Raw genomic sequence first — 72089 nt, forward strand, 5'->3', positions numbered from 1 at the left:
CAAAAGATGGTTTCAACGGTTCAGAAGTAATGATATTGATGTAAGAAATGAAGAACGTGGAACACGACTGGGCGTGAGTCGTGCTTCGGTACCTCAGATGATAGAGCACTTGCCCGCGAAAGGCAAAGGTCCCGAGTTCGAGTCTCGGTCGGGCACACAGTTTTAATCTGCCACGAAGTTTCACCACCAAAAAAGTTCGAAGACGCCGAATTGCAAGCAATGTTGGATGAAGATGATACTTTGAGTCAGAAGCAAATGGCAGCAATGCTAAATTCTGCACAACACTCAAATTCTGAAAGTTTGAAAGCTATGGGAAATATCCAAAAGTGTGGAAAATGGGTCCCTTATGAATGGATGACAGGTGGAATACCGAAAAACCATTTGTCAAATTTTGCTTCAAAGACGTGAAAGATGGATTTATTTTAATAATCCTAAACGGGGAAAATTATGTGTTCATCCGGGACAACCATCAACATCGACTGCAAAACTAGATCGATTCGGCAAGAAGACAATGCTATGTGTTTGGTGGGATCATAAAGGTGTATCATGAGCTTCTAAAACCCGGTGAAACTGTGAATACTAATCGCTACAGACAACAAATGATCAATCTGAACTATGCATTGATCGATGGCAAAGTAATTTTTTTACACGACAATGCACCTGCACACAGAGCAAAACTGGTTCAGGATACAATCGAAACACGTGGCTGGGAGCTGCTACCCCACCCGCCATATTCACCAGACTTGACTCCTTCCGACTACTACTTGTTTTCATCAATGGGACACGCATTGACTGAGGAACACTTCGAATCCTCCGAAGAAGTCGAAAATTGCGTGTCTGATTGGTTTGCTTCAAAAGACGAACATTTCTGTTGGCGTGGTGTCCACAATTTGCAAGAAAGGTGGTCAAAGTGTATAGAAAGCAATGGTCAGTACTTTGAATAAATGGTTTTTACTTTTCAATTCAAAATAAGTGTTTCATTTTCACACAAAAAACGCTCATTTAGTACCAGTACACCTGGTACTGTAATCTAGTGAGCCGAAGCAAACATAATGGAAGAAATTTCGAATTTCTGCTGCATTGCGCTTTGAAATGACTCTGTGACGACAAATGAAAATTTGTGCTTGGTCAGTGCTCGAACCAAGATATTCCGCTTTGCACGAGCGGTCGCCTTAACCGCTTTTATTATCATTCACGTGTGGTCCCAATAGGACCACGAGGGGTGTAACCCATCAAGGTCGCTCTTGATAGTTGTTCTTCCTTTGTGTCCAAATTTGTGTCTTCCTTCCGGAATGAAGTCTCTTTATTTCAGGAGACCATGGTGTTCCAGTCCGTTTTCTAGCTTCTCTCTGACCACATTTCCAAACAAATTTTTGTTGAATGTTTCTATCCATAACGTCTGCCTGAGTTATACCAGCTATTTTATGATCCTCCTTGACCGCAGCGTTGCATTGAATTGGCTCAGTTATGGCTTTATTTCTGTTTTCGTAGAATTCTACTAAGTTTTTGTCACGTTAGTGGGTGCCATTCTTTTAATGTGCCCATGAAATATAAGTCTCCGTTTTCTCATGTCGCCGGCCGGAGTGGCCGAGCGGTTCTAGGCGCTACAGTCTGGAACTGCGCGACCGCTACGGTCGCAGGTTCGAATCGTGCCTCGCTCATGGATGTGTGTGATGTCCTTAGGTTAGTTAGGATTATTTAGTTCTAAGTTCTAGGGGACTGATGACCTCAGAAGTTAAGTCCCATAGTGCTCAGAGCCATTTGAACCATTTTTCTCATGTCACCATGCATGTCTGTGTATTCTTCTATTTTCTTATTACTTATCAGCCTACAAATTTCTCCACCATTAATTTTGGCGCCTAATGTTTTCTATTAATGTTTTTTTTCTTTCTTTGGAATTTCCTCAATAACCCTCTTTCTATTTGAAATTAAAGTTCTGCTCCATAAAGACATTCAGGTTTGTTTACAGTGCTGTAATGCCTGATTTTACTGAAATTAGAAAGTAATTTTTTATTACAAATATTTTCTGTTAACCTGAATGCAGTTGCCATTTTTGGACAACGATCTTCGTTTGCTGCTTTTTCCAGTCCGTTTTCTTGCACGAGAAACTGATAAACCTTTTTTATTTTTCCATATTTCGGGCTCAAAAACTTTGGTGCTTGTTTGTTGCATGACATATATTCCGTTTTTTCGAATCACGTTTCAGTCCTACTTTTTTCGCAACATCTTTAAGAATTTCAGTTAGTTTTTGAGCTGTGGTAATAACCGTAGCTAAAACAGCCATATCATCTACAAAGGCGAGGCATTCTACTCTAATATTACTTCTACCTAACTCGATTGATTGATCTATAATTTGATTCTATTTGTGCACTCGTCATTCTGTAATTACCTTTTCCAAAACACAGTTAAACAGTAATGGGGAGAGTCCGTCTCCCTATGTAACACCAGTCTTTACATCAAATGGTTCAGAAATTTCCCCCATTAATTTAACTTTAGAGCTAGTGTCCGTTAACGCTGCCTTAATCGCTTTTGTATAATCCATGTTCCACAAATTTTTTATACAGCTGCGTTTAATTATGATTCTATTAACAGTACAACATTTTTTAGCCAGGGGAAAAACGTACAATAGTCTCATTCAAGGTCTGGCAACATTATCAAAGAAACAAACAATAGAAATTAACATGAGAACGCCCTCCTGGCGAGACGGAACAAAACGCTGACGGCATATCAACCGTTCTGCTATTCGAGCACGTGTCCCGTCCGAACAAAATCTTCATCTTCCCCAGTCTACACAGTAGCGTCAGCTCTCGATTATTCCTCTCCCGCCAGGGATGGGACATCACTGTGCGTGTGCACTGAAAGAGCGGTATGCTGTCAGCCGCATATTTTACATGGACATGGTATCTGTTCTTTCCGATATGCAAGTCCGGCCGTTACTATTACTTGAAATATATTATTGATGGTATGCAACCATCAACCACAGATTGGCTTTAGGTTACTTCATTTAAAAAGTACCATTAACATTTCCGAATTGACCTACATGCAGTTCAACATTAGATGGCTTTCAGCCTTTGGTCAAAACATATATTATAGCCTTTGGTCAAAACATATATTATACACTGGTTAACTGATATGTTGCCCTAGGACAATCAATAACTCACAGTTAAAAGACTCCAGTTAGAATGTAACGTACGTGAAATGTCCACCTGGAACAATTGTTTTCACAATTTTCCTCCAACGTATCATATTCGTAATGTTGATTGTATTTTACATTGCACACGTGTTTTGCGTTATTGCTAGCATTGTAAACACCTTGTATTGGTTTTCATATGTTCTATGTAAGTCAAAACGTAAGAAGCGCATTGGAAATGTCTTTAATGACCAAATGAAAGTCTTCAATAACGCAAACCAACATGTGTTATTGCGAAAATGCCACAAAGATGACGAATATGACTCGTTGGAGGTAAGCCGTCAAAAGAAATGTTTCAGACGGACGTATCACTTAAGCTGTGGGCGCTGGTAACCTTGCCGTTCAGCACCCGTACAGCCCAAAACCAACAATATAAGTTGCATTCTACACTCACGTCTCTAGCTGAACCATCTTTATTACACGTTTGTAACTATAAATTGTTGATTACTCTAGGGCAACTCACCAGTAAATCAAACTAACGTATGTTTTGGCGAAAGCACGAAAGATGGTTGATGATGATAAGTGTATTACTCGAAACTGGTAACGGCAACCCACACTCATTATAAAAATGAATGTATGTGTGTGTGTGTGTGTGTGTGTGTGTGTGTGTGTATGTTCCGCCCTCCTTCTAAATCACTGAAACGATTCAACCAAACTTGATACACACATCCCTTACTGTCAGGCAACAATTGCTGTGCGGTAAGAATCAAATACCTATTATAGTTCAGGAGACATGATGTCATAAATATAGAGATGCATGATAAACTGCCGCACCTTACATGACGTTCAAATTTATTGCTTCTGTGCTACTAATTGCATTCGCAATAAATTTTGCACTCAGTATCTACATACACCACTACATTCACCTACAACATTATATCAAAGTACCACACATAGTTCAGGAGAAATGGCGTCATAAACACTGAGATGTGTGAAACACGGGCACATTGTGCATGACGTTTATATTTATTACTTATTTGGTAGAAAGTCTATTCAGAACACATTTTGCAGATAGCATCTACGTATCTCACTGAATGTACCCACACAAACATATCTTCGTACGACACATAATTCAAGAGATATAACGTCGTAAGTACTGACATGCGTGAAAAAATGCCGTCATCACGCATGACATTTAAACTTATGACATCTTTGCTACTAACTCTATTCACGACATATTTCGCAAATAATATGCACATATGACGTTGGAATTACATGCACAAATATATCGTTATGCGAGACATAATTCAAGAAATATGACGCCCTAAACATTGAGATGCGTGAATAAATTCGGCATCATGCATGAAGTTTTGATGAATTTACTCTTTACTACTAATACACTCCTACAGTCGACTCAAGGAAACCATTGGCACCTGGCAGCGCTTTTGACAGATTTCAACTGCGAAGAACAGACTGCTGTAGACAAAAGCTGTAGCTGTTTATAGACTTAAGTAGAGGCGTTGCCATAGGGAGGTTTACAAACTCAAATTGTAGACATGTTAAGCAGCCTCACCCAGCGTACAGAAACTGTCTGAGATCGTCTCACATCGAGCCTATAGCAGGAGTACGTATAAGGTTTCGTCTCTAACAGAAACTAGGCAAGATGAATACCTAGACAGGGGTGGGTTTGTAGGCTAGTTTTTAATTGAGTAACCTAACATCAATCTGGCTAGTTTTTGTACAACAGCTGCAGCAGCACTCCGTCTTGAGGCCGCAAGTAGCCCATCGGGACCATCCGAGCGCCGTGTCATCCTCGGTTGATGATGCAAATAGGAGGGGCTTGTGGTCAGCACACCGCTCTCCCGGGGCCGCTACTATTCAGTCGAGTAGCTCCTCAGTTGGCATCACGAGGCTGAGTTCACCCCGAGAAATAGCAACAGCACATGGTGGCCCGGACGGTCACCCATCCAAGTGCCGGCTACGCCCGACAGCGCTTAACTTCGGTGATCTAACGGGAATCGGCCTATCCACCACAGCAAGGCCGTTGCCGTTATTGTACGCCATCAACAATTTATTAAGACCACTGCCCACCACAAACCTCTTGGTAGCGTGTCGGCCACGTGACACAGTAATGAAACTACGTAAGTCGAACAGCGACGAATGTGGAATCATTCTATCGAATTGCGGAATTGGGAAAACCTCTGACATAGGCAACTTTGTCAAACGGCAAATTGTTATGGTCTGGCGCCTGGGAGCAAGCATCTCGGAAATGGCGAGACTAGTCCGCTGTTCGAGTGATACTGTCTAGAGCGTCAGTGGAAAGTGGTTGAATGATGATGAAGTCACGAGCAGGGCTCCAGGAGTTGGTTGAGCACTTTTCATCACGCACGTGTTGGTGCGAGGAGTGACCGACGTTTATAGAGCGGCTGCGTGTAGCAGATATGTCGGTAGAGTAGCCCATAATGTTAATGCAGGCCGACCGACGTGACCGAGCGGTTCTAGGCGCTTCAATCTGGAACCGTGCTACCGCTACGGTCGCGGGTTTGAATCCTGCCTCGGGCATGGCTGTGTGTGATGTCCTTAGGTTAGTTAGGTTTAAGTAGTTCTAAGTTCTAGGGGACTGATGACCTCAACTGTTAAGTCCCATAGTGCTCATAACCATTCGAACCGTTTTGTTAATGCTGGCACAAGTGTTTCGGAAATCGCCCTTCAGCGCACTTTATTGAAAAGGCGCAACAGATAACGCGATTGAAAATGGAGTGGCCTCGGCATAACTGAGAATGGACCACGGATCAACGGAATAGTGTCACATGGTCGAACGAATTACGTTTCTTGTTATACCATGTAGATGGGTGTGTCCAGAGAAGCGTCGTCTCGTAGTCAAATGGTTGCTGGGAACAAGTACCCCGCCAATGATTCAGGTTGGATGGGGCCTTTCAAATGGTTCAAATGGCTCAGAGTACCATGGGACTAAACTTCTGAGGTCATCAGTCCCTTAGAACTACTTAAACCTAACTAACCAAAAAACATCACACACATCCATGCCCGAGGTAGGATTAGAACGTGCGACCGTATCGGTCGCACAGTTCCAGACTGTAGCACCTAGAACCGCTCGGCCACCCCGGCCGGCTGGATGGGGCCGTATTATGCTGTGGGTGACATTTGTGTAGACCTTTATAAGCCAATGATATTAATCGAAAGTACGATGTGGACAATGTCAGCATTATTCCAGACCACTGCATCTGTTAATATTTGATGTACAAGGAATGTTCAATAAGTAACTCGTTTCTTAAAAAAAAAAAAAAAAAAAAAAAAAAAAAAAAAAAAAAAAAAAAAACCGGAAGTATGTTGGTTTCATTCGGGACATCAATAAAACATATCAATCCCATCTTCTCTGGCTACAAAACCTTATTTTTTAACATAATCCTCCACTGGTTGACGTCAGAGCCAATGTCTTGCTGCATCAGTAATTCTTCCTTCTCCTGAGTTTTCAACTGCATCTTCCTAGTTGGCCTCACATTTCAGTGGTTGTTTTCTTTTTAGTTTCCAAGGCACTTCCTCAGGCTAAAATAATTAGTCATCTGGCGCAGCAAAACCAATAATAATTTCAGGCGTATGCAGATGGCGTAGAACTAAGTGGCTTTTTACGAAAGTATTTGGGGATTTCTTGGCTACCTTTCAGAGGCCACAGTGGCGTTGAGCTCATAAGAAGGACCCTTACTGGTAGTTTGACCTTGTAGCAAGAACTCAAGTGCATTATGCTGTAAAAATCGAAGAACACAGAGAGCATTAACTTCACATTTGACCGCTCTTGTAGAGCCTCTTTCGAACTAGAAGAATGGTTCCACTAGGACGATTCATCGCCATGTCCACAGAACCGTGTTTCGTCAGCTTGACTGTCTTACGTCGTTGCTGAGATCATCCAGGGACTCCCGAGGAATTGGCATTCCACGCTGTTTTTTTTTTCTTCCAAAGTTTAATAATATTGAATAAATCTTGGTATCACACGTTTCATACTCAAAGCAGTCGAAAAATTTGGCATAAGCCAATTGATATGCAAACATCATCACTGACTTCTCTGACTGTGACACATCGGTCATTCATAATCCATTGTTTCACTTTTTCCACTACTTTTTCGGATGATGACGACTTTAGCTGTTTTTTGAAGCTGGAGATATTATTTACTTCTGTGACATGATGAGGAAGATCGTCGAAGAGTCGAGTTCCTGTAACTGAAAAGAGCTTAGGGAAAGTGGTTGCCTAATGAGGTGTGACTGAAAGAACCTTCCTCTCATGTGAAGTTCAGACAACGGCGTTAAGATCGAGGAGAGATTTTGGAGGTAACATACCTTTACCTTCGCCCGATCTATGAACAATTTCACTCGTCTACTTTTAGAGGGACCTAGAGATAAGTGCTGATTCCATCAGAGATTATTACCAAGCAAAGTTCTATTATGAATCCTAGGACCCTGCGGACCTCAAATACTGAACCGTCCACTATACAAACTTTAAAGTTATCTTAACAAATAAAAAAAGATTAAGAAACTTATGTGAATGTGCACCTGTGTCCTCTGGTTCTGAAATGTCGCTGTCGGACAGTATAGTCTTTTTATGAATGTAAGCTGTTGCTTACCAAAAAATTCCATTCATAGAAAGGAAATATATGTATAAACTAACTTCACGTTTACAATAAAGAACTAAATTTGTCTGCAAGACAAGGCAGCAAATATGAGCGCCAGAATGTGAATGAAATGTGCCCTGTGTGAACTAACATTATCACAAAAAAGACTGAACTTTAATGAGAATAGTTGATGTCAACACTGTTAACTGACCCTGAGAAACCGAAAACTCGCGTCTCCTGTATTTGGCTTAGCTGTATCGCAATGGAAAGAAAATTTATTCTAACACAAAATATTTCATACTAATGATAAAATACTTTTCGTCTTTTCAAATCCATTAACATTGACTGTAACAAAACTTTATAAAAATAGCAAGAAATTCTTGACTTGGATGTCTGTCTTGAACTTAGAACGAGCAACTAAACGCTGCCGCAATAAAGTGAAATATGTTCATTCGTTACTTTAAATCCTAGTCTCTCAAAAAAATATCGGTATTAGTAAATCCATCCCAGTCAGGGCGTAATGAGAATGTTTCTTTTGTAATGATAGTATTTTCCCTCAGACCAATAAAATAACTGTACTGCCACGACATCCCTTACAACCCTCTATCTCCTCTGCCCGCGACCAACACTCAGCAGTCGCCCATCTTCGCAGAGCAAAGATGATCCACGGGCAAGGCAGCGCCTCTGACGAGACCTGCGCATAACTGAATGATATAAATACTTAATGCGCGTCCTAAGACATCCAGAAATAATAAAATTACCTATAAAATTACATACATGCTGTGATAACCACGCCTATATTTTATTCAGAATAATATTCACTACAGCCTTGTGTGTGGAATGTGAATGAACATTAATCGTATTGTCGTGATATTAATAAAAAGGACTTCATCGATAATAAAATAATAAATAATTATTGTCAATGACATAATTTAACATTTTGCAAAAAATTGTATCTCAGACAATACTCATGGAAAAAGACAATGAAAATCTCAATCTTTTGTTATCTACAATTCTTCTAGAAAAATCCTTCTTCTCGTTCGAACTGTTGCACTGATACGATGTGATTGATGCCTAATAACACAGAGGTCTATAAAAAACTGTTTCATGTTACTAATTTAATATTTGAAAAATAGAGTTTATGTGTCATTGAAATGAATCTTCTTTGTGTGGAGTTTTATTTCACTGTAATTCTCGCACTCTATAAATGTTAAGTTTTCTGCTCAGCTACAAAAGAGCGCAGCCATTAGCGCTATTGATCTACAGTGCGGTTTATTGGTAAATGCTGAATGATAAGCGATTAACGTTGAGAAATATTTTCAAATTTTAATGCGTATAGTGAAATTACAAAAATATTTAATATATACAACATTTGTTAGTAGTAAAACAGGGTCTGAAGCAGAATCTATAAGCCATTGTCTTATTTTAGCCGCCATCTTAGAGGAATATGTAGCGGCAGTTTTACATTGATTTTCTACACAGACATAAATGTTGTTGGTCATAACTGCAATAATAATTGTGTAATGGTGGCGCAGAACCCACTCTGAGGTAGTAAATTCCAGTTACACTATAAATACAGTGAACTTCTATGAACGCAAACAGCATCGTACGGGATATAGATTCTTATCTGATTATGTACGAAACCTGGTTATTTCGTTACAAAAAAAAAAAAAATGGTTCAAATAGTTCTGAACACTATGGGACTCAACATCTATGGTCATCAGTCCCCAAGAACTTAGAACTACTGAAACCTAACTAACCTAAAGACATCACACAACACCCAGTCATCACGAGGCAGAGAAAATCGCTGACCCAGAGGGGAATCGAACCCGGGAACCCGGGCGCGGGAAGCGAGAACACCACGAGCTGCGGACTATTTCGTAACAACTTTTATGAAATGTTTTGACAGGAAAAAATACATTGGTGTTGTTTGCGTGTGGTATTGTGTGACAAAACTGTTCAGTTTGCTTAAACAAAAGTGTTGCCACATCGAATAACAGTAGCGTTAAATTCGATAAACGATCTGCAACTAGTAAAGAGATTATTATACAAAAGCACTGAAGAATACTAAAAATCGTTATTCTTGTTTAGTTCAGATTACTTATCATACATTTATCTTGTTTGTTGGTTATATATGATTACTGTTATACATGAAGTTAGTGCCATTTACATTGCTTGACAGAGAACATTGGTACACGTTCCCAGGTGGAGGTTACTTAAGCAAAATAACGATAACTAGCCGGCAAAAGTGATTAAATAAAATCTCTTGTTACATTAATAATAAGTAACTAGTTTTATTGTACTCTTGCTGAAACTGTACAACATGCACTCGAACCATACATGCCACAACACACGTTTCCACCTAAAACGTATTTAGCGAGCCATAAGGCCATTCATATCATAATAAAAATGTCCCCACATTATAGATTCTGGGGCAAGCAGCGGTTCATAGTGCACTAAAGCAAACTTTTTGGGAGAATTAAATTACATTCTTTGATCCCTGAAATTTATTCTTTTCGTTTGTGTGACAATTCGCGAAAGTGCTGCCTTTTACAGAGAGATTTTGTGTATGAGAGTGGAATTTTCAGCGGTCTTCTGTCTGTAAGTGTGTTCCCTCTCGCACTACTTCTTTCCATATCTGTCTTCCCCTACATTCTGTTACTGCTGTTGTGTTGGGAAATGTATGGTCGCTGCTGCTATTGTTTCATTGTTTCCTGGATAAAGTGGCCATGTCACATTCAGTATTTTGTACGGCAACCGTTTTGTAAGCGTGGGCAGTACAATAGAATGCGTTCATTGGCGTGGAACAAGTAATTTTTTATTGTTCAATGAGGTCAGTTTCGGAATAAATGCAGAGCACGACCAGAAATGAGACGGAAATTGAAATACTTGTTAGCAACTTTTTCAAATACCTCTTTTTAAGTTAATGATACACTTGTGTGAACGTCACAGACCTTTAAAACAATTACCCTATCAAAAGCTTCAGTACTCAATTTTCATTACATAGAAATTTGCTCTGGTCGAAGAACTGCTTTTTGTACCTGCTTGTCCAGTATAGGGCACAGTCGTATACAACAATGTACCATCACATTGCTGTTTACAATGCCGCAGAGTTTTTCTTTTTTAAAAGAGAAAAGAATTGTCCTTGACAGGTATTAGCTGGCGTCACTTTGACTGTTACTGCCGTAATCTGTAGATCTGCTTCGCAGGAAAGTAGTTGCTTTCACTGCCACACAGCACGAGCTACTTAAATAATACGATACTTTTGGTTCATGGAACAGGTGAACTACTGAAGCTCGACTTTATTACTCCATTTTGACAAATTTAAAGTACAGGAAACACAGTTGCTGTCGTAAATAATAGATGCCAGTGTAGGAGCTGATGATATCATAAAAAGTCAAGGTTTGCTAGCAACTTGTCTGTCCCATTCTAATAACAGTCACTTTTGTCATTCACAGACCAACTGAAACGTCCCCTTAGAAAAATTATGAATGACTGTGCTGATAAACCTCTTACGTTATTTGATTTTCAAACAGCTGAGCAAAACTGAACGTACTCAAACATTTTTTTCTCTCCTTATTCTGATCATCACTAAACTGACACACAATATTTTTTTAGTGCACGGCAATCTGACTTTCAATAATGCCTACAAAAGAATTGCCCTGACTAACAGTAACCTATAGTTTTCATGAATCACTTCCCTCATAAAAATATTGGTTACTCGAACTACTGCAATACAACGAGCGCCAATATTGCCAGCTAAATGAAAGATTCTAACTACTGAAGACACTAACTACTGATAGGCATAGTTAGCAAATGAAAGATTTTGATAGCGAACAATGTATTTACCTTAATAATGTTCAAAAGTGATTATATATATCAGTTCACGAGATCCAGTGTTACAAATTTCTTTTTCTGGCGAACACACGTCCAGACTGTCCGCTCTCAAAACTCTTGCCATCTCTCTCTCCCCACATTCACCACTGCTGGCGGCTCAACTCCAACTGCGCAACGCTACACGCTGTTCACATTCAACTGCCCAACACTACAATAGCAAATATTCCAACAATGCAAACCAGCGACAGACTGCATACAGCACAGTCAGTGATTTTCATACACTGTGTAACGTAGAGTTACCAACGTAAAAACCTAAACAGCCTAATTACACAACACATTAATTTCAGTGTATGATTATTAGCGGTGTTAGGTATTTATCAGGTCATGAATCTTATATGATGCCGAGAGCTAGCGTAAAGAGTCAGTAGCAGGATTTTTCTAATTTTGTGCTGTTACCCCTGCTGTACTCAACTAAAAAGACAATTGTTTGCACACAATAGTTAACAAATCAAATATGTCCCATAACTGCTATTAACTCTAAAATATAGCCTCAAACATATCTCTTTGTGAACGAGAGCAGTTTGTTTTTTGTTTGTTTGAAGAAACGTCTAGGCCACAGTGAGTCCAGCAGCCTTGGAGCAGTAGCTGACATGAGGATGTATGCATCTTAACGAATGAAGGCAATTGAATTTCGCCAAAGGTGACTCAATTAGCACTGGCATTTGAAGTCAGTTTCGTTCAGATTACGAGTCAGGAGTTTTAACAACTATGACATATTGCTAAGGCTCCTTACCGTAGCGTCTCCAAAGATTTTAAAACAAAAGACCCGAGAAGACGCATGTTTCTGCACAAACAATTTCTGTATTAGCTCAGTGCGGAAGTAGCTCTAGCATTCCCATCAGTCGTACCTTATCTGACATAAAAAAAAACATATGGCGTGCGCTCATGCTCAATTGCTGGGAATTTTTTAATGTTGATATATTAATTTACTCGTTCCTGGCCTGCAAGCTAGATTCGTGCAAGACATGCGTTCCATCAGTTACATATTGCTGATACATGAAGAAAGCCTAGCCTTTGCAAAAACCTTCGCTGTCCACATACCGGCCCCTCTAGCGTTGTCTGTCAGATCCTTCGTTGTATCAGCGATATAATTTAGTTAAGTATAGCACTTAGGCTTGTGTTAAGTGCAACCGAGAAATTAGAATTGCACTCTTCCATTCCTAAATCTTCTGTGCTCCATTCCATTCTCTTTCTTTATTATTAATTTCCTATATTATTCAAAATTTGAAATTGTGGTAGATCATTAACAGGTGATGAAATTAGGCATAGTTTCAATTCAGTATTTGGTTTCTTACGTTGACAATAATATGGACCACCTGACACTCGAGTCTTTCCGTGGTATATCTCTTTTGAGACTTCTGTTTCGCATCCTACTACAATCTTGTGGAGCCACCGTTAGATTTTCAGCTAAACTTCTCCAGTTTGATCAGGTCACCAATAGAAACATTATTATTTCCACCTTTACTATGATTCAACGCCGTAAGCTTGGGAATCGAGCATGTACAGCTGGACAGAGTCTTAGTTTCATTTTCGAAAGTTAGCTGGTTATTCACTTGTTACATAGATCATTTAGACGATTCTTTTATCAAAATTATGTTAATCGAATCTGTTCACAGAAAAATTAAACATTGTAAATAGACTATACGATTCGTGGCGATGCCATCACCTGTCACTACAGTTACTATGATAGAGTCCTGTATTACAAGTGACTAGGGGCTCCATCACTTTTCACTTCAACAACTGCAACTATGTAGTGCAACGTATTGATCTTACTTTCAGCTTCACAATTTCCCTACAAGTTACATTTCGCGCCCCGCTTCTGCATCAGTGGCTCCCGTTTTGTTCTTTTAATATTTCTTAGATTTTCTGCTTAACAGTGTTAAGAGACGCGCTAAGATGTAGTTTCTATACATATCTTCATTCAAAGGAAAAGGAAAGAGCTGTATAATCTTGTTGTCTGAGAGAGACCAGAGAGTTGTAAGCGGCAGTCGTTAGACTATTTCAAAAAAGCCTGCATACGCTCTTACTCTCGTGTGTGTGTAATGCATTTGTTTGCCTACTTTGCTGCATTTCCATGTTTTTGTTCATTGCTTTCTTCTGTCTTTGGAGATAGATGACACCTTAGAATTTAAAAATTTTAACTGCTAGAATTTTGTTACCGGCTAACGGGAATTATTTCCCGATCCTAAACCTCCAATGCGCTAAGTATGTAGTTGTTTTTACTGAATTGTGACGAATTTAATGCTTAGCGTCTTGGCTAGAACATCATCACTCTCGGCCATAGACTGACTTCATGCTCTAACTGATATGCTTTTAAAATTAATCCATACGAAACTGCTACTCTTTTGGTTGTTGTAAACTTTCGTGAACTGCATTGGTGTGCTAAGTCCAGTTTAAGTGGTATTTCAAATGAATCATTTGCATATCGTTAACACTCCTTTACTACCATTTTTCATTGTTTACGGATATGTCTGTGAAAGTTATCCAAATCTAAGTAAAAATGTTTTCGGTTACATATGCATTTGAGGAAAGTAAGTCTCATATTCAAAAGTATCGTATCCCAATATATCTCCGTGATCTTTTGCATTTGAGATAAGTAAAATGTTGCTCGTAGGAACTGCTATTCGTATTCACTAAACAAGTATATTTTATCTCTTAAGGTATTAGAGAACGGAGTGGATTATCGTTATTGACGAAAGACAATGTATAGATACTATAATGCATACGTTCCTTTTTCAATAAACTGCAGTCACAACATACAGTAAACATTAAATGATTTCGTCTTTACTGACTGGATTTACGTCACAGAAAGAAGTGGCTGTGAATAAGAGACTAAAAGATGCTATCAGAAAAACTGTCGATAAAAAAAAAGCGACCAATATATTCTTTACTGCTCAGTTCCTGTTACTTCAACAAACTAACTATCTTACATGCTTAATGTCTTGTAGGCTGATTATAAGAACATAAAAACAGTAGAAAGGTCAAAATTTATGTGCAAGCTAGAGACGAAAATTTGTTACTTTTGTTTTCCTCACCAAGCTGTAATAAATCCGTTAATTGAGCGATGTATAAAGCGCTAAGATGCGCGCAGTAACAGGACAGCGGGGAGATGTTACGTGGCAATACTTGCCGTGTATTATGGCCGAGTGGTTTATTTACAGCGTCTCTAGACAAGGTACAGGCTGCAACGTCTGCCGGTTGCTGGGGTCACAATTTAGTTAAAACTCGTTATACGCTGCACCAACAATCACAGCCAGTGAATGAGGCCATTATAGGCGAGGCAAAGAGTCAATTGACTGTTAGGAAATGAACGAAAAAATGAACTGCTTGCTTGCTCTTAAGGTATCGTCTTTCCTGCATCCTATAAGCGGTTGGTTTATCGGATGACAGAATTCCGAAAATCAGCGGAAAGTGAGGGGGAATAAATGCAATAGGTTGCAGTCTACCGTAGGTGTCAGGGTACGAGTGTATCATCAAATATCAAGGAGAGTGAAGAATTATTTATTAATTCAGAACGTACTGAGTGTATATCCTCACGATTTCCATGCAGACACACAGGAAGACGTACACCATTTGATCAAAAGTATCCGGACACCCCCAAAACATACGTATTTCATATTAGGTGCATTGTGCTGCCACCTACTGCCACGTACTCCATATCAGCGACCTCAGTAGTCATTAGACATCGTGAGATAGCAGAATGAGGCGCTCAGTGGAACTCAGGGTCCCCAAGCGTGGCCAGGTGATTGGATGTCACTTGTGTCGAACATCTGTACGCGAGATTTCCACACTCCTAAACATTCCTAGCTCCACTGTTTCTGATGTGATAGTGAAGTGGAAACTAGGAGAGACACGTACAGCACAAAAGCGACTGTTGGCTGAGAGACCGCCGGCAGTTGAAGATGATGCTAATGTGTAATAGGTATACATCTATCCAGACCATCACACAGGAATTCCAAACTGCATCAGGATCCATTGCAAGTACTATGGCCGTTAGGTGTGGAGTGAGAAAAATTGGATTACATGGTCGAGTGGCTGCTCATAAGTCACACATCACGTAAATACCATATGATGCTTCGCTTGGTGTAAGAAGCGTAAACATTGGACGATTGCACAGTGGAAAAACGTTGTCTGCAGTGACAAATCACGGTACACAATGTGGCGAACCGTTGGCAGGGTGTGGGTATGGCGAATGCCATGTGAACTTATTCTGCCAGCGTGTGTAGTGCCAACAGTGAAATTCGGAGATGGTGGTGTTATGGTGTGGTCGTGTTTGTTGTTGTTTCGCGTGGCACCATCACAACACCTTATTGCTTCCCACTGTTGAAGAACAATTCGGGGATGGCGATTGCATTTTTCATCACGATCGAGCACTTGTTCATACTGCACAACCTGTGGCGGAGTGGTTACACGACAATTACATCCTTATAATGGACTATCCTCCACAGAGTCCTGATCTGAATCCTATAAAACACCTCTGGGATGTTTTGGACCGCCACCTTCGTGCCATGCCTCAGCAACCGACGTCGATACTTCTCCTCCGTGCAGCACTCCGTGAAGAATGGGCTGCCACTCCCCAAGAAACTTTCAGCACTTAATTGAATGTATGCCTGCGACAGTGGAAGCAGTCCTCAAAGCTAAGGGTGGGCCAACAACATACAGAATTCCAGCATTACCGATGGAGGGCACCACGAAGATGTAAGTCATTTTTGCCAGGTGTCCGAATACTTTTGATCACATAGTGTATGTTCCATATATTGGTGAAGAGTGGAACTATGTATTGCCTAAGTAATGTATTTTACTGACATGAATCTGTTCAGTGTGTCAGTGTTAGGCTAGCATACTGACGTGGTATGGTTCGAAATTTTACATGTTTCCACTTCCATCAAGAGAAATAGGCCTCCGCGCTTCCTCCGTTCCCAGGGTATTTAACGGCAAATCTGCATTATCGCGTGACTGCACCAGTAGTCAGCCATTTAACAGCCATGTAATATGCTAATTCAGTTTTCGAAAAGAAAACCATAAAAATATTACATTTTTATTTGAGACTGTAATAAAAAAATCGAGTATTGTTTTGGAATGTAATAACTACAATACTATAATCACACTTTCAGAACCATTAATAATACATTTTTCTTATAGTAACAAATTCTCCAGTATTCAGACACCAAAATCCATTGTCTAGCCAGTCTGATCCAATACTCAGTCTTTCAACATAATTTAGAACAAACTTATTTATACTGTTGTAATATAATAAAAAACACTGAACAAAATTCAAAAGAATTTAAGAATATTTAAGGGTGTTCAAATTACACTGAAATTCCTTAGTCGCTGCAATATCATATGACAACACAGTAAGCGCGATATATTTCAAATGAAACCGTAGTTATCACACCCAATCTTTTTAAACCTTCATCTTGAGCACCACGAATGAGTTCATCACTACATACAGCACACTGTTCTCTTAAATTTTCTTCTTCCGCTCAGCTGAATGTACATACACCTCCTCTGTTGTTTCAATTTTGTTTCCTCGTCCTTGGCCAAATCTTTTGGACGGAAGAATTCACGTCATGCTGAGGATTAAACGGCACTTGGAGCTCTTTCTTTGACGGATCTTTGCATCTTGATACTTGATTCTGCACCAGACCAATTTCAAATATTTCTGGTGTTGATTTTTTAATAATAATTGCATTTTTCTCTGACAACGCTAGAGATTTTTTTAGTTTCATTCGGATCTTTTTCCTCTGACATTTGGAGACAAGATACGGAATCCTGAACTACATTACTTTCCACTGAGTTGTCTTCATTTGTAGTTATGGGATCTGTATTATTTGGTTGTGTAATTTAATATTCACTGGAGCTATGGACTAGTTCTGATCCTTCACTACTAGGGATCTCAGTTTCTGCCTGCAGAACACCATCTACTATGCTGTGTAGTCCTGGTTCAGTTTCAGTATTCGAGGCATCAAGATCAACCATGACTAGAATTGTGTCCTGAATGTTTGTCCTCGGACCTTCGTCCATTTCCTGTGAAGCTGATTCTGTTTTATGGGGAAATGCAGTAAGATGAGCTTAATGGGATTCTTCTAACACCACAAGCACAGCAGCCTCGCGCGCGGCTCGTGGTCTTGCGGAAACGTCCTCGCTTCCCGCGCACAGAGTCCAGGGTTCGATTCCCACCGCGGTCAGGGCCTTGAGATGACTGGGTGTTGTGTGATTTTGTTTATCATTTCATCCTCATTCACTCACAAGTCGCCGTAGTGGCGTTAAACAACTTGTGGAGCGGCGGCCGAACCGCCCCGCGAGAGGTCTCCCGGCCACCAATGCCATACGCTTAATATTACACTCCTGGAAATGGAAAAAAGAACACATTGACACCGGTGTGTCAGACCCACCATACTTGCTCAGGACACTGCGAGAGGGCTGTACAAGCAATGATCACACGCACGGCACAGCGGACACACCAGGAACCGCGGTGTTGGCCGTCGAATGGCGCTAGCTGCGCAGCATTTGTGCACCGCCGCCGTCAGTGTCAGCCAGTTTGCCGTGGCATACGGAGCTCCATCGCAGTCTTTAACACTGGTAGCATGCCGCGACAGCGTGGACGTGAACCGTATGTGCTGTTGACGGACTTTGAGCGAGGGCGTATAGTGGGCATGCGGGAGGCCGGGTGGACGTACCGCCGAATTGCTCAACACGTGGGGCGTGAGGTCTCAACAGTACATCGATGTTGTCGCCAGTGGTCGGCGAAAGGTGCACGTGCCCGTCGACCTGGGACCGGACCGCAGCGACGCACGGATGCACGCCAAGACCGTAGGATCCTACGCAGTGCCGTAGGGGACCGCACCGCCACTTCCCAGCAAATTAGGGACACTGTTGCTCCTGGGGTATCGGCGAGGACCATTCGCAACCGTCTCCATGAAGCTGGGCTACGGTCCCGTACACGTTATGCCGTCTTCCGCTCACACCCCAACATCGTGCAGCCCGCCTCCAGTGGTGTCGCGACAGGCGTGAATGAAGGGACAAATGGAGACGTGTCGTCTTCAGCGATGAGAGTCGCTTCTGCCTTGGTGCCAATGATGGTCGTATTCGTGTTTGGCGCCGTGCAGGTGAGCGCCACGATCAGGACTGCATACGACCGAGGCACACAGGGCCAACACCCGGCATCATGGTGTGGGGAGCGATCTCCTTCACTGGCCGTACACCTCTGGTGATCGTCGAGGGGACACTGAATAGTGCACGGTACATCCAAACCGTCATCGAACCCATCGTTCTACCATTCCTAGACCGGCAAGGGAACTTGCTGTTCCAACAGGACAATGCACGTCCGCATGTATCCCGTGCCACCCAACGTGCTCTAGAAAGTGTAAGTCAACTACCCTGACCAGCAAGATCTCCGGATCTGTCCCCCATTGAGCATGTTTGGGACTGGATGAAGCGTCGTCTCACGCGATCTGCACGTCTAGCACGAACGCTGGTCCAACTGAGGCGCCAGGTGGAATTGGCATGGCAAGCCGTTCCACAGGACTACATCCAACATCTCTACGATCGTCTCCATGGGAGAATAGCAGCCTGCATTGCTGCGAAAGGTGGATATACACTGTACTAGTGCCGACATTGTGCATTCTCTGTTGCCTGTGTCTATGTGCCTGTGGTTCTGTCAGTGTGATCATGTGATGTATCTGACCCCAGGAATGTGTCAATAAAGTTTCCCCTTCTTGGGACAATGAATTCACGGTGTTCTTATTTCAATTTCCAGGAGTGTATTACAGCAGACTTGAAGCTTTGGTACTGTAATTGTTACAGGGGCTCTGAGGGGATAACGTTAGTCTTTTTTCCTGTGAGATTTGTATACATTTTGCATAGTCAACATCATCTGGACTTATCGACAAAAATGCACGAAATCCACTTTCATTAGAGCTCGTCAGATTCTCAGTGCTTTTCAAAACTTCTGACAACAGAGGACGGAAGGTAGGTTTTGCCAGTACGGAATTTATATTCTCAGGACGGACTTGCCACTGTCAGACAGCCTTCTGCCTCTCTGAGTTTAGAGGTTTGAAACTCATATCTGCTGGTGGCATCATGTGTTTATTGCTGGGTGGTAGTGCATACACGATTATGCCATTCTCGTCACAAAACTCACTAAGTTCCATCGTCAAATGGTTTCGATGTCCATCTACTTACGAAAGAACTGTTTTTTTAATGCTGGTCTTAGCAGTCTAATTATTGTCACCATTCCCAACATACTCGTAGAATTCGTCACTGCCCGCCAGCCCGCCATAGTGGCCGAGCGGTTCTAGGCGCTTCAGTCTCGAACTACGCGATCGCTACGGTCGCAGGTTCGAATCCTGCCTTGGGCATGGATGTGTGTGATGTCCTTAGGTTAGTTAGGTTTAAGTAGTTTTACGTTCTAGGGGACTCATGACCTCAGATGTTAATTCCCATTGAGCTCAGAGTCATTTGAACCATTTTGAATACGTCACTCTTCATGCAATCAAAATCTGACAGTCCAAAAACCAGCCTGGTGGCATACTTTCACCGACAACTCTCGGTGGTCGTACATAAGAAAAAGCATCCATAGTTTCAATTCTTTTATCGCTTGCAGTGAATGCCAACAAGAGAGTAATGGTTCCCTTTGAATTTCCTATCTCAATTTCACATTCTTCCATCCTTTAGGTGCTCCCATCTTAGCAGTCCTAGGGCACATAATGAAGCTGTTTTCATCCCCATTCATTATTCTGTCTGTATCTGTGAGAATATCTTCAAAGTTCATGGCTTTCAGATGTTCCTCCAGCTCCAGAAATCATTTTCGTGTGATTTCTTCTGTTACAATGGCTCGCCCTTTACTCAAGCCCTCAGGAACACGGTCTGTAAGCACTTTGTATCGCCCACATAAAGAACCGTACCATTTTCTACTTGGCCGCCCATCTGTGATTGGATATTTTCTGTTGGCAGCTTTGACAATACACTGGACGGTGCTTGAGAGATCGTCCTTTGCTTAGTTGAATCAGTTCCTCTTCTGAGCTCAAAACAGTGTCTGGTCCAATTCTTCTTGACCCTTCCAGTACCCGTCCATGTAGCCTGTCTTACAACGTTCCTCTTGGGACACCATAACGCCGGCTCGCTTTTCTAATGCTTAAATTATTTTCCCAGATTTCAAAAAATACTTTAATTAATTGGCTCTCTTCGACTGGTGAATCGGGCGTTTTACCCCTTTAGCAGAAGCCATTTTATGTGTATCTGTAAAGTAATACTAATTTTTATAGCTTGTGGATAAATTTTTGTGTATTTTGTATTATTTATACATTGTTGTTATTATTACTGCAAATTATTTTATTTATATTTTAGTACTGAATTTGGTGGCTGGCTAATAGTTTTCAGGATACAAGTAGGCAGCATCCATCTTTCTCGCTATGCTGACTACTGTTTTCTTTTTTTGTGTGTGTTTAAATCACTAATTCATGATCCGTAACTAAAGACCAAGACATAAGCTTACAGATGCCAGAAAATGACCTTTAAAGAGTATGTGAGCCATTGTACCAGTAGTCAGCCACCCTGGCTGTCCATTGGATTCTCTGTGTTACTTGGGTCTCTCACAGTCAGCCCCGTTAAAAATGCATAACCTAATCCGTTTAAAAACAATTTCAGAGCTCATTCCATAATCTTATGACATCCTTAGTCACTCAGCCACTGTTATAAGTAGATTTGACATACAATAACAAAATATCGACCTTTTAAAAATGACACTGTACGTTATAGAATTCACAAAAATATCACACTTTAACGAACACCTGCTCTCCACAATCAGACGTGACAAAGAATGGCTGAGTACTGGTGAGCCAAAAGAGCATAGAAACGTTGCCTGGTGTTATTAGTTGTTTACAGCTATGCCAAGATGACTGACCACTGGAGGGTTGCTGAAAACAGGGCAAACTATCCTCTTTCATTTGTACCAGGTGGCAGACGTAAAGACGAATAGCAGCATTTGCCGTAGGAGAAAATGTAACAGCAGCAAATATAATTTGTTTTTAGTTTTTAAGAGAAAAATCGGTAAGCCTTTCTTTCGTATAGGCATCATTCAGTCGGTGCAGGAATGTTGCGATGATGCTCAGCTATTTATATTGACAGGCGCAAAAAGAGAGACGTTGTGCACGACGGAAAAGTGTGTTGTTTAAATTTCGAGAATATATGTTCCAAGAAGAAGGGGGCAACGTATTACTTCCTCCTACATAAGCTTCGCGAAATGACCAAGAGGAGAGAAATCGGAGAACTGATACCACGCTCTGTCAACAGTCTTTCTACTCTCTTACAGTTCATGAAAGGAACAGGGAAGTGGGAAAAGAAAGTGGTGCTAAAAGTACCCCCTGCCGAACACTGCAATGTGACTTGTGAAATATAGATGTAGATGTCTATGTATTATATGAAATCAGCATCGCACAGTGAACACAACTTTTCAATAACAGATCCCTCACTTTTTTCGATTCTTCTTTTCTTTAGTTACTTCGTACTGTCCTCGCAGGAGATAAATGTGGTTGTTTGTTCCAATAGTACTTTAAGCCTTGCTGTCGTAGATCGTGCACTTTCCTTGATACTTAGTGTTTTTGTTGCAGGTGATCACAATGGTTTCAAGCGGTTCACATCCAGAGATATTGTAGGATTTGGGACGATGGCCGTGAGAGTTGTTAACTTGCAAGAAAGGAATGCTGGTGCGACAGTACTCGCTAAAACAACGATCAAGACCAAAACTTGGTTGTCCAGCAGCTTGACATAGCCGCTTTGGCTCTACGTAACTGTCAGCTCAGCCACCCTTTGCAAGGAGTCCTCATAAAATGTTTCCATAGGGCCAACGTTGAATGCAGCACGCATATCATTCAATAATGGTAAGAATTAGATCCTACTGACGAGATAAAACGTTCCTTAAACCCGACATTCCACTGATAATGTTAGTGTGTAACAGGAGAAATTTGTTGGCGGTACGTCTATGCGATGAAATCCCCTCCGAAATGTTCATTTGGTAACATCAGTATTAAACACACACTTAATTCCCCACTGTGCAATTATACTTAGCCAGCGACTAACGCATAAACACATGGGGATAAATCGGCATGATCGTCTTTTGAACGTCTGTTGAGGAATCCGTGATCCGTATATCTGCCAAATTTGGAGTACAGCACGCAGTGATACACCGGGAATTGCTACAAGATTTATAGGACGAGTTTTGCTTCGTCATCCAGCAATCATTTCCTGATGGTTTTTATAAGTGTGAGGTTTGTTGTGAACTGAAATTCCTATTCTTTCACTTTGCGTTTGTTTGTGCTGTAATCCGAAAAACTGCAGGTGGCGTAATTACAAAAACGCTATCTGATAAAATGAGCAGCCAAAACAATCTGAAACTCTACAACTGTATTACAATTAACATTTACCACAAAATTATAAAACCTTAAACTGTATACAAAATAAGTTGTCTGTATTGCACAGTGCAGAGAACAGTGCTACATTGCCTGACGTCACAGTACGTGGGATGCAGTTCTAACAATCACAACTAATAGAATAAAAATTCTATATAAAATTGCAAATCGAATTTGGAAAGAATAAATAACCAAAATGTTTCTCTTAAAATGCCATGACAATTTATGTACCGCAACTGACTATATAAAATTCTAAGCATTAAATAAAGCACACGCGAATGCTACTCTTCATTTTAAACATAATCTGTCTGACAAAGTAAATCAAATCTGCACTCAAATTAACCTGAAAAAATGCAAAGCTTGATTGTCAATGATTTAACTGTGTTCTGACTGCGAATGAAACTTTCGTGAGGAAACGATGGAAGATATTGAACTAACTGAATTTACTGAGTCATTAGAAAAGAAGCTACGAGGGCTGTTCAATAAAGAATGGTTATAATTTTTTTTGACAACATACCTTTACTCATCCTCATAATTTTGATGGTCCTTCTCAAATTGGTCTCCCATGAATGCGATGTACTTGTCCCAGCGTTTCTGCCAGACTTCAAATACATGCTGGAAACCATTTCTAGAGAGGTCCTTCAGAATCACCTCCACAGCCTTCACGGCTGCATCTGATGATTGGTAATGCCTCCCACGAAGGCTTTTACTCATGTTAGGGAATAGAAAGAAGTCACATGGGGCTGAATCCGGACTGTACGAGGGGCGAGGGATGCACTTAACGTAGATTTTTGCAAGATATTTACCAACAACATTGGCAATATGCGGCCGAGCGTTATTGTAGTGCAGCATCCTGCCTGCTTCACATAAATGTGATCTTTTGCGCCTAATATGGACTTTCAGTGTTTCCAGGACATCCCTTTAGTATTGTCCAGATACTGATATGTGTGCAGGTACAACATGCTGTTAAGCCATTTCATGAATACCAAAGAATGAGCTCGCGTCTGTTACGGTCGCAGGTTCGAATCCTGCCTCGGGCATGGATGTGTGTAATGTCCTTAGGCAAGTTAGGTTTAAGTAGTTCTAAGTTCTAGGGGACTGATGACCTCAGATGTTAAGTCCCATAGTGCTCAGAGTCATTTGAACCAAAGAATGAGCTGACCATAACTTTCCCAGCAGAAGCAACCACTTTTGCTTTTTTGGGGGTTGGTGATGAAGGAGATTTCCCCACTGAGCTTTGCTCTTTGCTCTCAGTGATTCTGAGACCTGATGTAGCCAAGTTTCATCAGCAATAATTACATTTGAAAGAAATTCCGGGTATTCCTCTACCATCAACTTTTACTGCATGCAGACCTGCACTCGAATGTTCTTTTGTTAGGGAATCAATAGTCTTGGAAGCCATCGCCCACAACCACGTGCCATGTGTAATTTTTCTATCACCCATGTGTGGTTGGCACCCAATGAAATGTTCAGTACTTCAGAAAGTGATCTTAAAGTAATTCGTCGATCCTCTCTCACAATGACAGCAGCAGTGCTGATGTTTTATTCCATACGAGCTGTAACTGTAGCACCGGGTCCACCTCCCTTTAAAATCGACTGCCTCCCCTCTTTAAACATTTTAAACCGTCTTCGACCTGTGCTGTAGGGAAGAACAGACTCTCCATAGGCATCCTGTAACATTGTATAAGCCTCAACTGGAGATTTGTTGAGACGAAGGCAGAATTGTTCCTCGCGTGTTACCTCCATTGCAGCGGTAGGCGATACTGAACATGCCTAACCTTGCCTGCCTCTCACAGGCGGAAACCAGGAGTCCCAACGATGAAACTACCACGACGTGTTTGTTGCGCATTACGCTAACAGAATATCGTAAGATTAAAGTGTAGCACGAGAAATTATGACCATAAAAGAATTATGATCATTCTTTACGGAACAGCAGTCGTAGTATTCAAAAACTATATTGTAAAATTCTAATACCTACCGATTACAGCCATTATAGAATCATCATCATCATCATCATCATCACCTTCATCATCATCATCATCATTTAAGACTGATTATGCCTTTCAGCGTTCAGTCTGGAGCATAGCCCCCTTATCAAATTCCAGCATGGTCCCCTATTCAGTGCTAACATTGGTGCCTCTTCTGATGTTAAACCTATTACTTCAAAATCATTCTTAACCGAATGCAGGTACCTTCTCCTTTGTCTGCCCCGACTCCTCCTACCCTCTACTGTTGAACCCATGAGTCTCTTGGGTAACCTTGCTTCTCCCATGCGTGTAACATGACTCCACCATCTAAGCCTGTTCGCCCTGACTGCTGCATCTATAGAGTTCATTCCCAGTTTTTCTTTGATTTCCTCATTGTGGACACCCTCCTGCCATTGTTCCCATCTACTAGTACCTGCAATCATCCTAGCTACTTTCATATCCGTAACCTCAACCTTGTTGATAACGTAACCTGAATCCACCCGGCTTTCGCTCCCATACAACAAAGTTGGTCGAAAGATTGAGCGATGCACAGATAACTTAGTCTTGGTACTGACTTCCTTCTTGCAGAATAGAGTAGATCGTAGCTGAGCGCTCACTGCATTAGCTTTGCTACACCTCGCTTCCAGTTCTTTCACTATGTTGCCATCCTGTGAGAATATACATCCTAAGTACTTGAAACCGTCCACCTGTTCTAACTTTGTTCCTCCTATTTGGCACTCAATCCCTTTATATTTCTTTCCTACTGACAATACTTTCGTTTTGGAGATGTTAATCTTCGTACCATAGTCCTTATATTTCTAATCTAGCTCTGAAATGTTACTTTGCAAACTTTCAACCGATTCTGCCACCACAACTAAGTCATCCGCTTATGCAAGAATGCTTATTTTGTGTTCACATAGCTTGATCTCACCCAGCCAGTCTATTGTTTTCAACATATGATCCATAAATAATATGAACAACAGTGGAGACAGGTTGCAGCCTTGTGTTACCCCTGAAACTACTCTGAACCATGAACTCAATTTACCGTCAACTCTAACTGCTGCCCGACTATCCATGTAAAGACCTTTAATTGCTTGCAAAAGTTTGCCTCCTATTCCATAATCTCGTAGAACAGACAATAACTTCCTCCTAGGAACCCGGTAATATGCCTTTTCTAGATCTATAAAGCATAGACACAATTCCCTGTTCCACTCATGGAATTGTATCTATGCTTTATAGTTCTAGAAAAGGCATATGACCATTGATGATGATGATGAGTCCCATACTCCGTTTTACCGAGCGTAGGGGAGCGACGCGGGAGACCCGCGCCGCCATACTAGGCAAGGTCCTAGTGGAGGTGGTTTGCCATTGCCTTCCTCCGACCGTAATGGGGATGATTGATGATGATGATGAAGACGACACAAACACCCAGTCATCACGAGGCAGGTGAAAAATCCCTGACCCCGCCGGGAATCGAACCCGGGACCCCGTGCTCGGGAAGCGAGAACGCTACCGCGAGACCACGAGCTGCCATTATAGAACGTATTCGCAAATTGCGAACACGATTGTCCAACCGCTGTACGATGTACTAGTTAGTAACTTACGAAAATTTATGTCACGCCTGGACACCAACCCGGATTGCCTGCTTTATGCGAGCGTTCGCCCTATTGGCTTCGGCTATGCATGCACGACCCGCAGCCAGACCCAGACTTCGGTTATGTCGTAGTGTCTACGTCCCATAGTGCCAGCGCACGAATCATGTGATTCCCGCTTAGGGACATCGTATTTGCTCGTCAGATTCCCGTGCTTTCTTCTGTGTAACGTTTACAGTGTCTTTCTTGTAGTCTGAGTTAAGAATCTCCACTTAGTTTATAGGTAGATAATTAAAACTGTATGCAGACAGAGCATAGCTTAAAAGCTTTTTTCGGTTTGAAAGTCCGGCAGACTTACTTACACACCAGTCTGTTTTCAGGTGTTCTTATTACCGCAGTAGACAAACTGCAAACGTTATTAAAAACCACACAACAGCTGTTCTGTACGTTATCCGTTAATTGACAGTACATGGAAACAAGTGGTACAGAGTAAAGTGGGTCACATTGTAAATACTGTTAGTTGGTGTCTAATACACGTAAACACTCTTGCGCAGTTCCATTATGTAGTTGTATACTGTAGCCTCCAACCTGCTACTCCTACACTGCTCACCCAAGGAAGACCTAAAATTTTCTCGTAGTCGGACACTTTATAAAATCTATGAGGGCTATCCACAAAGTACATTACGTTTTGGCATTAAAAATAAATTAAGTATTGGAAATTTTTTATTATATACAGATGAAAGCCACACTTAAATATTACTTTTCTACATACTTGCCATTTAAATTAAGACACTTATCGTAGCGATGGACGAGCTTGGAAATTCCTTCGTCGTAAAATTCGGCAGCCTGCGCCTTCAACCACGTGGTTACCTCTTCTTGAAGCTGTGCGTCATCATCAAAACGCTGCATAGCCAACCACTTCTTCATTGCTGGGAATAAGTGGAAGTCGCTCGGTGCCAGGTCGGAACTGTACGGCGGATGAGGAAACAACTCCCACTTAAAAGATTCGAGAAGAGAACTTCACGAGCGGCATTTGCCGTGTGGGCCCGGGCATTGTCGTGAATCAGCAAGATCTTTGAGCCCAACTTTCCCCTGCGCTTGTTTTGTATTGCTCTTCTGAGGTTGTGCAGAGTTTGGCAATACCTTTGAGAGTTTATTGTAGTGCCTCTTTCCAGGAAATCCACAAAAGCCTTACCTTTTCTGTCCCAAAAGCCAGTCGCCATCAACTTCCTTGCCGACATTGTCTGCATGCATTTCTTGGGTTTTGGGGGGGAATTTGTGTGCCCCCACTGCACTGACTGTAATTTTGTCTCGCAGTTCATATGCTTAACCCATGTTTCGTCACCAGTAACGATGCGAACGAGTAATGAGTCACCATTTTTCTCGTAAGCGTCCAAAAACGGTAACGCTGCAGCCATTCGCTGATTTTCGTGAATCTTTGTCAAGATTTTTGGTATCCATCTTCCACAAAACTTGTGGTAACCAAGCTTTTCAGTAATGATTTCGTGCAACAAACTTCGTGAAATTTGTGGAAAACTCATAGAGAGTTCCGTTATTGTGAAATTACGGTTTTCACGGACCGCGGCATCGACTTTTCCGACAAGTTCGGCAGTCACTATGCTGGGTCTTTCACTTCGCTCTTCGTCGTGAACGTTAGTTCGGCCATTTTTAAATTTTAGGACCCATTGACGCAGTCCACCTTCAGTGATTATGTTGTCCCCATACACTTCACAAAGCGGCCGATAGATTTCTATCGGTGTACAGTTTTTTGCAGTCAGAAACCTTCTTACAGCACGCACTTCACACTTCGCAGCATTTTCAATTAACGCTGACATTTCAAACTGTCACAGTAACTGAACGGAGTACAGCACGAACCTCTCACTAGCACGGCAGGATGCCGACTGAGCGGCGGAACGCCATGACACCAAGATGGCCGTGCTATCCCCGCCCCTAACGGACACAAATGAAAACGTAATGTACTTTGTGGATAGCCCTCGTATAATGTGGTTACCAATAATTTTGTTCACGCCATGACTTGTGATCTGACATAAATTTGTTATATCTCTTACCCTACAGTTGGAGCTTAACCACATTCGACAATCTATTCAAACTGCCTTATCGTTGCCCACCATGACATGACTTTTTTTCCTTGTGATTTCCTTCCATGCAGAAGTCGAAGACTGATTGATATTAAGCAGCCGCACGTCTCCATTTCGTTAAAAGTTCTGGCAAAGTCTTGTGTTATGCCCAGTAGTGTCAATAGTGAGGTATTGCTTTTCAAATACAGCATTAGGTTTCTAATAGAGCTGTAGTCAATAAAAACCACTGCTCCATATTTTTAAATTTCGGAACTTTAGAGGAAAGCGCAACTTAGCACAAAGACCACACGTTATCTACTAACGCATGTTTCGAATACTTTCTCCATTGTTTGTCAATCTAGGGACATGCTACAGGATTACGAGAGCGCAGTACCACTGAGAATTTGTTTTGTGGAAAAATGGCACTTACAACCTAATTCCATTTGCTGACATCAGCGGATTTTGTCCCCGGATATCTGCATCAGAGTGGAATTTTATTCCTAAAGCGGTTATTATTGTGGAAGATCGGTGTCCATACATGATGATGATGATGTTTGACTTGTGGAGGGCTGAACTGCGCGGTTAACAGCACCCGTACAAATTCCCTACCTTTGCTCAGTCCAATCTCGCCACTTTCAAGAATGATGATGAAATGATAATTCAGTCCTCTCAAGGCAAGCGTAAATCCCTGATGCTACCGGGAATTGAACCCGGGACCCCGTGCTCGGGAAGTGAGGCCGCCACCGAGAGACCATGAGCTGCCTACGGTGTCCATACAGGCCTCTCTCTACTTGTCAAAGAGAGAGAGAGAGAGAGAGAGAGAGAGAGAGAGAGAGAGAGAGAGAGAGAGAGGGGGGGGGGGGTATAGAGAGAATGATAATTTCTTTGTTCTTCATGGATGGCTGATTTGCAAAAATGAAATTCATGCATTAATTGATGTTCAGTCTTGCTGTAGTTGTAACTTACTGAGGTTCTTACACAATGGTGATTGAAGATATTTGAGTCCGTCCGACAGAACAGACGCTGCTGATACAAAAATTTATGTATATGAAGTAAAGAATGGGATGAGAAAGGGAAACGATGGCTGGGAATTCGTGACTTCGAGTCTCACATTGCATTGTGCCAATGTACATCTACACCTACATGACTACTCTGCAATTCACATTTAAGTGCTTGGCAGAGGGTTCATCGAACCACAATCATACTATCTCTCTACTATTCCACTCCCGAACAGCGAGCGAGAAAAACGAACACCTAAACCTTTCTGTTCGAGCTCTGATTTCTCTTATTTTATTTTGATGATCATTCCTACCTATGTAGGTTGGGCTCAACAAAATATTTTCGCATTCGGAAGAGAAAGTTGGTGACTGAAATTTCGTAAAAAGGTCTCGCCTCGACGAAAAACGTCTATGCTGTAATGACTTCCATCCCAACTCGTGTATCATATCTGCCACACTCTCTCCCCTATAACGTGATAATACAAAACGAGCTGCCCTTTTTTGCAACCTTTCGATGTCCTCCGACAATCCCACCTGGTAAGGATCCCACACCGCGCAGCAATATTCTAACAGAGGACGAACGAGTGTAGTGTAAGCTGTCTCTTTAGTGGACTTGTTGCATCTTCTAAGTGTCCTGCCAATGAAACGCAACCTTTGGCTCGCCTTCCCGACAATATTACCTATGTGGTCCTTCCAACTGAAGTTGTTCGTAATTTTAACACCCAGGTAATTAGTTGAATTGACAGCCTTGAGAATTGTACTATTTATCGAGTAATCGAATTCCAACGGATTTCTTTTGGAATTCATGTGGATCATCTCACACTTTTCGTTATTTAGCGTCAACTGCCACCTGACACCTCATACAGCAATCTTTTCTAAATCGCTTTGCAACTGATACCGGTCTTCGGATGACCTTACTAGACGGTAAATTACAGCAGATAAAGATTAAAATTAGTGTTGGAAAGGGAATCGAACCCGGATTTACCGCTTCTAATGAGCGGTTGGCTTAAGCACTTCGGCCATCCGGACACGGTCTGTGACCGACTTACACTGCTAACTCATTGCACGGTAGAATCCAGCGCTCCTCGTCCATTAATTACCGATTCTCGTAACAGTTCGGACGATATTAGTGCATCCCCAATGAAACAAACGTCAAGGGGCCGACTCGCTCTTACAGGAATGTGTATATTTGAGGGGCGCAGTCCGCAGGTCGTGGTCGTGCGGTAGCGTACTCGCTTCCCACGCCCGGGTTCCCGGTTTCGATTCCCGGCGGGGTCAGGGCTTTTCTTTGCCTCGTGATGACTGGGTGTTGTGTGATGTCCTTAGGTTAGTTAGGTTTAAGTACTTCTAAGTTCTGGGGGACTGATGACCATAGATGTTAAGTCCCATAGTGCTCAGAGCCATTTGAACCATTTGTGTGGCGCATGTTATGTCGGACTTGTCCATAGAAACAAACACTACTCGTGATGATGTGGATAGTGCGTCACGAATTCCCTCCCCTTCTTTCCTCTTCTTTCCCCATTCTCTATTTCATACAATAATTCTGAATGACGAAAGCGAGCTAATGTGCTACCTCCGTCACGTCAATGATTTGTTTCCTGGGTAGAGGAGCTGTTCCCTTTCTTAGCGAGCAGATCTCTGCACTTTTGCGGTAGAACCTGGGACTACTGGCCTCCGCCGTCATAATGAAGGTAACCATCCTCCTCGCGGTTTTTGCCAACCCTGCAGGGAGGGCCGAGAGCGGCCTCCGGGCTGGAGGAGCCTTTCAGAAAGAAAGCAGAGCTGGCGCGGCTAAAACGTTTTGCCTGTCCCTCGCCCGAGGGGCCCCCAGCCCGCGGCCGCTGGCGCCAGTGGCGTGGAGGGTCGCTTTAAAAGCCCGGCGCCACGCCGAGGCGCGGCGCGCCGCGCCGCGCCACGCCAGCGGCGCTGTCGCCGCCGCCTCCGCTACGCCGCCCGCCGTCCCCGCCTTTTAGCCGTAATGTTGCCGCGCCCGCGGTCCCCGTATTACGTTACAGGTAGTACAAAGCTCTCCCTGCCCCCGGCAGCACGCCCCCGCGATTTTCTAATTGGATTTCTCTGCCGCCGACTCTCGACGCCGCCGATGCAATTTCTCTCATTAGAAGTGGCACTAAAAGAATTAGAGAGCCTTCCGCTGCGCTGGGACGGGTACCGAAAAGAGCTGTGAGGCACGAAACGGAAACCGCCTGTCGCTGAGTCGACTGTAATGTGTTTGCTCTAGCGTGTAATGGGATAATTCTGAAACTCGGTTTCCACCCTGTGACTACGTGTGTAACCGTTCCGAACGGAGAAGCAGGAGAATAAAATAATAGGCGGTGCAGGTGTTAAGTTAGCGACAGTTGAGTGTTGCAAGAATAGAAAGGGCGGTGTGTGACATTATACAAGTTATCGAAGAAGCTGTGGCATACCCGTATTCATCTTGTGTTTCACTACTGCTGATGGCGCACGAGGGTTTGCGACACAAGCTCGAACAATATGTCATTAGGTCACCACAGTTTTTTTTTAAATAATGATATGGTAAGTATAGAAATACTGAACTATAAAATGCGAAAATGTAATATTGGCGTTCGAAGTGATCCCAACACATGCTATGAAGACATGACTGTGCCTGTAGTAGGAAGGACAGGCCATCAAACAGCCCATTTGACGCAGCGTTAGCCGCGCTGAGTGGCCGCGCGGTTTGAGGGGTCATGTCTCAGACTGCGCAGCCCGTCCCTCCGGAGGTTCGAGTCTTTCCTCGGGTATGGGTGTGTATATTGTTCTTAGCACAAATTAGTTTAAGTAGTATGTAAATAGGGATCGATGGCCTAAGCAGTTTGGTCCCTTAGGAATTTACACACATTGGAACAATTTTTTGACGTAGTGTTCATGAAAATGTTAGTGTGAAGTGTACCTGACAGAACCGGACTGAAGCGTCTAGAACCGCTCGGCCACAACGGCCGGAGAAGAAATATCATTCCATACGAATCGCAGGCTGGAAACAAAATAAATTAACGAGGGTATAAACAGTGAGTAATACAATAAATACGTAGGGGAGAATTAAGGGACGCGCTGTAAGAGCCGCTAAAGTAAAATATAAAAAAGCATACAAAAACTTCCGGTCATACAACATTAGTAATATACACTTACGTGCCAAAGAAACTGGTATAGGCATGCGTATTCAAATACAGAGTTATGTAAACATGTAAAATGCGGGCTGCGGTCGGAAACGTCTACATAAGACAACAACTATCTGGCGCAGTTGTTAGATAGGTTACTGCTGCTACAGTGGCAGGTTATCATGATCTGAGTGAGTCTGCACACAAGCGATGGGACGCAGCATCTCCGAGGTGACGAAGACGTGAAGATTTTCCTGTACGACCGTTTAACGAGTGTACCGTGAATAGTAGGAATCCAGTATAACATTAAATCTCCGACATCGGTGCGGCCGGAAAAAGATCCTGCAAGAACGGAACCAACGACGACTGAAGAGAATCGTTCAACGTGACGGAAGTGCAACCCTTTCGCAAATTGCTGCAGACTTCAAAAAAATGTTCAAATTCGTGTGGAATCTTATGGGACTGAACTGCTAAGATCATCAGTCCCTAAGCTTACACACTACTTAACTTAAATTATCCTAAGGACAAACACACACACACACCTATGCCCGAGGGTGGCCTCGAACCTCCTCCGGGATCAGCCGCACAGTCCATGACTGCAGCGCCTTAGACTGCAGACTACAATGTTGGGCCATCAACAAGTGTCAACGTGCGAACCATTCAACGAAACATCAAAGACATGGGCTTTCGGAGCCGAAGGCCCACTCGTGTACCTTGATGACAGCACGACACAAAGCTTTACGCCTCGACTCGGTCCGTCAGCACCGACATTGGACTGTTGAAACATATTGCCTGGACGGACGAGTCTTGTTTCAAATTGTATCGAACGGATTCACGTGTACGGGTATGGAGACTACCTCATTAATTCATGGACCCTGCATGTCAGCAGGGCACTGTTCAAGCTGGTGGAGGCTCTGTAATAGTGTGGGGCATGTGCAGTTGGAGTGATATGGAATATCTGATACGTCTAGATACGACTATAACAATTGAGACATACTTGAGCATTCCGTCTGATCAGTTGCCTCCATTAATGTACATTGTGTATTCTGACGGTCTTGTGCAATTCCAGCAAGGCAATACGACAGCCTACACGTCCAGAATTGCTACAGAGTGACTCCAGAAACACTCTCCTGAGTTTAAACACTTCCGCTGGCCACCAAGCTCCCAAGACAATAACATTATTGACCACATTTTCAATGCAACGTGGTGTTCGGAAGAGATCTCCATCCCCTCGTAATCTTACGGATTTATGGACAGACCTGCAGGATTAATGGTGTCAGTTCCCTCTAGCACTACTTCAGACATTATTCGAGTACATGCCACATCGTGTTACGGCATTTCTGCATGCTCATTGGGGCCCTATACGATATTAGGCAGGTGTACCAGTTTCTTTGGCTCTTTAGTGCAAAAAGATTACAGAGTGACCTACAAAAACGGTTCAAACGGCAACAAATCTGTTAGGAAAAACATGTTAGAAGAAGACAAGTAACTGTCCCATAGTCATAAAATAATACTAGACATAGTTCAAATACATCGATGGGCTGAGAGAGGAATAATACACTTCAAGGACAAGTATGAAAGAAGGAAAAGAAAAAGGCACATAATGGAACAGATTAGGGCGGGACATTGGGGGAGATGGAGGTGAGGGGCCACAGCCAATAGAAATTTGAGAGGATATCACGATATCATAGCTCCAACCGTCCGTTCAGGGTATGGTCAGGAACCTGTTCCAAGAGCCTACATCAGGGATGCACGCAATGGCAAGCCGTTGATTTGACTGCGGCGCGCCCCTCACCGTTCGTTCTTGTAAGGTTTTTATTTTATCATTTTACTCGTCGTTTATTCCCGCCCGAAAACGGGAGTAAGAACTTAATTGTTTTCATCCACGTCAGTCTAGCATACATTGGGACAGGGCGATCCCATTTCGGAATAGTAATTTGGCATATGGCACACTGTTTTTGAATTTGCCCATTTGCAGACCAAAGTAATTACGGGAACAAGAGGTGCACGTCGGCCTCCGGGGAAGTCATTGCTTAGTCTTCAGTGGTCCATCTATTCTACAGCACATACCTTGCGTCAGTGAGCTTCATCGGTCTATTCCATACGGCACTGATCTTTTTGCGAGGAAAGTAAGTTTTATGTATTATGATGCTGCGCAAGCTCGTGGCGTTTTTGTTTTGCATGTAGGAATTCCCATTGCTGTGGGTTTATTTATTGATTGTTATTTTTAATTATGTAGTTCACTATTGCTATTTGAGTTTACATTTTGTCATTGTGTCATTTGGGGATAGTGAGTGGAGGAGTGGACGATATAAAATGGAATGCCAATTCGAGAAATCGGAAGCTTCCGACATATTCTTCTGTTTGAGTGTAATATATGGGTGACGTCAGAGGAGACAATCTGCGCCGTTTATGGGGATAATAGAGCACGGCAACAAAATGATTGGTTGGCTTGTCAAGGGGACCAAACAGTGAGGTCATCGGTCCTATCAGATTAGGGAAGGATGAGGAAGGAAATTGGCCGTGGCTTCCAAGGAACCATTCTGGCATTTGGCTGAAGCAATTTTGAAAAATCACGGAAAACCTAAATCAGGATAGCCAGATGCTGGTTTGAACCGTCGTCCTCCCAAATTCGAGTCCAATATGCTGACCACTACGCCACCTCGCATGGACATGGCAGCAGTATGGTTTTCTCGTTTAAGTACTATCGTTTTGATATTTGTGATTCTTCAAGGTCAGGAAGACCGTCGGTAGGTTCAAATGGCTCTGAGCACTATGGGACTTAACATCTTAGGTCATCAGTCCCGTAGAACTTAGAACTACTTAAACTTAACTAACCTAAGGACCTCACACACATCCATGCCCGAGGCAGCATTCGAACCTGCGACCGTAGCAGTCCCGCGGTTCCGGACTGGAGTGCCTAGAACCGCAAGACCACCGCGGCCGGCCCGTCGGTAGGTGACGAAGATTTTTTATACGCTCTAATCCACAATGTTCCATGTCAGTGTACTCTATAACCGGTAAATGTGATGATCTGTGGTCATTCCACCATCGTGAGACATTTGCATATAATGGGGGAGGTTAAAAATCAGGTGTTTGGGTACCTCATACTCTAAGCCAAAACTACAAATACCAGCAGGTGGCCCTAAGTGCATCCTACTTGCTCCTAGCGACGAGAAATGCTGTATTTGTGCAAATATGAGGAAAAGAAAGGAATGGTATACAGTGACGGTGTGGTGCACCGCACATTGCTTCCCCGTGGTGTAACCAACACTGCTGACATTTATTGTCAACAACTCAGACGTCTTGCAGACGCCATTAAAGAACAACGACCAGGAAAACTGAGCTAAGTGCAGCTACTCCAAGTAACGCCCGCCCGCGTGCTGCTAGACTGACAAAACGCGCTATACAGGAGTTGAGTTGGAAAGTCATTCCACACCCACCTTGTTCACCTGCACTTGCGCCCTCAGATTTTTTTACCTTTTCCGCTCTCTGTCGATAAACCTCCAAGGAACTTCCGCAATGTAAACTGCGCCCTGTGAAATTTGCACCCAGGAAAGGCTGAGGAAACGTCCGGTAACACTCCTGACTGAATCCCGCAACTGGAAGAAGAGTCGAGGCCTCCTAAACGGTGTTTTACTTTATAATATCTACTGATGAAGAGCAATGGAGACTCCAACAACGCCTCTAATACTGAAGTTTTTACGAACGGAAGTAACCATAATGTTTTTTTTCTGTTTACTTCAGTCACATAATTTTTACCCAACGGCCGGATCTTCAGAATCTACAGTGGAAAATATAAATACCAAATTACAAAAATGGAATCATATCTCTTCTTCTTTACGGTAAACGTAACATAAAATGTTTCCCATATCAGCGGATGAGCGTAGATAACGTGCGTTGTCGTACTAACTAAAAGACACATAGGTGCACGTACACAGGTGACTCCTCTGACTCCTAGAACATACGTGCTTTCTATATGTGATTTCAAAACTTTAATACAACTCTCTTTGTAAGTATGGCTCTCTATATCTGTGGAATGCCATAATCTCGTTGGTAAAGAGGTCCGCAATTACATCCCGTCTTGTTATTTCTTCATTTTTCAGTCTCAGTTGTACTGTAATGTTGGGTTAGTGGTCATTAATTTTGAATTTCTCTGTACATTATCCAACCATCGGATTTAATCCTGGCACTGATTTGAACCAGGTAAATTTTCTTCTTCATTTTTAGGTAAACACTGACATGATGTAAGGCCTAACATACGTATTTGTGGAATTCCAAAATGGTGTTGCTTAAAGGTTTTTTGCAAAGTGGATGTCCAATTCTTCTAAAATGTCAAGTCATCTTCATTTTTCTATTTTCTACATCAATTCCTTGTGCTTTTCAATGTCATCTATCCTTAATTTCACGTTGTCAAAATATCAAACTTATGCAGATGTGTTGCACCATTTCTCGGCCATCATCAGCATACCTGTAACAACTGAGTTCGTCGCCGGCTAGTGTCCGATAGGTCATATACGGGATGGTAGTTGGGCCGTTTGTTTGTGCTTTAGTGTGCGAGTTTGTCGGTTTATCCGCTGTTGCTTGTTGGTCGGCGTTGATAGCGGCTGGCATGTTCAGGGCTCACCGATGTTGTCGGCCGTGAGTGTTTGTTAGATCGCCGTAGGTGGTTAGGCCCTAGCTGACAGGTAGTTCCAGTCGTCCTAAGGATCCATTGCGATGAAGTGCAGGTAAACAGTGACATGTAAGGAGAGTTTCCTGTAGACAAAAACTCTCTGGACGCAGGTAGACTGCGACTTGGTGAGCAGATAATTTGCAGGAACAAAAGGCGTAAATTTCAAAGATTTTTGTATAGTCGCAAATTGCAGGGGCGTGGGTCTCTTGTATCCAAAGAGAAATAAAGGGAAAGACTCTGTGTATGTCTTACCCAATATATAACGTTTTACCTCTGTCTTTGCCCATTAATGGCAGTATGACTCACTGCCATTTCAAATAAAATTGAAGGAAAATTAATTTTTTTAGTATTTACTGCTAAATTGTTAACTACAAGAAGTTTGTACTTGAACTGCTCAGTGCTTTAAAGTAATAACGTTGTATAACTCTTACGAAATCGTTACTGACACTTCGGTTAATGTTATCAATATTTTACGAAGGAGGAAGTTAAAACTTAAGATATGATGGTTCCTTTGCATATAGCTAGAATTGTTATTCACTGTTTGATAGTATTTGCGATAACCCTCGTTCAACCAGTGGACGTTACAAATAACATATTTCAATACCTACAATAACAGCTGAAATATGGATGTAGAGCTTAAAGTTAGTAATTTTCAAGAGAATATGGTTAGTACTGTCTTTAAATCGGTGAGAATAGTTTCGCTACAGACATTTCTACAGCTCCCATTTATTAATCCACAAATAATCTTGCTGACATTGGGTTAAGCCTGCAGGAAGAGCTTTCTTGAGCAATCACTCTACTATTTACTCTTCGCCAAAGTTCTGCCGAAATATATACGGCCAAGTCACAACACTTCTGATACGTCTAATTTTTAACACTTGCTCATGTTTGCCAATCGCCGTCTTTGCGTACAAACAACCAGACTCAAGGTATTGAGGTGCTGCATTGCGCTTACTGATGTCAGGGTTTCAGCAAGGTCACTGTATTTTCCTACGAAGTAGCGTCCACGAGAATTCATTTGTTTCTTGAAAAACCGGATACTTTATTTTCCTTTCTTAGGCTCGGTAATGTGCGCTTTGATATATTTCTCTGTTGGAGGACATTTCTACTATACTAAACTACCGGAGACGTTGACGAATGCTGTACAGTGCAAAATTTGCACCTGGTGGCCCAAAAGTGGAACTATTTTTTTTCTAGCGTAAACACGTTCCACATTAACGCGTTGGTGTATCTACCAAGTTACGGTGCCACACGATTATTAGAGCCCACGATGGACTTCTGTGAATAGCTGTACTTGAATTATAGGAACCAGGTACTCGCAAGCATCAAACAATGTCTAGAAAACGGTGAACAGCGTCTTTGTACTGCACTGTTTCCATCTTATTTTCTTCCTATGTGCAAAATAACATCGGAAATTACTTTTATAGTCAAATAATACTGAGTTTTTGACTTTTGAAATAATTTTCATTAAAATACGGTTATCTGTTTACGTTCTTACTTATGGACATTGTAGGCTTTACATGTAAAACGAAAATACCTTTTTGCTTTCAGATTTTTCGTATCTCTTGATGCTAACAATAATACATCCAAAGCTGCTCAATAAGTAAAACACAGAAAAGAACACAGTAAAGATTAAGATGGCAAAAAAGCAGAAAATCGATTTTAGCAATGAAAGTAAACTCGAATAAATATGTTAACTTTCGATGTTAGCATGTGCCACTCCAGTTCCCTGTTTCTCCACATGCGCAATGTGCAGCACACTCGGAAATATAGAGCTTGACACAATCTATAGAGCATTCACGTCATAGACACACTCGTGTCGTGACGGAGACCTGATTTACACGAAGGCGCGAAAGGCGCACGCACTTAAAATAGTCGATTAGGACCAGAAAGTCCCTTGTGTAGAACGGACTTGCGAGTAGCTACAGACGTAACTACATGCTTGATAGGCATGCTGGCGCGAGCACGTACTAATTCCTTGAGCCTCCACACTGCTCAAGCATGCTTGTGCAAACTTCTCTTAGTTTATTATTTCCATATTAGCTATTTGTGGCATACACGCAACGAAAACTGTCTCACGGTATTGCTGTTTTTCTTCTCCTTTCAACCATGTAATATTATGTTCTTACACTTTTCCTACATTACAGTCCAACATTTGTACATCATGTGATTTGACGGGATCTATTAAAATCAAACAAAATCACATCACTAACGAATGACGAATGCTTACACAAGCCTTCCAACTCTCTCTCTCTTTTTTTTTTTTTTTTGTCACGTAAGTATTCTGACTGCTTTGATGCGGCCCGCCGCTAATTCTCCTGTGGCAGCGTATTCACATCAGAGTAGCACCTGCAACCTACTTCCTCAATTATGAGCTAGCTGTATCCCAATCTATGTCTTTCTCTACAGCTTTTACCCTCTACAACTCCATGTAGTACCATGGAAGTTATTCCCTGATTTCTCAACATGAGTCCAATGGCTCTGTCCTTTCTTCTTGTCGGTATTTTTCATGTATTCCTTTCCTCGCCGATTCTACAGGGAACTTCCTCATTCCTTACCTTATCAGTCCACCTAATTTTCAACATACTTCTGTAGCACCTCTCAGTGCAGCACAGTGATGCGCTCCAAACGTAGATTCTCAGAAATTTCTTCCTCATATTAAGGCCTATGTTTAATACAAGTAGACTGGAATGCCCTTTTTGCCAGGTCTGCTTTTGATGGCCTTCTTGCGCCGTCCGTCATGGGCTATTTTGCTGCTTGCGTAGCATAAATTCCTTAACTTCATCTCCTTCATGATCGGCAGTTATGATGTTAAGTTCCTCACAGTCCTCGTTTCTGTTATTTCTTATTACACTTGTCTTTCTTCGATTTACTCTCAATGCAAATTCTCTATTCATTAGACCGTTCATTCCATTCAGCAGTTGCAGTAATTCTTCTTCACTTTCACTCAGGATAGCAATACAGGATAGCAATATCGTCAGCGAATCTTAAAACTGATATCTTTTCAGCTTGAGTTCTAATCCCTCGCTTGAATCTTTCTTTTATTTCTGTCACCGCTTCTTCGATGTGTGGGTTGAACAGAAGGGGAGAAAGACTATGTCTCTGTCTTACATCCTTTCTTATCCGTGCACTTCGTTCTTGGTCTTTCACTCTTATTGTTACCTTCTAGTTTTTGCACGTAATAGATATTACCCGTCTTTCCCTATAGCTAAAACCTAATTTTCTAAGGATTTGGAGCACTATTTTACAATGTCGAACACTTTATCCAGATTGACAAGTCCTATGACAGTCTTGATTTTTCCTCAGTCTTGCAATTATCGTTCGCAACGTGAGGACTGCCTCTCTAGTTCCTTTATATTTCCTAAATCCTGACTGGTCGTTCGTTTAACAGATCCTCACTTTTCGTCTCCAATCGTCTCTGTATCATTGTCAGTAACTTGGATGCATAGCTGTCAACCTGTTTCTGTGATAATACTCCCACTTCTCGGCTCCTGCAATCATGGAAATTGTGTGGATATTTTTTTTTCATGAGTCTGATAACGTATCTCCACTTTCATACATTCTACGCACCAATGTGAATAATCGTTTTGTTGCCAGTTCCCATAATGATTTTAAAAATACCGGTGGAATGCCATCTACCCTTCTGACTTATTTGGTTTTGTTAATCGTCCACAGCTCATCTAAATTCCGATTCTAATAATGGAACCCCTATCTCTTACCTATCGACTCCTGTTTCTTACCCTGTCACCTCATCAGGTAAGTCCTCCCCTTCACGCTCTCCCTCCTCCGTAGAAGCCAGCACTGCAGCATTTCCACCTTAGCTTCCCTGCACTTCCTATTTATTTATTTCCAAAGTGGCTGGTATTTCTGAATTCCCCTGAAAATTTTTGTAATTTTTTTCCTGTCGATCAGCTGAAGTATTCTTCTGTTATCCATGGTTACCTCAAACATTCCTTCCTTGCACCTACGTTTTCCTTTCCTATGATTGCCCTTTTTTACAGATGTACATTACTCTTCTACAGAACTAGCTACTGAGCTATTCATTGTCGCAGTATCTATAGCCTCAGAGAGCTTCAAGCGTATATATTCACTCCTTAATACTTCGCTATTGCACATTGATTCTTCCTGACTAGTCTCTTACACTTCAGCCTACTCTTCATTATTACTAAATTGCGAGCTTACTATATATTTCCCTCTGGGTACGCCTTACAATCCTATATCTGTTTTCGGAACCTCTGCCTGGCCGTGATGTGGTGTAACTAAAATCTTCCTGTATCTCACAGCCTTTTCCAAGTATATCTCCTCCTTTCCTGATTCTTGACCAGAGTGTTCTCTATTACCATCTAAAAATTACTGCAGAACACAATTAGTCTTTCTTCCCTCTCATTCCTGCTACCATATTTCCCGTAACCATTTCTTCCAGTCCTTCCTCTACAAACGCATTTCAGTCCCCTATGAGTATTCGATTTTCATTAGACTATTCATTATGATTATTAAATTTACGTACTGAATTACCCGTTCGGTATCCTCATATATTTTTCCTACCTCTTCACCATCTGCTTGCGACATCCGCATGTCTACCCGAATTGTTGTTGGTGTTGGCCTGCTGTCGATTCTTGGTATTCAGGCTCAAGTATGCACACACTCTAACGCTTACGGTTAATCGAAATTCCATAAAGCATCAGGATGTTCGTACAGTCCTGATGTTTTCGCGAGTAATCGTACACAGTTTCAAGCAGCCTTGCGCAAACACTCTTGTCCCTGCGCGCTTGTCAGGCTAGCAGTTACGTGTGTAGTCACCTTAAGAGAACCGCTCTGGTAGGCCACCACTTGCTCCGGTCGTTCGGAGCGGCGCTTAAGTGGTCGTACTTCCGGCGGATCTGCGCTAAGTGGCAGCCACTATTGGTCGCTGTTGGTGATCTCCAGAGGACCACCCGAGCAGCCGCCTTAGCTCGGCGCCAGACGCTCCGGAATGCTTTCCTGCAGGGTGATAAGCCAGCCCGGCCGGTACCTGCGCGCTGTTCCGCTCTGCGCCTGTTCGGCTGCCGGCGGGTCGTCGACAAAGCTCGCTTCCCGCCTGGCGCCACACGGCTTCGCTAGCGCGACGCTAACCAGACGCCCTCGCGTGCGAACTGCCGCCCATCTGGTTTCCCCGAAATCTGACACGTTGTGCCAGGACACGGTGTGTTTCAGCTGCCACGTCGTGGGAAATCTTGGAACATTTATTTATCAGACTAAGCTTATCCATTGTGGATACTGTAGTACCCCGAGTTACGTACGCGTTTTGGAGCTTTAATAGTGGCAACAGCTCGCAAAAAATAGATAAGTGTTTCAAATTTCTACTGACCTTCAAAGTAGTCACCAGCATTGTGTATAACCCGTTGCCAGCGATGTAGAAGTCGTAGGATACTCTTAGCAGTGCCAGTTGTGTTGACAGTTCGAGCGGCGCTGTCTATTGCCCGACGAATTTGTAGCAGCTCTAAAGCGAATGCCGTGAATTGTTTTCTTCAGTTCAGAAATCGAGTTGAACTTATGAGGACTTAAGTCAGGGGGGTCAGTAGGTGGTATAGCACTTTGCAGCCCCATCAGTCAAACAAATCAGTAACAGCTTGCACTGTACGTGCTTGAACATTGTCCTGCAAAATGATGGGCGGGTCCTGCAGAAAGTGGCATCATTTCTGTCTCTATGCTGTTCATTTTTGGAACACAACCTACGACCAGCTTAGAGACGGAAGTCATGATACTTTCTGCAGAACCTGACCATCAGTTTGCAGGACAATGCTCAAGCAAGTACAGTGCAAGCTGTTACTGATTTGTTTGACTGATGGGGCTGCGAAGTGTTATACAACCTACTGCATCTCCCGACTTAAGCCCTCGTGAGTTCAACTCGTATTCTAAACTGAAGGAAATACTTCACGACATTCGCCTCAGAACTGCCACAAATTCGTCTGGCAATGGACCACGCCGCTCTGTCAACTCAACTGGCTCTGCTAAGAGTGTCCTGCGACTTTCACATCGCTGGCAACGGATAATACACAATTCTGGTGACTACTTTGAAGGTCAGTAAAACTTAGAAACATATATCTATTTTCTACAGTAGAATTTTGCACAGAGCATAACTTAATCATAGCTAACACTTGGTTCAAGAATCATAAAAGGAGGTTGTATACATGGAAGAATCCTGGAGATACTAAAAGGTATCAGATAGATTATATAGTGGTAAGACAGAGATTTAGGAATCAGGTTTTAAATTGTAGGATATTTCCAGGGGGTAAGATAGATACTGCCTACAGGAGAGAAGAGAACCACGTGTATGAATATCAAGAGCTCAGATGGCAACCCAGTTCTAAGCAAAGAAGGGAAGGCAGAAAGGTGGAAGGAGTATATAGAAGGTTTATACAAGGGCGATGTACATGAGGACAATATTATGGAAATGGAAGAGTATGTAGATGAAGACGAAATGGGAGATACGATACTACGTGAAGAGTTTGACATAGCACTGAAAGACCTGAGTCGAAACAAGGTCCCCGGAGTAGACAACATTCCATTAGAACTACTGACGGCCTTGGGAGAGCCAGTCATAACAAAACTCTACCAGCTGGTGAGCAAGATGTATGACACAGGCGAAATACCCTCAGACTTCAAGAAGAATATAATAATTCCAATCCCAAAGAAAGCAGGTGCTGACAGATGTGAAAATTTCCGAACTATCAGTTTAATAAGTCACAGCTGCAAAATACTAACGCGAATTCTTTACTGACGAATGGAAAAACTGGTAGATGCGGACCTCGGGGAGGATCAGTTTGGATTCCGTAGGAATGTTGGAACACGTGAGGCAATACTGACCTTACGAATTATCTTAGAAGAAAGATTAAGAAAAGGCAAACCTACGTTTCTAGCATTTGTAGACTTAGAGAAAGCTTTTGACAATGTTGACTGGAATACACTATTTCAAATTCTAAAGATGGCAGGGGTAAAATACAGGGAGCGGAAGGCTATTTACAATTTGTACAGAAACCAGATGGCAGTCATAAGAGTCGAGGGGCATGAAAGGGAAGCAGTGGTTAGGAAAGGAGTGAGAAAGGGTTGTAGCCTCTCGCCCATGTTATTCAATCTGTATATTGAGCAAGCAGTAAACGAAACAAAAGAAAAATTTGGAGTAGGTATTAAAATTCATGGAGAAGAAGTAAAAACTTTGAGGTTCGCCGATGACATTGTAATTCTGTCAGAGACGGCAAAGGACTTGGAAGAGCAGTTGAACGGAATGGACAGTGTCTTGAAAGGAGGATATAAGATGAACATCAACAAAAGCAAAACAAGGATAATGGAATGTAGTCAAATTAAATCGGGTGATGCTGAGGGAATTAGATTAGGAAATGAGACACTTAAAGTAGTAAAGGAGTTTTGCTATTTGGGGAGCAAAATAACTGATGATGGTCGAAGTAGAGAGGATATAAAATGTAGACTGGCAATGGCAAGGAAAGCGTTTCTGAAGAAGAGAAATTTGTTAACATGGAGTATTGATTTAAGTGTCAGGAAGTCATTTCTGAAAGTATTTGTATGGAGTGTAGCCATGTATGGAAGTGAAACATGGACGATATATAGTCTGGACAAGAAGAGAATAGCAGCTAACGAAATGTGGTGCTACAGAAGAATGCTGAAGATAAGGTGGATATATCACGTAACTAATGAGGACGTGTTGAATAGGATTGGGGAGAAGAGGTGTTTGTGGCACAACTTGACTAGAAGAAGGGATCGGTTGGTAGGGCATGTTTTGAGGCATCAAGGGATCACAAATTTAGCACTGGAGGGCAGCGTGGAGGGTAAAAACCGTAGAGGGAGACCAAGAGATGAATACACTAAGCAGATTCAGAAGGACGTAGGTTGCAGTAGGTACTGGGAGATGTAGAAGCTTGCACAGGATAGAGTAGCATGGAGAGCTGCATCAAACCAGTCTCAGGACTGAAGACAACAACAACAACAACAACACCACAAGCTGTACATAAATAGTTGCCAGTATTAAAGTTCCACCCTTCGTATAAACACAAATAATCCCGACCAGTTGCTTAGGAAATGTTTCTTTACTTCTGTGTAGTAGTTTTTGAGGGTTTTCATGCCTGCCTTCAAATGGGGTCTGCAGAAGTTTCCATACCTACGTTTTTAGCGAAATGCCGAATACTGCAGGCCGATTCTCTGTGATGAGAAGACAGGGTACACTTTAATGTATCGCCTTGTGTGTTAATCGTGTGGAAAGTTAGCTCTAGAAACTAATTTTTTTGTTTACTGTGTAGTAAGGGCGGTATTGTTGTTTACGTACAACTGATAACTTCCACCTCTACTGCCTATCGCTTACAAAAAGACACAAGGCAATACATTAAAGTGATTCCCATATTTTATCATAATGAAACTACCTCTAGTGTCCAGAATCACGCTATAAACATCGATATGCAAACTTCTGAATGTCTCGTCTCACGGGCAGCCTCAAAAGATTAGAAAACTAATTAATTAGAAACAAAAATTTCATAAGTGACTGAGCGCATTTACCTGTACTGAAATTTAATGTAGTTCATCAGTTTTGCTCTAATGGTCCGTTCTGTATTCAACTGATTGAAATATGGACGATGTGTTCAAATTCTATGCAAAAGCGTTTCAAGCAGCGAAATGATGAGAAATATGGTCGGTACTGCCCTCATTTTCATGTTATATTTCTCCTAGAGTTGTTGTTGTTGTGGTTCTCAGTCTGAAGACAGACTTGATACAGGTCTCCTCGCAAGTCTAGGCTGTCCAACCCTGTTCACCTCTGTATAATAATGCAGTCAACATCCATTTGAACCTGTTATCATATGCATACCTAGATCTCCCTACAGTTTTTACAACTGCGTCCCCCTTTCCCATCTCCCTCCATTATCAAGTTGACTATTGACTGATGCCTCCGATTGTATCCTAACAATTGATTCCTTCTTTTAATTAAGTAGTGCTACGTACTTCTTTTTTCATCCATCTGATTCAGTATTTCCTCAATAGCATTCGATCTATCAAACTAATCTTCGGCACTCTTCTTTGCCATTACATTTTAGAAGCTTCTGTGTGGGGTGTTCGAAAGAAAAAATACGAAACAACACTGTGAGTATAACTTTATTCAAAAGTAATGACCAGAGGTCTGAGCACAACTCTTCCACTGTTTAACGAGCCGAAATCTTCCCTGTTCTCAGAGTACGTGTGGCTGTAACAGAAGCCAGTCCTCCGCGTTGTGCTTCAGTTCGTCATCCGAGCTATAGCGGTGCCCTTTGAGATGTTTTTGTAATGGACTAAACATACGGAAGTCGCAGGGCGATATACCGCGGCTATAGGGCGGGCGCTTGAACTTGGCCATTATATTTGGTATGACATTGGAGACGTATGAAAGCACCTTATCATGGTGGAGATATCGGCAGTCCAGCAGCTCCTACAGGGGCAATAGGGCCACCCCGGACGCCCGAGTGACTAGGTGCAGCTTGCAGCGTCCACAAGTGCAGGCTTCCACCGCCGCACCTTTTGGTAAATCCGTGTTTACACAGGCATAAATTTCCTACACTTACATCCCCAACCACTAGCCTTACATGCACGCCAGCGTTTCCACACACTGGAGATGGAACCGCGACGTACGCGATTTTCAAGATGGCGACAAGTGAAATTATTCGTAGTACGGAAGTTGGTTGGTTGGTTGGTTTTAGGAGGAGGAGACCAGACAGCGAGGTCATCGGTCTCGTCGGATTAGGGGCAGATGGGGAAGGAAGTCGGCGGTGCCCTTTGAAAGGAACCATCCCGGCATTTGCCTGGAGCGATTTAGGGAAATCACGGAAAACCTAAATCAGGATGGCCGGACGCGGGATTGAACCGTCGTCCTCCCGAATGCGAGTCCAGTGTGCTAACCACTAGTACGGAAGTTGTGCAGATTTCAGTCGAAGAGCTTATAGTAACGTTGACAAAGAAAAAACGGACCCACAGCTATTGGATGAAGAAAGAGCATCTCGTAGGAATCGTTTCGGAACAGCAATCACGCTAATAAGGTGTTATCTTACGAGGGCGATGTTTCGTTCGAAAATCCTTTTAGCATGAGTAAAATCAATTTTGAAATTTTTTGAGGGATTTTTCTGGCCTCGTACAAAAGTCTGATGTAAGCATGTAAGGTGCCCTGCCAGGTCGCATTAAATTACAAGTAACATGGAGATACCTGGGGGATATAGTAACCGAAATATAGGTATTGCATTTCAAGAGCATTATTTCTAAATTTTTATCATATCTACTGTACACCGAAGGAACATCGGAAACTAACGCTTCTCTCTTAACAGATCAGCTTTGTTTCTATTTTCTGAGTTATTCAAGATTCTATTAGCCTCAGGGTATAGAAGTATACATTTGTTTTGCGGGTATGGAACTTCATTTTGTAACCAAACGTACAGCTGTGCAGAACAGCATTACTCAATGATGGCCGAAATACGAAACAGTTGTATTTACGTAAGATTTTAATGAGGGGAAATAGTAGTTTTTTTAGATCTGTAAAGCCACAAACAAATTTCTATTTCACAGTAATATTTATACTCCAAGGCCAAAGCAAAAAACTGTTATCATAACTACAAAATACCTTTACAGTATGGACCTTCTGCAGTTATATGAACCTCAGTAAGTTCACACTCTCAGTACTTTTTTGATCCATTTCGTCACTTCAAACGATGCTGTGGGGCTGCGCTAAAAACAAGTGATTATAAAGAGTTGCTAAATGCTAGAAACATATTCCTATCGCACTATTTAAGAACATTTTGCCACGGTGGAAAGTAATTATTTATTTAGTTGAAGACTATGCCGATTAATTTGTTATGAAGCAAAATTTTCACGTTGATGAACAAACGATTCTAGATCTGTGCTGTCGAACAAACCAGAGCAGAATGAGAGCAGCTGCATCTATCGGCGATGGTGAGGTAAGCGACACCGAGCAAGAAGGTAGACTGCCTTTCAACTTTCGTAAACGTACGCGTAAGTTTGCGTGAAAGTGTGTATGTTAGGTGTTTCCACATGTACACTACTGGCCATTAAAATTGCTACACCACGAAGATGACGTGCTACAGATGCGAAATTTAACCGACAGGAAGAAGATGCTGTGATATGCAGATGATTAGCTTTTCAGAGCATTCACATAAGGCTGGCGCAGGGGGCGACACCTACAACGTACTGACATGAGAAAAGTTTCTAACCGATTTCTCATACACAAACAACAGTTGACCGGTGTTGCCTGGTGAAACGTTGTTGTGATGCCTCATGTAAGGAGGAGAAATGCGTAATATCACGTTTCCGACTTTGATAAAGGTCTGATTGTAGTCTATCGCGATTGCGGTTTATCGTATCGCGACATTGCTCCTCGCGTTGGTCGAGATCCACTGACTGTTAGCAGAATATGGAATCACTGGGTTCAGGAGGGTAATACGGAACGCCGTGCTGGATCCCAACGGCCTCGTACCACTATCAGTCGAGATGACAGGCATCTTATCCACATGGCTGTAGCGGATCGTGCAGCCACGTCTCGATCCCTGAGATGGGGACGTTTGCAAGACTACAACCAACTGCACGAACAGTTCGACGACGTTTGCAGCAGCATGGATTATCAGCTCGGAGACCATGACTGCGGTTACCGTTGACGCTGCATCACAGACAGGAGCACCTGCGATGGTGTACTCAACGACGAACCTGGGTGCACGAATGGCAAAACGTAATTTTTCGTTCTGTTTACAGCATCATGATGGTCTCACCCGTGTTTGGTGACGTCACGGTGAACTCACATTGGAAGCGTGTATTCGTCATCGCCATACTGGCGTATCACCCGGCGTGATGGAATGGGGTGCCACTGATTACACGGCGCGGTCACCTCTTGTTCGCATTGACGACACTTTGAACAGTGCACGTTACATTTCAGATGTGTTACGTCGCGTGGCTCTACACTTCATTCGATCCCTGCGAAACCCTACATTTCAACAGGATAATGCACGACCGCATGTTGCAGGTCCTGTACGGGCCTTTCTGGATACAGAAATTGTTCGACTGCTGCCCAGGCCAGCACATTTTCCAGATCTCTCACCAGTTGAAAACGTCTGGTCAAAGGTTGCCGAGCAACTGGCTCGTCACAGTACGCCACTCACTACTCTTGAGACTCTGTGTTATCGTGTTGAAGCTGCATGGGCAGCTGTACCTGTACACGACATCCAAGCTCGGGTTGACTCATTGCCCAGGCGTATCAAGGCCGTTATTACAGCCAGAGGTGGTTGTTCTGTGTTGTTTTCTCAGGATCTATGCACCCAAACTGTTTGAAAATGTAATCACATGTCAGTTCTAGTATAAAATACTTGTCCAATGAATACCCGTTTATCATCTGTATTTCTTCTTGGTGTAGCAATTTTAATGGCCAGTACTGTAAGTTGACTTACGCGATTGGTGATGGTGGTATGTACATGTAAGAAATTCATGCCTGTGATAATCCGACTTAATGCCAAGCCCATCTCGTTGGGGTAGTACAGTAGTTCTCCACCGGTGGGCTGCCTCCTGGACGACTCCAGCACCGGCCAGACTTCCGCCCTAGACGGCGCTGGAATAAGTCCCGGCCGTGCAGTCGCCCACTCTTCCGTGCTAGCACGAGTCCCGTCACCCACTGGGGCGATTTCCACTATCGGAAGCTGACATTCCCTGCGATTAACCTGGCAGTCTTCAGCGCCACTGGCCGGACCATGTACTCGCGTGACCGCAAGCTACTGCGTGACTCCTGGAGTCAGCAGTGCAGTAGTCATCACCTCACAGCTGCCACATGCCACACTCACCATGTTGTCCGTCCAGCGTGGCTGCCGCCTTCACCCAGACGCTAGAGTGGTAATAAAATGTTTTGCCCTTTGAGGATGTTTGACTATGTTCCTGTACTCGTGGCTTCACCACACCGCTACGACCCTATCCTGCAGAGAAGTGGTCCTGCGCCCCCAGACCACTTCAGTGTCCTTAATTATTGTCATAATCTTTGTTATAGTGTAAGAAATTCTCCATGAAACCGCACACCGCTGCAAAGGAATGATGGACGCCTGCCTCTAGTACATTATCTGATCAAAAACTTCCAGACGCATATATGAAATTCGGAATTGACCACCAGTTGTGACAAGAGGCCTACCCGTCAACATGAAAGAAGACAGGAAGTATTGCGTTGTCAGCAGATTGGATCGATTAGGGGAGCTCCGTGATATCAGAGTGGGATAGTCATCGGACGTCATCCCTGTAACAGTGCCATCAGGGACATTTCAATCCTGCTAAAGCTGCCGTCGACTGTTGGTGATGGTGACGTGATTGTAAAGTGGAAAAGTGAAGGGACAACAACATTTAATTCAAGACCAGACAAACCTCGTGTACTTGCAGACAGGGACCACAGAGCATTGCGTAGCGTTGGTGTAAAAATCGCATGAAATCAGTGGAAGAGTTTCAAAGTGCTTCCTGCAGTCCTACTAGCATAACGTGTGTAGGGAGTTAAAAAGCATGGAGTGCGACTGTCGAGCAACTCCGTACAAGCCACACATTTCTGAAGTCAGCACTGGGCGATACTTGAGGTGGCGTTAAGAGCGACGCCACTGTAGGACTGGAAATACGTGATTTGAAGTGGTGAATCGCGCTACCCCCTCTGGCGATCCGATGGAAGAATTTGGGTCTGGCGAACGTTATCTGCCAAAATGTATAGTGCCAACAGCGAATTACAGAGGAGGTGGTGTTACTATATATAGGCTGGTTTTTCCTGCTAAGGATGTGATCTCCTTAGTGCTCTTAAGTAATGTCTCAGTGCGGAAGGATATGAGCACATCTTGTAGCATTGTGTATTGAACACAGTAGAAGAACAGTTCGGAGTCGATGATTACTTCTATCAGCATGACAATGCACCCTATCATGAAGCACCATGACAATAACATTCCTGAAATAGACTTGCTTCCACAGACTTCCGGACTGGACTCAGTGGAACAGCCTTGGGATGCATTAGAAAGTTGACCTTGCTCCAAATTCCAGCGTCCAACATCGCTATCTTGCCCATTACTAGATCCTCGAATACTTTTGATCATGTAATGTGTAACTGTGATGCTCAGCATTTTGATTGAATTTCAGCACAGTATGGACAGCTGCAATGGGTAAGTGCGGACAAACGCTAGTATTTCCGTATACTACAGCTTCTAATCGATGTGTAACGATCCGTTTGTCTTACCGCAGTCTTACCGTTCTAATGAGACGATGCAGCAGAATCCTTTGTTTTCATCACAGCAAAATGTTCTCCTTTTCACTCTAGTGATCTAATTGTTCTCCATAGCTCCAACATTACTCCTTACTTCTCCTCACATTGTAGATCCTAAAGTCTTATTTCCTAAATCAACGTCAATGCTTTACCTGAGTTTAAAGTTGATTCATTCTCCCGCTTCTAACAATACTACCACTCGCAAAGTAGGTTAGAAATCAGATTAATAATGTTGCTCACACAGCATATGTTCGCTTTATCGGGTAACTACAAAGTTATCGTCAGAATGGAAATAATGAAGTCACTGTAAAAAAGTCATTAATTTTGGCACTTATCTTGAATGGATTCCAACGTAGATTTCGTCCAAGTTGTTATGGCTCATCTTGTTGATTCTAGGGTTATTCCACTTTGACTGCTAGAAGGTCCAGAAATGCATTTTTCAGGAAAGTCTTAATGATCAAACAATCCCAGATCAGAACAATGGTATCGTAGAAATGATTTTAGACTTGGTGTTCACGATCCACATTTTTATTAAACTTCTTGTAAATTCACATATACTTCTTAATTGTCACATCATCAAGAAAACAGTTTTGTATCAGTCTTTATGCATTTAATTTCCACTTTAACGTAACACAAGACTTGACTGTTCTTTTACAAAGCGAAATAACAACTTAACTTCTCCAAAGCGAAACAAAGACTGCCCTGTGCGCATTCGAGCCAAAACGGTTACAAGTAAGTCAAAGATTATGAAAGAGTCACAGAAATGAATACACAAAATACCCATATCACTGTAATATATCGATACATCGGAGTACCTATACATTAATAAAACCAAATGTGAATATTGTCTCAAAAATATTTCTGTTACTTCGCCGTAAAGTAGTGCGATGTTACTGATATCGAGAACTGGGGTTGAAGTGCCGTAATGGTCACGTAAATAAAGAACCATTGCACGCTACAACTGATAACCTGCTTTGAGACCATACCTTTCAATATCCCATGCATCTTGGCTTATCATTTTACTTTAGTTCCTTATTTATTTTTTGTTTACTGTTTTGCTCGTCAGGAAGGTCTCGCTCTTCATGCGCTTTCTGTCAGCCTTTTTGTCATTATGTAACTGTTTCACTTGTTGCCTGATGTATTTCCTTTCCCCCTTTTTTTTCAGCCCCCTTCTGAAGGATCTGTCAATAAGCAAGGCTTCTTAGTGAGTGTACATACTAGTTCTTTCCTCTCTTTAAAATCTCCTGTAATATTTGACGTATTTTCGCCATTCCTTTTAAATAGTTGTTCACTTTACTTCTGTTCGCGTATTGTTTTCCGCCCCCCTCCGCAAACAAATCTCAAAGGTTTTCATCGATCCTTTTTACCTTCGTTTCCCACATTTCTGCTTTATAAAAAGCTACACTTCACATAAATCATTTAATCACTCTTTCTGTCAGTTGTCTGTTCAGCCAGTTGTCTCTTAATTTTTCTACACAACAGCATCTACTCCCTGCTGAATCCTTACTTAGTCATTGTACTTCTAATTTTAATTCATGGGTGCATATTGAATCCTCCCTTATTTCTCTTTCTTGTACCTCGTAAATGCCGTAACGTTCATACTTTTATCCTCTTCATTATTTTTAATTACAATTATCTCTTGTTTCTTTTAATATTATTGTTACTTATTATTTCCCAGTCATTATTCCAAAAACTATCAATTTATCATTGAGAGTGAAATTTGTGATATGGCTTCTGCACAAGGTATGCGGAAAGGTAGACAAATGATATTTTCATTTTCATGATCATTAGTATGTTTACATTCACGTAATAGCCTGGAAGCCACGATACAGTGTATGGTGGATGGGACATTATTACCAGGTTTGTTTCCTTATTCCATTAGCACAATGAGCTAGGGAACGGGCCCCTGCAGACGCCCTGATCTCTGTTACTTCATTCTCATAATCCTACGCGAGGTACACGATGGTGGCATCATAACGGTCGCCCAGTCTCTTTAGAATACAGCATCTCGAAAATTTACGCAACACGATTCTTTCGACTGAGGTCCCCCATTTACGTATTCCGATAAGATTTGATTCACGTAAGTTATGGCCTATATTGACCTGTTACGATCAGAGTAGGCAGTCTCTAAATTTATTCAGTATTTGTGGCCATGGCTACATGACAAAGATTACAAACACTAGAATTATGCTCTATAATTTGTCGCACTGGCGTTTTACTTAAAGACCCACTGCGTTTTCCAAGAAAACTTGCAACAAATCCAGGTTTTCCATATGCCTTCCCATATACTGGTCTTACGTGTTCGACTTCATTTCGTTTCCTTGTACTACCCCTCATTAGTTACTTGGTGTGACTTGCTCTAGATGTTCGCCACAGCTCTTGTATTATAGTATCTTTCTTTCTGTTGTGTGCATTTTCTTACGTTTATCCGGCACTTAAACCCTTAAAACCTGAACAAATTTCTAGATGAGAGATAAAAATCAAAAATCATGGAACTTTATAATTACCCGAAACGCTTAGGAGAATGCACCACTTGTCAGAACTGTTTATAACTTCATGAAGAATCAGCATCTACAGACACTGACATTCAAGAACAGTTAACCTTACAGTTATTAGCACAGAAGTGTTACGATGCGAATTCGTGACATTGGGCATTACGGCGTTAGAGAGATGTACATTTCATCGGATGGAAATTTTGTCCAAGTGTTTCTGCAGTTCCTCACGATCGTCCAAAAACGATATTTTCCTGTACACATTAGCACCGTGTGGAATGTTATCGTTCTACTGATCTTAGTAAGATGTCGATATATACACCCTTAAGTGCTATATTATTCACAGTTTTATTTTATGAACCATACTGAAGATCAATATTTTTCTTAATCCCGCTGGAATGCGAGGTTAGCTATAGGATACATCTCTCACTGCAACACAGGTCTTGTGTAGTATTAACTGCCATAATAAAATAACTATTAAAAAGACTTAAATAGAAAATGGATTAATGGCAATGAGTTATACGACGTACTTCATCATCATCATCATCGTCATCTTCCTTTCAAGGATTAGGCTGTTACCTGTTCCGAACTCACAAAGAAACAAAGTAATTTCCATCTTTTTCGAGGTTTCCGTTATCTCTTTTTCCATTTCTCTTGTAGTCTTCTGGGGAAGTCTGACCTGGCATTGTCATGAGATGTTCTTTACAATTTACACGACATTTTTGAATTTTTTCATTCATGTTGCAAATATTGCTGTTCTAATATCTTCATTTCCAATCAAGTTAATTCTTGTGCAGCCCTTCGTCTTTCTTCAGAACCTCATGTCTACTGTTTGAATTATATTTTCTTGCTTCTTGTCGTAACCTGACTTTCGATTCCATAGGATAACACAATGAAACGTCCCCTTAGGAAACTTTATGAATGCCTGTGCTGTTAAACCTCTAACATAATTTGATTTTCAAACAACTGAGCAGAACTGAAGGTACTCAGACATTTCGCTCTTTACCTATTCTGATCAACACTTAACTGACACACTATATTTTTAGTGCAACGTAATCTGACTTTCAAAAATCCCTTGAAAAGAATGGCCCTGACTAACAATAACCTATACATTTAATGAATGACTTACCTTACAAAAATCTCGGTTACTCAACCTACTGCAGTACAGCGTGCACCAATACTGTCAGCTGAATAAAAGATTCTGACTACTGAAGGCACTAACTACTGATAGGCTTAGTTAGCAAATGAAAAATTTTGATAAAGAACAAACAATGTATTTACCTTAAAAGTGTTCAAAAGTATATCAGTTCATGACATCCAGTCTTACAAATTTGCAGTCTCTAATGGACACACGTCCAGATCATCTGCTCTCAAAACTCTGCCATCTCTCTCCCCACATCCACCACTGTTGGCGGCCCACCTCCAACTACGCAACGCTACGCGCTGTTAACAGCCAACTGCCCAACATTACAATAGCAAATTCCAACAATGCAAACCAGCGGCAGACTGCACACAGCAGAAGTCAGCGATTTTCATATAGAGCGCTACATAAAAACCTGAACAGCCTACTTATATAGCCCCCATGCTCCCCACAAGAAATTTTACAAATTCTTTGGGCCGTGGCCAATACAGATTTGAAAAAAATTTTCATAATTACTATAACAAAGATATCAAATGCACACACTTATTGATACAATGTTGGTCAAAAGCTAAAATTTTCTCAGAGTCCATAAAGACAGTCCTGATCGTTTATCACAGTAAACTTGCAATGTTTTTTTTTTCTCCAAGTCTGAGCAGTAAAAGAAAATGCAAACGGAAGTGGTGGATTTCCATGCAGTCTTGAGGAAGTAGTGTTGTCCTTCCAACGGAAAGACAGTGCTGACTCTTGACATGCACACAGATAATGGGCCACAACAGAGCAAACCCACAGCAGTGTCAGTCGAAGTTGAAGAATATTGATAGGTAGGTCATCACAGAGCAGACCACTATAGTCCTGTTAGAGATTACGGTATTGGTGAGTCATCAAAGGTGTAGACCCAGTATAGTCCTTGTAGAGATGGCTAGGAGCCATCCGCTGTGACTATGTGGGTGCACAATCACCATCAAAGTGTCTTGCGGACACTATAGCAAGTCCATAAACCACTACTAGTGCGCTCACAAAGTTTTTGGAATTGTCCTTAGAGCCAGCAATGCTGTTAACCAGTCCCTTGCTGAATTATTAACACATGTGCAAACAATAACAGTCCCAACTTCTCAGATATTGTGCATGTACTATGACCAACAAAAACGTGTGCAGTGAAATGAAACTTAATTTGAAGAACTGGAGTTACACAATTATAAATTTTCAACATAAGAATACAATTACAAAGGTACAAAACACATCATTAAAGAACATAATAGTACAGATAAAATTTGTAGTAATACAGGCTTTACAAAAGAATAGAAATAAACATATACATCAGTGTTACAGGAATTATGACATAAGTAAATAAATAAAATAATGATAACAGTTTCTGAAACATTAATTTCACACATGAGCATTGAAACAGAACAGAATTAATAATGTGTAAACATATTTACAAAGTAAATAATATAGTATTAGAAAAATTCTGCAACATATCTCTTATCAGATAAACATATAAAGACAGGAAGAACACAAATACACAAGTGTACACAAACACATAGTGGAACAACACAAAAGGTCAAGTCAGGGTTTGCAGTGTGACATATGCTACTGCAGTCCAACTCAAAGCTTCATTCCATAGATCTTTTCTCTTATTTCAACATTTGTTCCCACATAAAAATCCTATCTAAGCATGCTTTCTGTGTTTATATGTTCACTTATTCCTTGCCTCATTATTTATTTTCCATTATCTTACCTCATCATTTATTTCCAAGAAAATCCTACCTAAACCTATCATCCCTAAACCCTACTGTTTGGTTCATAACTTCTTTCAAAATATTTTTACTCCACTGTACACTACTATTTTGGCCAAACCATTTTCTTACAATTTCTCAATGCATTTCTTTCCCTATTCTTCATAGTTAGTTTATTATATAGTCTACCCCCTCTTAAGCTAACTTAAATCTACTGAGCTCAGATATATACACTAAAGGATATGTCAATGCAGCAGCACATAACAAATGAACACAAACAGTAATGATAAAAAATCAAAATTGGCAAAGGAAGCATCAGTATCTAAATTAACTAAGCAAACGCAACATTACAACTAATATGGGCCAATGTGCAGCAACAAAAAAAAAAATCAGTATTGAAATCGGCTTAACAGAGTAATAGAAAGTGTAATTTAGTTGCACTATGCCTGGCAAACAGCAGCAGCAAATGCTATAACTTATACCTAAAAATGACAAAGTTCAAGCAGAAAAAATATTACAGAAAAGATAGGAAACGTCTAATAACTATGTCACATCTTAACACTAGAGTGATGCATCACCTTGACTTACTCTACAAAACAAGTTACCCAGACATTGACAGAAAGTTTGTATGCAATTCCTGTGAAGGGAAATGTCTTTTTGTGCTCCTTCGTTTTTTTAAGTGGTCCATAAAGTTATTATTTACTGCATCTGTAGGCATAAAATATCTATATTAGTACATCTATGAAATTTTATTTTAACCAATGCTACAGTGCAGCTAGAAACTAGATATTAAACAAAATGAGCAAATCTATATACAAAGCAAGGTATGAAACGTCATTCACTAGGCAAATGGCGTCTCCAAAGGCAGTAAAAAAACTCTCAACTAGAAAGACAATAGATGTAAAATGTTTCTCATCATTTAATTAGGCATTTTAGTAACTATCATAAATTAAGAGATCCACAGTGTAATCATATGTTTTCAAGTTTGAGCGTGTCGTATTTGCGATGCTTTCGACAAAGAAATGTCAATAGACAGGATAATGGCCTCTTTTTTCTCCACCTAATGGCTGTTTCTCCAGGCAGGTGGCACAGCTGGGCACCAACGGCGCATTACGTGAAGATCACTTAACTTTCTTACCGAAATATTTACGACAGCAGTGACAGTCTCATATAAAAGTTCACAGATAGAGAATTTGTGATACAAATGTGTAGAAACCAAGTACTATAAATATAATAATGTCCAAAATATTTTCGCCGATACATTCACGCACATACACACATTTCATAACTCTTAAAGTTGGTTTCCAACATCCTCTTTCACAAATCAGAGTCGCTAACCACTACTCATTATTCCTTACTTTATCTCACACATACATATTCGTCGACACTTCTTCAATATTTCATCGTAATAAATACGTAGCATAATCAAATTCCTCATATAGCATCATCTCATTGATCATAAACATAACTTAACAGCATAATACACATTGTCATCATAATAATAACGTCATAACACCTCAGTCAAATCTCAAAAACGTTGTAGCTTTCTGCAATAATTTCAAAATCTAAGAAAAATTCTTTGCTCATTTCAATAGTGTCATCTACCTCAAACGTACTTTAAAAATCATGATCCAATACCAAATACCTGATTCAAAGCTCTCATAGTAACACAATGGTTCCAAAAAAATATGAACAGTTCACAAAGTACAGACAAAATACAATTACATAAGTATGAAGTTATCCAACTGTGTAGTTGCGTAAACATGTGTCACTGACGTAGTAAAACTAAATGTTTGTTTCTCTGTTAAATAATCAGATAGCTGTGTAATTCTGTGTTAGAGAAATAAGGTACCGATGTGTAGAGTTGTATAAGAAAATACCATAATAGCTAGGGCTCCTTGTGTTTGTCACACACATGGTACACAAAGTAAGCGTGTGCCCCCCTGAGGATTAATCTAATTATACCCTCAGGTGTTACAGATTACAGAAATGGAATGAAATGTATTACAGAAAACCATTGTATCATTGTAATTCAAAAAAACTTTAAAAATAAATATTTTAAGTACAAAATTAATCACTGAAATACGTGTTCTTTAGCGCTAAATGTTCGTCTTGCTGCAAGATAATTCTGTGGAAGTGTCGTAGTTATCGTCCTCCGAAAGCTAAGTTCTGCAGAAGTCAATATACTTATCCCATCACAAACAAAAGTGAAATGCTATGCGTATAGATATCGTAGTTATTACGTACATTACCGTGATCAAGAAAGTATTATTCTGTAAAGTATTGTTGCGGTATGGAAAAGGCTGTCTCATTGTAGCTATAGCAGAAAAATTACTACTAAAACATGTTTTACTTTCCAGAATAATTCAGAAAACCTGTGCAGATTAGAAACAGATACAGCGGAAAAGCAATAAAATAAATTGTGTCACTCATTAAATACGTCGTGATATAACCGTGTAGCTGTCAAAGAAACCAAATACTAAGTCATCTTTAATCTCACAGAAAGTACTTCGAACAAAGAATGTCTTTTCAAGTAAACCCAAATGTTCGATTAAAATCTCATTAGCAGTACATGTTCTAAGTATGTAGGCCTCATAGTCGTTACGTAATCATGCAACTAGCAAGCGAGAATGTACACACACAATAACACTTTGTCCTCTGTTCAATAAAACAATGCATTCGTAATTACTTGTCTAAATAAGTTCCGTAGGTTCTTGACTGGATAGTTAACTTTAAAACATAGTGGCATTTTAACAGCTTGTAAGTGTGACAAAACGCACTAGTAAAGTAAAGTGAAAAATTTTGTAGCAAAGACGACTAAGTTAAAAGGCAGATTATCTGTCAATAAACGGTTTTACATGTGAAATGTGGGGCAATCTTTTTCTCTTTCTAGTGCGCAGAGTTTCAGCTTCAAAGCAATTATCATGTTGTATACTTCGGTAAGGAATGCTAAAATTTTTCTCAAGGTTAGCGTCTATGTTATTTTTCTCTGAGCCAGCCGGCGCACGCGGCTGCCTGCGGTGCGAGTCATTGTCTGTCCCTTTGTTGGCGCGCGCCGTTATTGGGGATTTGGTGCTCTAACTTCTATAAATTCACCTTGCCGAGAGACCCTGCCCTGTTTGAATCCCGCTAGTTCTGATGAAATTCAGGTCTGTCGCTTTGTCGGTAGTTTACATTGTTTCTTTTTTGTCGGTCCTGTGGTGGATAATTTCTCCCAGTGTCGTAACTGCACGGTGGACCGTTGCGTCTGAAGTTATTCTGTCTCCCTTGATAATAATTCTTTTGGTTCCCATTTTGTCTGTTTCTCTGATCGTCTCTGTGATAGTCATTACTGCGGAGAGGTGATCTTTCCCTGTAATTATTACTACTCTGCCAACGGTTGTCATACGGATGGTGTCTGTCTTGGTAACGATTTACCTTGTAAGAATAGCTTTGTCGTGTCCAGTTATTATTTCTGCCATCGTGGAATTGTGACGGATGTGACCTGCAATTGTTGTGCTCTTGTTCTCGCGTTCCGCGATTGCCAGCTTCAATTTCCAATTCTTATAACAGGCCTTGAATAGCTTCAATGTCGTCTTTGCAACGTCCTGCAAAGTAATATGTCACAAATGTTCAGGCAATTTGATTAAGCAAATGCGGGTGAGTTCGACAGGCTGTATGGGTTTGGAAGATACTGATTCTTATGTAACATGACTTCAAAATATTTCACAAGACTGGAAAATTCAGATTGTTCGAAATGTTTCATCATTATTATGCTATGTTTTACTCGGTCTTGTGTAGCTTGAGACCAATATGCTGAGTGGAAGGCATGATAAAATTCTCCTTCACTGTGACAATCGTGAACGCCCGATCGCATTCTTACAGCTAGTTCATTCTCTAAATAGCCACACATGAATTCTAATCTGTGCTCTAATGAGCAGTTGGGAGGAAAACAATGAGAGAATTGATGAAGCCATGCTTGTGGATGAATGTCATTGCCGGAATTCTTAAATGTTTTGAATTCACGTGTAGTAATAAACAGCTTATAGTCAAAACCATCATATCGGCGAGTCGCATATCGGTCATTGTTACTTCTTTTCGGCGGTTCCATCTCAAAATTCCATGTACCTTGCCAATTTCTTTCATAATTTCCAAAGTGCCCTGTGTTATTGTTTTGTGGTTGTTCCGTATTTCTATGTCCCTCTCCCCATACTGAAGCGCAAGTGTCCTGTGGAATATGTAATTCTTGTATTACCTGTGTCAACTGATCTTGTAATCCCAGATTTCTCTTTTTTACTGTGTATTGATTTGATTTTGATTGTTGTTGTCTTCAGTCCTGAGACTGGTTTGATGCAGCTCTCCATGCTACTCTATCCTGTGCAAGCTGCTTCATCTCCCAGTACCTACTGCAACCTACATCCTTCTGAATCTGCTTAGTGTACTCATCTCTCGGTCTCCCTCTACGATTTTTACCCTCCACGCTGCCCTCCAATGCTAAATTTGTGATCCCTTGATGCCTCAAAACATGTCCTACCAACCTTCTTCTAGTCAAGTTGTGCCACAAACTTCTCTTCTCCCCAATCCTGTTCAATACCTCTGCATTAGTTACGTGATCTATCCACCTTATCTTCAGTATTCTTCTGTAGCACCACATTTCGAAAGCTTCTATTCTCTTCTTGTCCAAACTAGTTATCGTCCATGTTTCACTTCCATACATGGCTACACTCCAAACAAATACTTTCAGAAACGACTTCCTGATACATAAATCTATATTCGATGTTAACAAATTTCTCTTCTTCAGAAACGCTTTCCTTGCCATTGCCAGTCTACATTTTATATCCTCTCTACTTCGACCATCATCAGTTATTTTACTTCCTAAATAGCAAAACTCCTTTACTACTTTAAGTGTCTCATTTCCTAATCTGATTCCCTCAGCATCACCCGATTTAATTTGACTACATTCCATTATCCTCGTTTTGCTTTTGTTAATGTTCATCTTATATCCTCCTTTCAAGACACTGTCCATTCCGTTCAACTGCTCTTCCAAGTCCTTTGCCGTCTCTGACAGAATTACAATGTCATCGGCGAACCTCAAAGTTTTTACTTCGTCTCCATGAATTTTAATACCTACTCCAAATTTTTCTTTTGTTTCCTTTACTGCTTGCTCAATATACAGATTGAATAACATCGGGGAGAGGCTACAACCCTGTCTCACTCCTTTCCCAACCACTGCTTCCCTTTCATGCCCCTCGACTCTTATGACTGCCATCTGGTTTCTGTACAAATTATAAATAGCCTTTCGCTCCCTGTATTTTACCCCTGCCACCTTTAGAATATGAAAAAGAGTATTCCAGTCAACATTGTCAAAAGCTTTCTCTAAGTCTACAAATGCTAGAAACGTAGGTTTGCCTTTTCTTAATCTTTCTTCTAAGATAAGTCGTAAGGTCAGTATTGCCTCACGTGTTCCAACATTTCGACGGAATCCAAACTGATCCTCCCCGAGGTCTGCATTTACCAGTTTTTCCATTCGTCAGTAAAGAATTCGCGTTAGTATTTTGCAGCCGTGGCTTATTAAACTGATTGTTCGGTAATTTTCACATCTGTCAGCACCTGCTTTCTTTGGGATTGGAATTATTATATTCTTCTTGAAGTCTGAGGGTATCTCGCCTGTGTCATACATCTTGCTCACCAGCTGGTAGAGTTTTGTCATGGCTGGCTCTCCCAAGGCCGTCAGTAGTTCTAATGGAATGTTGTCTACTCCGGGGGCCTTGTTTCGACTCAGGTCTTTCAGTGCTCTGTCAAACTCTTCACGCAGTATCGTATCTCCCATTTCGTCTTCATCTACATCCTCTTCTATTTCCATAATATTGTCCTCAAGTACATCGCCCTTGTATAAACCTTCTATATACTCCTTCCAACTTTCTGCCTTCCCTTCTTTGCTTAGAACTGGGCTGCCATCTGAGCTCTTGCTATTCATACACGTGGTTCTCTTCTCTCCAAAGGTCTCTTTAATTTTCCTGTAGGCAGTATCTATCTTACCCCTAGTGAGATAAGCTTCTACATCCTTACATTTGTCCTCTAGCCATCCCTGTTTAGCCATTTTGCACTTCCTGTCGATCTCATTTTTGAGACGTTTGTATTCCTTTTTGCCTGCTTCATTTACTGCATTTTTATATTTTCTCCTTTCATCAATTAAATTCAATATTTCTTCTGTTACCCAAGGATTTCTAGCAGCCCTCGTCTTTGTACCTACTTTATCCTCTGCTGCCTTCACTACTACATCCCTCAGAGCTACCCATTCTTCTTCTACTGTATTTCTTTCCCCTATTCCTGTCAATTGTTTCCTTATGCTCTCTCTGAAACTCTGTACAACCTCTGGTTCTTTCAGTTTATCCAGGTCCCATCTCCTTAATTTCCCACATTTTTGCAGTTTCTTCAGTTTTAATCTACAGGTCATAACCAATAGATTGTGGTCAGAGTCCACATCTGCCCCTGGAAATGTCTTACAACTTAAAACCTGGTTCCTAAATCTCTGTCTTACCATTATATAATCTATCTGATACCTTTTAGTATCTCCAGGGTTCTTCCACGTATACATCCTTCTTTCATGATTCTTAAACCAAGTGTTAGCTATGATTAAGTTGTGCTCTGTGCAAAATTCTACTAGGCGGCTTCCTCTTTCATTTCTTAGCCCCAATCCATATTCACCTACTATGTTTCCTTCTCTCCCTTTTCCTACACTCGAATTCCAGTCACCCATTACTATTAAATTTTCGTCTCCCTTCACTATCTGAATAATTTATTTTATTTCGTCGTACATTTCTTCAATTTCTTCATCATCTGCAGAGCTAGTTGGCATATAAACTTGTACTACTGTAGTAGGTGTGGGCTTCGTATCTATCTTGGCCACAATAATGCGTTCACTATGCTGTTTGTAGTAGCTTACCCGCATTCCTATTTTCCTATTCATTATTAAACCTACTCCTGCATTACCCCTATTTGATTTTGTGTTTATAACCCTGTAGTCACCTGACCACAAGCCTTGTTCCTCCTGCCACCAAACCTCACTAATTCCCACTATATCTAACTTTAACCTATCCATTTCCCTTTTTAAATTTTCTAACCTACCTGCCCGATTAAGGGATCTGACATTCCACGCTCCGATCCGTAGAATGCCAGTTTTCTTTCTCCTGATAACGACATCCTCCTGAGTAGTCCCCGCCCGGAGATCCGAATGGGGTACTATTTTACCTCCGGAATATTTTACCCTAGAGGATGCCATCATCATTTAATCATACAGTCTACATCTACATCTATATCTACATGACTACTCTGCAATTCACATTTAAGTGCTTGGCAGAGGGTTCATCGAACCACAATCATACTATCTCTCTACTATTCCACTCCCGAACAGCGAGCGGGAAAAACGAACACCTAAACCTTTCTGTTCGAGCTCTGATTTCTCTTATTTTATTTTGATGATCATTCCTACCTATGTAGGTTGGGCTCAACAAAATATTTTCGCATTCGGAAGAGAAAGTTGGTGACTGAAATTTCGTAAAAAGCTCTCGCCGCGACGAAAAACGTCTATGCTGTAATGACTTCCATCCCAACTCGTGTATCATATCTGTCACACTCTCTCCCCTATAACGCGATAATACAAAACGAGCTGCCCTTCTTTGCACCCTCTCGATGTCCTCCGTCAATCCCACCTGGTAAGGATCCCACACTGCGCAGCAATATTCTAACAGAGGACGAACGAGTGTAGTGTAAGCTGTCTCTTTAGTGGACTTGTTGCATCTTCTAAGTGTCCTGCCAATGAAACGCAACCTTTGGTTCGCCTTCCCGACAATATTATCTATGTGGTCCTTCCAACTGAAGTTGTTCGTAATTTTAACACCCAGGTACTTAGTTGAATTGACAGCCTTGAGAATTGTACTATTTATCGAGTAATCGAATTCCAACGGACTTCTTTTCGAACTCATGTGGATCATCTCACACTTTTCGTTATTTAGCGTCAACTGCCACCTGACACACCATACAGCAATCTTTTCTAAATCGCTTTGCAGCTGATACTGGTCTTCGGATGACCTTACTAGACGGAAAATTACAGCATCATCTGCGAACAACCTAAGAGAACTGCTCAGATTGTCACCCAGGTCATTTATATAGATCAGGAACAGTAGAGGTCACAGGACGCTTCCCTGGGGAACACCTGATATCACTTCACTTTTACTCGATGATTTGCCGTCTATTACTACGAACTGCGACCTTCCTGACAGGAAATCACGAATCCAGTCGCACAACTGAGACGATACCCCATAGCTCCGCAGAAGTCGCTTGTGAGGAACGGTGTCAAAAGCTTTCCGGAAATCTAGAAATACGGAATCAACTTGAGATCCCCTGTCGATAGCGGCCATTACTTCGTGCGAATAAAGAGCTAGCTTCGTTGCACAAGAGCGATGTTTTCTGAAGCCATGCTGATTACGTGTCAATAGATCGTTCCCTTCGAGGTGATTCATAATGTTTGAATACAGTATATGCTCCAAAACCCTACTGCAAACCGACGTCAATGATATAGGTCTGTAGTTAAATGGATTACTCCTACTACCCTTCTTGAACACTGGTGCGACCTGCGCAATTTTCCAATCTGTAGGTACAGATCTATCGGTGAGCGAGCGGTTGTATATGAGTGCTAAGTAGGGAGCTATAGTATCAGCGTAATCTGAAAGGAACCTAATCGGTATACAATCTGGACCTGAAGACTTGCCCGTATCAAGCGATTTGAGTTGCTTCGCAACCCCTAAGGTATCTACTTCTAAGAAACTCATGCTAGCAGATGTTCGTGTTTCAAATTCTGGAATATTCCATTCGTCTTCCCTGGTGAAGGAATTTCGGAAAACTGCGTTCAATAACTCCGCTTTAGCGGCGCAGTCGTCGATAACAGTACCATCGGCACTGCGCAGCGAAGGTATTGACTGTGTCTTGCCGCTTGTGTACTTTACATACGACCAGAATTTCTTCGGATTTTCTACCAAATTTCGTTGTGGAACCTATTAAAGGCATCTCGCATCGAAGTACGTGCCAAATTTCGCGCGTCTGTAAATTTTAGCCTATCTTCTGGATTTCGCGTTCTTCTGAACTTCGCATGCTTTTTCCGTTGCCTCTGCAACAGCGTTCGGACCTTTTTTGTGTACCACGGGGGATCCGTTCCATCTCTTACCAATTTATGAGGTATGAATCTCTCAATTGCTGTTGCTACTATATCTTTGAATTTGAGCCACATCTCGTCTACATTCGCATAGTCAGTTCGGAAGGAATGGAAATTGTCTTTTAGGAAGGCTTCTAGTGGCACTTTATCCGCTTTTTTAAATAAAATTATTTTGCGTTTGTTTCTGAAGGATTTGGAAGAAATGGTATTGAGCCTAGCTACAATGACCTTGTGATCACTAATCCCTGTATCAGTCATGATGCTCTCTATCAGCTCTGGATTGTTTGTGGCCAAGAGGTCAAGTGTGTTTTCGCAACCATTTACAATTCGCGTGGGTTCGTGTACTAACTGCTCTAAATAATTTTCGGAGAATGCATTTAGGACAATCTCGGAAGACGTTTTCTGCCTACCACCGGTTTTGAACAAGTATTTTTGCCAACATACCGAGGGTAGGTTGAAGTCCCCACCAACTATAACCGTATGAGTGGGGTATTTATTTGTTACGAGACTCAAACTTTCTCTGAACTGTTCCGCAACTGTATCATCGGAGTCTGGGGGTCGGTAGAAGGAGCCAATTATTAACTTAATTCGGCTGTTAAGTATAACCTCCACCCACACCAATTCGCACGGAGTATCTACTTCGACTTCACTACAAGATAAACCACTACTGACAGACACCAACACTCCACCACCAATTCTGCCTAATCTATCTTTCCTGAACACCGTCTGAGACTTCGTAAAAATTTCTGCAGAACTTATTTCAGGCTTTAGCCAGCTTTCTGTACCTATAACGATATCAGCTTCTGTGCTTTCTATTAGCGCTTGAAGCTCAGGGACGTTTCCAGCGCAACTACAACAGTTTACAACTTTAATTCCGACTGTTCCTTGATCCAAACACGTCCTGTAATTGCCAAGCACCCTTTGACATTGCAGCCCATCCCGCACTTTCCCGAGGCCTTCTAACCTAAAAAACCGCCCAGTCCATGCCACACAGGCTCCGCTACCCGTGTAGCCGCCAGCTGAGTGTAGTGAACTCCTGACCTATTCAGCGGAACCCGAAACCCCACCACCCTATGGCGCAAGTCAAGGAATCTGCAGCCAATACGGTCGCAAAACCGTCTGAGCCTCTGATTCAGACCCTCCACCCGGCTCTGCACCAAAGGTCCGCAGTCGGTTCTGTCAACGATGCTGCAGATGGTGAGCTCTGCCTTCATCTCGTAAGCAAGACCGGCAGCCTTCACCAAATCAGATAGCCGCTGGAATCCAGAGAGAATTTCCTCAGATCCAAAGCGACACACGTCATTAGTGCCGACATGTGCCACCACCTGCAGCTGGCTGCACCCTGTGCTCTTCATGGCATCCGGAAGGACCGTTTCCACATCAGGAATGACTCCTCCCGGAATGCACACGGAGTGCACACTGGATTTCTTCCCCTCCTTAGCCGCCATATCCCTAAGGGGCCCCATTACGCGCCTAACATTGGAGCTCCCAACTACCAATAAGCCCACCCTCTGCGATTGCCCGGACCTTGAAGGCTGAGAATGATCCTCTGAAACAGGGCAGGCAGCTGCATCTGGCTCAGCCAGAGACAGTGCCTGAAACCGGTTTGTCAGACGCACCGGGGAGGCTTTCTGATCAGCCTCCGGGGACGACTTTCGCTGCCTGCCACGCCTTGGAACGACCTCCCAATCAACCACAGGCGAGGGCTCAGCCCCACTGCGGGCAGCAACCGGGGCAACCACAGCGGCAGACCGATCTGGGGACAGACGGGATGAGGTTGACATCCCCGTGATACCCGAGTCCGGCTCCCCACAGTGGTGCCCATTCGCAACAGCCTCAAGCTGCGCGACCGAAGTCAGCGCCGATTGCAGCTGTGAGCGAAGGGATGCCAAGTCAGCCCTCATCCGAACACAGCAATCGCAGTCCCTGTCCATTCTAATTGATGTTTAACAACAGTTACTGAAACACGAGTCCGTGCCTAGATAACGCAAGCGGAACACACTAAGAATGTATCAACTAACCTGTACAAATGCCTAACGACTGCGCTACAATCTGCTGAATTTACGATTAGAGTAACTAAAACTCGAAATTGCACCTCCTATACGAAACTCACACGCAATTTAAATAAGAATCTACGAAGTAAACACTAAAGCGCCATGCTACAACTGTCAAATACTATAATACGCCCGAAATATATGAATTAAACAATGCAAGTACCCAAAAACACGCAAAGAAATTAATTAAACTATCTAACAAATAAGTAAGCTAGGTTTATACGACTTGCTGCAGCAGCTGCTTATCCAACGGCGGCAGGGAGCACAGTAAAGCTGCATGTCCTCGGGAAAAATTACGGCTGTAGTTTCCCCTTGCTTTCAGCCGTTCACAGTACCAGCACAGCAAGGCCGTTTTGGTTAATGTTGCAAGGCCAGATCAGTCAATCATCCAGACTGTTGCCCCTGCAACTACTGAAAAGGCTGCTGCCCCTCTTCAGGAACCACACGTTTGTCTGGCCTCTCAACAGATACCCCTCCGTTGTGGTTGCACCTACGGTACGGCCATCTGTATCGCTGAGGCACGCAAGCCTCCCCACCAACGGCAAGGTCCATGGTTCATGGGGGGGATTTGATATTGTTTGAATTTTCTGATTTGTTCATACTCTTCTCCGTCAGTGAAGGCTACGGTCTTGTGTCATTCAGATCATCATCTACCTTTGAAGATAAGTTAGTGAACTGATCCGAAAGTTCGGCTACTTCATCCAATAGTGAACGTATTTCCACAGTATGTTCTTCTGAACCAAGTTTCAGAGTGTCCATTTCTGTTGAAATCATATCTACTATGTCCTTTAAGTTTTTCTGAGTTTTTGCAAGTTGCTTAACTGTATCGGTAGATGCAACTGAGTCAATTTTAGCTTGCAAGGTGTCGTGATTTCCATTAACAATAGTTTCCAGTTCCTTTATGGCTGTTTCGTGATTCTGTAATGCATTTTCATGACGCGAAAAAAATAGGTTGAAAATGCTCACAAATTTGTGTTTTTACGTGATTACAGACTTTTTGACATTTCGATTCGATTTGAAGTATCTCAGCAGTTAAACCTTCACGTATTTGTTCAAGCGTGGTGTCTAACTTTCGAAGCTGTTGCTGTGATTGTTTTTGATTTTGTTCCATTGCGTCTAACTGTTGCTGTGTTTGTCTCTGGTGTTGTTCCATTGTGTCTAACTTATGCTGTGTTTGTCTCTGCTTAAATTCCATTGTGTCTGACTTTTGAAGATTTTGTTCCATTGTGTCTAACTTTTGAAGCTTTTAACATATTCGTTGCATTTATTGTAATAACAATGAGAGCAGCTGCATCTATCGGCGATGGTGAGGTAAGCGACACCGAGCAAGAAGGTAGACTGCCTTTCAACTTTCGTAAACGTACGCGTAAGTTGGCGTGAAAGTGTGTATGTTAGGTGTTTCCACATGTACACTACTGGCCATTAAAATTGCTACACCACGAAGATGACGTGCTACAGATGCGAAATTTAACCGACAGGAAGAAGATGCTGTGATATGCAGATGATTAGCTTTTCAGAGCATTCACATAAGGTTGGGGGCGACACCTACAACGTACTGACATGAGAAAAGTTTCTAACCGATTTCTCATACACAAACAACAGTTGACCGGTGTTGCCTGGTGAAACGTTGTTGTGATGCCTCATGTAAGAAGGAGAAATGCGTAATATCACGTTTCCGATTTTGATAAAGGTCCGATTGTAGTCTATCGCGATTGCGGTTTATCGTATCGCGACATTGCTCCTCGCGTTGGTCGAGATCCAATGACTGTTAGCAGAATATGGAATCACTGGGTTCAGGAGGGTAATACGGAACGCCGTGCTGGATCCCAACGGCCTCGTACCACTATCAGTCGAGATGACAGGCATCTTATCCACATGGCTGTAGCGGATCGTGCAGCCACGTCTCGATCCCTGAGATGGGGACGTTTGCAAGACTACAACCAACTGCACGAACTGAAACACGTTCCTCAGTGCTATTCGGCAATGAGTTTGAACCGGAAATATTCGCATTTTGAAAAGCAGACGTATTTACGAAAACAGTTTGACGCAAAACCTGAATCTACAGTATTTGCAAGATTGTGTCCTGTCATTTTGGATTCCTGACCGATCGATCGATAATGCTTCCCAGTTCACTAATTGTTTCACTATCTTCACCATTATTTGCCGCCCACTCCATTTCCCAATGCACAATAACCAAATTACTGCTTTGAATGTTTGTTAATTCACTACACGTTGGCGCTGATAATCTACACTCGTCGTCATTAACATTTCCCAATTTACTTTGGAGCCTAGTGTTACGTTTTTCACACACCACAATTATCACGTATATTTCACATGATAACAAGAAAATCACAATTTGAAGAGAAAAACTAAGAAAATACATTAGCATAGCACTGAAAATAATATCTCGTTAATTGCAAGCACAGCTGCAAAATACTTGGTGCAAATCTACATGCAAGCCAGAACTGTTTTACTGTACAACAATGAAATACTACAACTACAAAGAAATTCCTTCTACAATTACGCAATAGCAATAAACAATAGCTAAAAATTAATTACACAATCTAAAAGAAAAAATCAGAAGATTCCAGTGAGTATCCTGGCAGGGTCACCATATGAAATGTCCCCTTAGAAAACTTTATGAATGCCTGTGCTGATAAACCTCTTACATTATGTGATTTTCAAACAGCTGAGCAGAACTGAACGTACTCAGACATTTCGCTCTTTACCTATTATGATTAACACTAAACTGACACACAATATTTTTAGTGCAACACAATCTGACTTTCAAAAATTACTTCAAAAGAATGGCCCTGACTAACAATAACCTATACCTTTGATGAATGACTTACCACACAAAAATCTTGGTTACTCAAACTACTGCAATACAGCATGCACCAATACTGTCCGCTGAATAAAAGATTCTAGCTACTGAAGACACTCACTACTGATAGGCATAGTTAGCAAATGAAAGATTTTGATAGAGAACAAACAATGTATTTACCTTAATAGTGTTCAAAAGTCATTATATATGAAGTAGGTTTTTTAACACAAACCTATGTTTTTTTAAATGCAACCACGTTAGTTTTGTTAGCACATCTGAACGTATAAACAAATACGTAATCAGTGCCGTTTGTTGGATTGTAAAATGTTGAAAACATACTGAGCTATTGTAACCTAAAGTTGGCGCTTGAAACCTCCGACGTTCAGTTGCGTGTTGTAACAAACACGGGCCACGGTAGGAGAGCAGCATCTGCAGGGACATGTTTACGATGACGACCTGGTTTGCGAGTGTGGCTGTAGTGCACTGTTGTGCTGTGGTCTAGCTGTCGCAGTGTAGCGCTTGCTGCTATTGTTATTCTGCATTCGTCTCCGCACGCAGACCAACTGTAGTACGCCGTGTTATCAGACGTCTGTGATAGTGTAGTGTTGTAGGCACTGTGACCATGGTGTATTCGAACTCTGAAAAGGCGGAGATGATACTCATCTACGGCGAGTGTCGACGAAATGCAGCTGAAGCCTACAGGATGTATGCCGAACGGTACCCGGACAGAGAGCATCCAACGTGCCGCACATTGCGAAACATCTACCGCCAACTGTATGCAACAGGTATGGTCGTAGCACGCAAACGGGTTAAAATAGTGTCATGCGCATACTGCATCGTCACCGCTTTCACCCGTTTCATGTGTCGCTACATCAGCAATTACATGGTGATG

This window comes from Schistocerca gregaria, chromosome 4 (assembly GCF_023897955.1).
Source record: "Schistocerca gregaria isolate iqSchGreg1 chromosome 4, iqSchGreg1.2, whole genome shotgun sequence".
Lineage (NCBI taxonomy): Eukaryota > Metazoa > Arthropoda > Insecta > Orthoptera > Acrididae > Schistocerca > Schistocerca gregaria.